Genomic DNA, 72,089 nt, shown 5'->3' with positions numbered 1-72,089 from the left:
ACTGGGGTCCTCCAGAAATGCTGCATGTTGTCACTCAGTGCTCCAGCAACGACTTTAGTAAGTCCAGTGTACTTGAGGTTTCTGTAGTTTCTGAACAACGACAACTGACATGACGGCCTGAGTGCCATCACTTCAGTCCACAACAAACGACGGGGAACCTTGCACACATTCGAGTTCGCACCTGTTACTGTGCTTCTCGCCGAGTCAACGCTGTGGATAGGTTTTTTTATGTGTTTCTTCCTTCCTTCACAGTATTTCCGTCGTCAGGAGTTGTATCACCTTCTTTAGCGGTATCAATTGCGCTCTCTTCCAAAGTGTTTCTCTCATTAAGTTTGTCCTCACTTATACTACACAACTAAATCCACAGAGAAAAAACCAAATAAAATTCTGGCTGTCACTCCATCTTGAGCCCGATGAACATTACTGTTGACTTCTGTCCAGGCTGGTACAGAAAAGATGGTACTTCATCCCAAAATAAAACCGCAACTCCACAAATAAGGTAAATAAGCAGAGTGACAGAATTAAATGACGATGGTTCCCCGTTTCTAATGGAATTACTATAAGATTAACCTCTGTTCAAGAAATCTATTTTTTTTTGTGCAGACAAACCTCTCCAAAGCTACAAAATTTCAGATATTATTTTGAAAAAAACTTGAATGTGTTGCCGTGACTGGTTTAGCCGCAGTTAGAATGTAAAACGTGAAACGGTATATCGAACATGAGTAGGATTTCTTTTTAGATGTTTAGCAGAACCACCACACCGGGATGAGAAAGTAGTTTAAGCGGATAATGTGCGTCGCGGATTCTAGTAATTGACGCTAGTCTTTCCATTTCCAGTTTCGGACTTTACATTGCTTTGTGCAGTAGAAACATTGTGCTAATAATGTTACAGCACACTTGTCATAATCTGGAGATGATGTCATTTGAGTTTCGAAGCGTTTTTCTTGTGTAAGGACGGCGTCCGCGACGACTTCTTGTCAAGCTGACCGAACCTCCAACGGAAGTGATACAAGACGACCTTTCACCCATATGTGTGTCCATTTCCTTGTAGGATATTTACTGAGTATTGTGTGCAGTGTGGACTATTCCATTATTCTGTTTATTCCCCTGTGTAACTGACTTATGAGTCATAATAGTTGATATATTTAAATTTATGAAAAGAAGACACAAAAGTGGTGTATAGGATCATATCCTGAGGGCGCAGAAACTGAAAAACTTGCTTGGGTATCATATCTCCCATTTTTGACAGCCCTTTATGAAACCCTTGCACAGTGTACAGTTGAGCCATGCAATACGATTCCTCTGCTGCTTAAAGGTGTAGCAGTTACGGGAAATGGTGCCAGTACGGAAATTATTACGCACATGTAGTCGAAAATGTGTGACTTATTTAACTTGGAAAATTGTACGAGGTCCATAATTAGAGAACTTGTTGCTAGCGCACTCGAGCTGATGTAATTTCGATGTATTGCTCACGCGCTGCCTGCGATATGTAAGCTAGAAGAGAATCTGAGACCAAAGAGCAGTATTGACTGCAGTAAGAACTGCGTATCAGTAGGAGTAAGTGGTTGCTTGTGTATTACTTAATTATTGTGCAACGGATCTAATTTCTTCACTACTATTCCTAGCACAAGCCTTAATTTCCTCACATAATTGTTCTTTAGTATCATGACATTGTACGGCAACGGCTGCAATCTGTTCATTAATATGTTTAAAGTTCTCAGTAATTTCTTTGATCGACCTGTCGTGTTTTTCATTCGACTGTTTGGAATTGTTGTCTAGTTTTTCATTAAGTTGTATGTTCGATTCATTAATCTGTGCCGGCCACGGTGGTCTCGCGGTTAAGGCGCTCAGTCCGGAACCGCGTGACTGCTACGGTCGCAGGTTCGAATCCTGCCTCGGGCATGGATGTGTGTGATGTTCTTAGGTTAGTTAGGTTTAAGTAGTTCTAAGCTCTAGGGACTGAAGACCACAGATGTTAAGTCCCATAGTGCTCAGAGCCATTTGAACCATTAATCTGTTGTTTGAGATTTTCATTAAGTTGTAGCAATAATGCCATACCTCGATCCATGCCAAAATTAGCTGCTGTATTCTCTGTGCTGTGTGATGGTGTATCTGCATGTGTCACGTTTTCTTTAACCATTTGGTCATTGTCTGATTCACAAAAAGGTTTGCTAATCGGACGTGTTGTGTTGGTCACTACAGCGGAATCAAATAAATCTGATGTGCTTTGTGTATATTGGTCACCTTCGTTAGAAACAATTATCTGTTCGCTACGGAAACTTTGCAAATCAGGTGTTTCAAACTGGACAGCGTTCATTGTAACGGAACGTGCCGCGTCATCAATTGTTAAATTAACAGAGGACACAATTGAATTTGTTTGCTCATCATTAGCATCAAAATCATTACTAGTGATCGACACACACTGATTATCTGTAATTAGAGGATTATCACTATTACACTGAGTGTCGCTAGTATTATCAGTCAAATTATTCCAGTCAGCTTTTTCACTCCTTGCACATCGCGATGCACTGTTAGCAGTTTTGCGCGGCATTTTCACAACTCAAAGTTAAGCACAAAATCAAACAAAGACAAAGCAAAAATGGAACAAATACAGTTACAACAAAGAGCAATAAATTGCCGATGATCTGTGAAAGAAAAAGTGACAAATTAGTAAATGCGTTGCGCCAGATGCAAACTACTTTTAATATTAAGTAAAAAGGAGCAGATATATATAGCTGACCACTTCTCAGATATTCACAAAAAATACGATCCTGGCCGGTTGTCGCCAAGTGTAACCTCCCCACAAAAATAAAATATAATAATATGAATAATACTCTCATTTAGCGTAACTACCCAACAGTGAAAATATAATACAATGTGACAAACCTATAACCTTTCAATAATTGACAGTCAAGTTAACCTGGTAAATTTTGGACGTCAGCAATACTGCGTCGTGGCCCTGATACATCATTCTGAATAAGCTGAAAAATCTTACCTTAATTAGGTCGCCGGATAACGCGTATATATCTTCTCCTATAAGAAATTTTTCCTGGCGCAGCTAAGTGCAATGCTGGCCGATAGATTTGTCTTATATAAAAGGGAAGAACTGATTTTTCTTTTCAATAATCGGGATGGCCAAGGATTGGAGAAATTATTGAATTGTTTGAATTGAGATTAATGTCAAAAGTTACTTTTTATGAGAAAGATTATTATTAAAAGATCTTTTTTTTAAACATTTACATGGGACTTGATTAACAATACTACATATGCGCGAGGCTGCTTTTACCTTATCCTATAACGCTGAGGCTCTGCCATCGCTGCACACGACCGGCCCAGCCAACACGATACACCAGACACGACTGTTCGCAAGCAACCACTTACTCCTACTGATACGCAGTTCTTACTGCAGTCAATACTGCTCTTTGGTCTCAGATTCTCTTCTAGCTTACATATCGCAGGCAGCGCGTGAGCAATACATCGAAATTACATCAGCTCGAGTGCGCTAGCAACAAGTTCTCTAATTATGGACCTCTTACAAAATGGTTCGTTGAAAATATTTTTATTCTGCATTTATCATTCTGCTTCTGCCAATAAATTATTCGCGGATTGATTGGTTAGCGGGAAGAATGCAGCAACGCGTTGGTTTCTGATGTAAACGTAATTATTAATCATGTGACCCTTCCGCCCGTGAGGGAGAGCTCTCACACTTCATGCTTCTTGGTCCACTCGAATGAATCAGACCTAGTTCTTCTAGTTGGTGGGACACAAGGGATCCTCAGTAATCCACATCTCCAACTGTTTTCGCACGTCCATCCTCTGCAGCCAAATAATGTTGACGTCGTTCAGGTTCCGACCGATCGTTGAGATGGGCAGTATATTCCTGCTAAACCGCGCCACAGCCATGCGTATACTCCTGGATAATTTGCCTCGGGACGGCAACATCGTCCTCCTTGGTAATGGTGCAACTGATGTCGTTTGCATAGTCGTTTATGGCTAATCACCCCTCTAAAGATGAAGTCCAGCAGCACGTTGGTCAAGTTTCTCAGGACTGGCTCTGTAGTGATTGGATATAATGAAGACGTTCCTGTCGCGGAGCTTCATATATGTGTACATGTATGGTCAAAGTGTTATTGACCTTAATGCTAGTACGTGTTCCCTTAATGCTATTACGTATAATATTAACCCTCCATTAATCGTACGATATATCCTCACACTGTCACTCGCACGGATGACGCACGGATGACAGGGGTCATCCACAACATAAACGGCGTATCTGGATGGTTTGAACGGTGTATATGAATCTTTTAGGAGTGCTTTATTTAAATCTAAATATAATACACAAGCACAGTAGGGTGTACACTAAGTGGTAAATCTTTTCGACAGTTGTTCGTAAATAGCTCCAGTTTTCCCTGACAGCAGCCAAGTCTCTCTGTGAACACACCTGTGAAGGGTACTATCAAACTTCAGAAATCTCAAGTGCAACTTGAATCGGTTTTCACTCATGCATAAGTAGCCCTTTGAGTTATCCGACAACTTCGATCCGTACAGATATCACAAACCAATGAAAGAAAGCTCTGATCTCTGTAACATATGTTTCTTCAGCACTTTTTCACTAGAAAAGTTACCACGAACTTCACTGATGTAAATATTAGTACATTTTGCAATAACGGGTATTATATTTTCATCCAAAGCAACTTCGTAATATCTATTTCTGTCTTTGTTATACGAGATTCATTTTTGGGTCCAGGTAAACGCGAAATAATATTAAAAGATCTTGTTCTAACATCGGTAGGATATTTACTTTTCCATTATTCCGCTATTCCATCTTTTTCTGAAAGATACACATACCTATCAGTTACTTCTTCCTGTGATTCATATCCATCATTTTCTGACGCTTTTTGTTCTGTTCCTGAATCATGACCTCTTTCATGTACACAGTCCTCGTTTCCTGTGTCAGCAATATCACTGTCAGGATCTTCATCACACAGCTCTTGGAACCATTCCAGCCATACATCGTAAACTCTGTCCTAAGTTTGATTTTGTACCTTTGACATTTATTCCCCAAGTATAGGGAATACTTACTTTTCTTAGGTAATTACTCTAGGCAAAAAGCAAATTAACTGCAATTAGTTTTGATACGCCTAAAATTACGGATATGAAATTTGAATTGAATCTACGAAATCAGTAAAGTAACATACACTTACTTTATTTTAGGTTGTAGCAGTAGTGCTCGCACAGAGGACTGGTGTTCTCCTAGCTATAGTAATGTCTTGGAAACAATGCAAAACCAGTGATGGCTGAAGCTAACGGAAAGATACTGATAATGGCCAGTCAGACAAATTAGAGCAGGAAAAACATGTGGATGACGACTGTCATCCGTGCAAGCAATGAATTCCTGCTGAAAACCCTTTAGGTCTCTGGAGAACAGTTGTGCTCAGTTCTGCCAAATAGTCGGTTGAAGAACACGAAAGTGAAACTTACGGTAGTGTATTTTTTGACTGCCACGTGCACCAGGCTGCGAGCATCAGACGTCCTGATACTACATTGGCTTGGTTTATGTCGAGAATGTGTCTGGTGATTCTAGAAAGTCGGCTGTTAACAGTCAGGGTTAAATATTTAATTTCAGCAACTAGTACTTTATATGTCGGTAATTCTTGACTGATCAGGTTTTCAGTATGTCAGGCATCAGCACTATTATCCCTTCTGCGAAGGACGCTGTTAAGTTAATTCTCGTAAATACACTGGCTGACATAAAAAGTGACACCCCGAGACGATATGGTTGGGTATCAATGTAACTTCGAACACCTGCACACCGTCGACAGGTATGTTTGGGTAAACAAGGGGCGAGAACAGAATCAGATGTTGCGTGGTTACTGTAAAGAGCGCGGATATGCTACGTACTTGTGTGGCACAACATTACCAGCACATACCAGAATTTGAAATGGGCGTCATTGTGGGTCTGTATTTGACCGGCTGAGCGCATTGTGAAATATACTGATCTCGAGGACATCCGGATGTGACAGTGGCTGGATATTGGACTGGGGACCTGAGGGCCGGCATACTCGTCGGCAATGTTCCTATGGAACTCGTCTGACCACCACAAAGGAGAATGGCAGTAATGTTTACCGAGCGCATTATAGCCTCTTCAGATCTGCGCCTGCCATGTGAGAACAGATAATTGACTCCCTGCAACGTTCTGTATCATGCTGCCCCATTAGTCTGGGGCACTACCAGCTGTCGGACAAGTAAATTGCCGGCCCAATCGTAGGCTGCCATTAACACCACAACACAAATGGCCGCGTTTGGAGTGGAAACATGGACTGCTGATGAATAGAATCGTATTCTGTTAAGCGATGAATCGGGGTTCTGCACCATCCCGTGTGATTATCTTTGGCGAGTGTGACAGCGTCCTCTTCCAGTGTTTTGGAGAGGCAGAGACGCTTTACTCCTGGCGCAGTGGTGTGGGGAGCCTCAGGCATGACTTCAGGTCACGGCTGGCAGTAATTGAAGGAAATCCGACTGCACAGCGGCACACCACGCACATCCTGGCTCCTCATATCTTACCTCTCACGTGACAGTACCTTAGTGCGATTTTTCAGCAGGATAATTCTCGTCCATACATGAAACGTTTCCCTATGAACTGTCTCCGTGTTGTTGAGGTACTTCGGTGACCAACAAGGTCCCCAGATCAATCTCCAGTAGAGCATGTGTGGGACCAGTTCGGAAGTTAATTCCATCTCAGGGCCAGTATACAGAACACGAAGAACCAGTTACAACAGTTGGGGATGCGCTTGCCTCAAGAGAGAATACGACCGCTTTATGGTAGCGTCCTAACCGAATCAGTGCATGCTTTAAGGCCAAAGGGATTGCTACGTTATACTCATAAGTGGGCTCATATTGCCAAATTCTTTTTAAATTAGACTCCCCTTTGTAATCATTGCAGTGACATCAAATACTCACTCAACTCATGAAGTTCCATGTGTCCTACTCCTCCTTGGATGCTTCGCTCTTGTTGTCAGGCAATGTAACTCATTACAGGTTACTGCCTAGAATATGCCAGAATATTTTGTGAAATCCCATGGGAATACTGGCGGTTCCAGGCAAATTATTTTTCAAGTCAGCATTGTAGAATTGTAAATATTGGCCAAGCACAAAGAGTTTTAGGAGATCAAGCTTTTGTCGCTCCGACATTACCATTGGTCTGTCCCTAGAAATCAACCAACTTTGATTGATCCAGCAGTTTCTGATGAATAAAAAGTTCTGAAGTTAAAATCCCTCCAATGCATAACTACCGCAGTGGCACTTGGACAGCAACCATAATAGAACTGTAGAACAGAGAAACAATCTGTTTAGTACAAAATGGATTTACATAATCTTCACATGCATAATTTATAATGACACCAGTTTGTAATTTCCCCAGAGTGTCCGATGATGCCTAGAACAGACGAAACGTGTCACATGTGAAGATTAAATAAACCTATCTTGGGCAATCAAGACTGTTTTTTTCTGCTCTTAAGTTCTGTCATTGTCCTCTGTCTCACAGCCACAGCCTCCTTTGTTCCGCCCTACTATACTGTCTTCTCTCACTGTCACTCTCTCCACATTTCTCTCTCTTACTGCAACTATCTCATTCACTCCTTTCCGCTGCTCCTGTCTCTTCTCACTGTCACTATCTCTCTCTTCTTCTGTGCCACTGCCATAGACTCTGTTTCTCAGTATCACTGTCTCTAAACCGACTTCCACTTTCTCCATCTCTGTATTCCTCTCCCACTGGCACTGTCTCCCTCACTCCTTTCCTAGCACTGTTCTGTCACTCAACTATGTTCCACTGCCACTGTGCCCCTTTCTTTCTCTCACAGTGCCATTGTCTCCTTCGCTGTTTCTACGAGGTATGTCCACAAAGTAAGTTCCGTTTGGTTACATAAAACAAACGTAAACAGATACAGAAAAAATATTTATTGTACAAAAATCTACACTGTTAAACTACTTTTCTACATAGCTTACAAAATTTTGTAGACACTTGTCATAGCGTGGCACAAGTTTTTGTATGCCTTGTTCATAGAAGGTTGCCGCCGGTGTATTCAACCATGTGCTAACATGTCCTTTCAGCTCGTCATCATCGTTGAAGTGTTGACCACCAAGGCCAGATTTTAGGTGCAAGAAGAGATGAAAGTCGCTATGTGCTTGTGCTTGATCTTCTCTTCAATCGGGTGAACCAGTTCATCAGTAACCACAGACGGGCGTCCACTTCGCTCTTCATCGTTCACTTTATCACGTCCTTCATCGAACAGTCTGACCCATCTTCTAACCATTGAATCACTCATAGCATTTTGTCTGTAAACCTCGCAGATTTGCCGATGATTTTCCTTTGGTTTAACTTTCTTTGCATTTAGAAAACGAATCACAAATCTGATTTCACATGCGGCGGCATTTTCAATTACGGCTGACATTATAAAGAAGCACTACAAAGCACACGTCGGCAGCAGAAATCTGAAAATGGCGTACATGTCTTCTCCTTGAGTCAGAGTAACTGCCGCGCATGCTCGGAACTGCGATCGTAGCGCTGCCGCGGATGGAAATAGAAACGGAACTTACTATGTGGACGACCCTCGTATACCACAAGAAGCGCGAATACGTTCGCATGCCAGAATTTTTGGGAGAATTTTTAAAGGTGCAGAGAAAGGTAAAATGAGACAGCAGGTACTCCACCTTTCAGTCAGATTCTTTTAATAAGAGGGAGCATAGTCGCCTTATTTGTGCTCGACAGGTGTATTTTTCCACTGGTTTTCTTCATTTCCCTGTTACAGAAAGGCATGTCATTCATATGAAAAGAACTTTTGTATGGGTCAGTAAAATTTGGGTAGTTTGATTATGTGAAACTGAAATAAATCAAAACTGTATAATTTTACATCTCAGACCACATTTTGTGCGCAAAAACTTTTTGCATGTGCTCCCAGAACCCATCTGATATTTTACAGCATAATTTTCCGTGTTATATCACGTTATAAACTACTTATTCAGGCCGGATTTTAAATGCTTGTTTTAAGTGAGCAAGTAGAGTAACTTTGAACCTCTGCATCTCGGAAACGGATGACGATGTGAAGAAAGTTTTCAAGGCTGTTCGAGATAGGGATCTGGGGAATATATCATAAAAATTATAGCCATTTGCTGTAAACTAAGTGTCCATGGATAGGACTCATGAATTTCTATCAGGACATAATATAAGATTTTTATAAACAGTGTACATTTTAAATTATAGGCCAGAATATGGAATTTGGAAATTTGTGATAAATTCCTATGAGAGCAAACTTCTTAGTTCATCGCTCCCTAGGCTTACACACTACTTAATCTAGCTTGAACTAACTTACGCTAAGGACAACACACACACATGCCCGAGGGAGCACTAGAGCCTCCTACGGGGGAAGCCGCGCGAACCGTGGCAAGACGCCTAAGACCGCGCGGCTACCCCGCGTGGCGCAGGAATATGTATTTTCTCCATTAAAACGTGAATTTTCAGCAAAGTAATTAAAAAACAATGAAATTAGTGGAAGCATCGCACACTAGACTTAGATTTGTATGTATAAATGTATTTTGTTTGTTTTTCACTAGAAAATGAATATAGAATGGAATGTATACACAATGTATATAGAAATCAATACCGGGTGTCTCTCCTGGGAAACATCAGACACATTATCTATAGTGTGGGACAATAATTATGTTCTTAGGAAAGACTATTTAGATTTTGTTCCAGTTCGTGACCTAACAGGTCGAGGGTTAGCGACAGTGATGGCGAGCAAGCTTGGAAGTTATAAACTTAATATATGATACTTATTTGGCATTCCCATGATGAGGCATCCACGATGAGTAGATATCTTAGAGGAGAGCAAGCTGTAATTTGTGAAAAGTTTCCTCAAGCTAAATAAATATGCACACAGCAGTGTTCAGAGTCTTAACCTGGCTCTGTGTCACGTTTGCTCGTTCAGCCAATTCGAAATTGCATAGGCACAGTAACCTCTATCATAAAATTAATTTAAATGTCTTCACAACGTACAAATATTCTAAAAAAAAAGTTACCGATTTATGTGAAGAGCATATGAAATTGACCAGTTTTTGGTCATATGTGAAACCAGATGGGTTGTGAGACACGTTGGGCGCCCTTGTCTGGGAGTGCTGAAAGAGAACCAGAATCTGCTTACATCAGATAAGGCCAGCCAGCTTCTTTGTGCGTTAGAGAAGAGTGAATTCCTAGTCTCACTTTGTGTACTTAAAGAAATGTTTTCATTAACTTTGCCTAGGAGCACAGCACTTGAAAAACTCGATTGTGATTTCTCACGGGCATGTGAACGCGTACAACATGTTCGTGACATCTTGAGTGACATACGTGAGAATGAAGATTGAAAGGACTATCTTCTGAAATGAAGGTGATAACAGAAGAGACCAGAATCTAACTACTTCCCCCTCGTATTACTTCACAATAGAGAGACAGATCAAATATGGGATTATCATCTGATGCCACTACTCCAGGGGACAATCTCAGTAAGAAATGTATACGTTCCATTATCAGACGCCTTAATAGCGTAGCTTACTGATAGATTTGTGAATCATAGGTCATTGCTTTCAGTATTAACTTCAGTTTTTCCAGAAGTTGCACCGAGGAACATTTTTCTGACACAGAATCCTCTGCTACAAATTTCCTCGCTTTCCATATTGATGAAAGGCGGTAAAGATCAGAAATGAAATTTTGGACGTGCAAACGGAATAAAATCCCAGAGGCTAATGGAACTGATTGTGCTGTCGCAAGTTTAGATCACAGCAAAAAAAAAAAAAAAAAAAAAAAAAAAAAAAAAAAAAAAAAAAAAAAAAGGGGGGGGGGGTTCAAATGGCTCTGAGCACTATGGGACTCAACATCTTAGGTCATAAGTCCGCTAGAACTTAGAACTACTTAAACCTAACTAACCTAAGGACAGTACACACACCCATGCCCGAGGCAGGATTTGAACCTGCGACCGTAGCAGCCCCACGGTTCCGGACTGCAGCGCCAGAACCTCACGGCCACCGAGATCACTGCAATGCAGATAAACTGTGCCCTGAAAGTTTTGGCTACATTTCCAATATCCACAGCAGCACTCGAGAGAACATTCTCAACATTAAGGAGACTGAAGAACTATTTGCGAAACAGCACTGGAAATAACAGACTGTCTGTTCTAAAATTATTGTCTGTTCACGAAGCATCACCATTCACCTACACCATGATTACGTAATTGAAAACTACGCTCCGGTTGCTCCTCGGAGGCATGCCATTTAATAAAATGTAATATTTTGTCTACTGAAATACACTCCTGGAAATTGAAATAAGAACACCGTGAATTCATTGTCCCAGGAAGGGGAAACTTTATTGACACATTCCTGGGGTCGTATACATCACATGATCACACTGACAGAACCACAGGCACATAGACACAGGCAACAGAGCATGCACAATGTCGGCACTAGTACAGTGTATATCCACCTTTCGTAGCAATGCAGGCTGCTATTCTCCCATGGAGGCGATTGTAGAGATGCTGGATGTAGTCCTGTGGAACGGCTTGCCATGCCATTTCCACCTGGCGCCTCAGTTGGACCAGCGTTCGTGCTGGACGTGCAGACTGCGTGAGACGACGCTTCATCCAGTCCCAAACATGCTCAATGGGGGACAGATCCGGAGATCTTGCTGGCCAGGGTAGTTGACTTACACCTTCTAGAGCACGTTGGGTGGCACGGGATGCATGCGGACGTGCATTGTCCTGTTGGAACAGCAAGTTCCCTTGCCGGTCTAGGAATTGTAGAACGATGGGTTCGATGACGGTTTGGATGTACCGTTCACTATTCAGTGTCCCCTCGACGATCACCAGAGGTGTACGGCCAGTGTAGGAGATCGCTCCCCACACCATGATGCCGGGTGTTGGCCCTGTGTGCCTCGGTCGTATGCAGTCCTGATTGTGGCGCTCACCTGCACGGCGCCAAACACGCATACGACCATCATTGGCACCAAGGCAGAAGCGACTCTCATCGCTGAAGACGACACGTCTCCATTCGTCCCTCCATTCACGCCTGTCGCGACACCACTAGAGGCGGGTTGCACGATGTTGGGGCGTGAGCGGAAGACGGCCTAACGGTGTGCGGGACCGTAGCCCAGCTTCATGGAGACGGTTGCGAATGGTCCTCGCCGATACCCCAGGAGCAACAGTGTCCCTAATTTGCTGGGAAGTGGCGGTGCGGTCCCCTACGGCACTGCGTAGGATCCTACGGTCTTGGCGTGCATCCATGCGTCGCTGCGGTCCGGTCCCAGGTCGACGGGCACGTGCACCGTCCGCCGACCACTGACGAAAACATCGATGTACTGTGGAGACCTCACGCCCCACTTGTTGAGCAATTCGGCGGTACGTCCACCCGGCCTCCCGCATGCCCACTATACGCCCTCGCTCAAAGTCCGTCAACTGCACATACGGTTCACGTCCACGCTGTCGCGGCATGCTACCAGTGTTAAAGACTGCGATGGAGCTCCGTATGCCACGGCAAACTGGCTGACACTGACGGCGGCGGTGCACAAATGCTGCGCAGCTAGCGCCATTCGACGGCCAACATCGCGGTTCCTGGTGTGTCCGCTGTGCCGTGCGTGTGATCATTGCTTGTACAGCCCTCTCGCAGTGTCCGGAGCAAGTATGGTGGGTCTGACACACCGGTGTCAATGTGTTCTTTTTTCCATTTCCAGGAGTGTATACAGAAGCGTTTAGATGGACATATGTTATCAAACCTTATAAGTTAGAATACGTGTCAGAATTTATAACTATTGATTTATTATCTGATATGCCCTCAAAACAAAATCCTGGCAACAGACCTGTGATGATTGGTATGCGGTCTTTGAAATTCCGATGGCTGCATGAATAAAAATACAAGGAGCGAAAGGCCTCGACCAGAAACCAGACGGCAGTCTGCAGGCAGAGGACATGAAATCGAAGCAGTGGCGGAGAAAGGAGTGAGACAGCACTGTAGCTTAGCCTGAGTGTTCGTTAAACCGTATATTGAGCAAGCAGTAAAAGAAACCAAGCATAAATTTGGAAGGGAAATTAAAATTTGCGTAGAAGAAATAAAAACTTTGAGATTTGGCGGTTACCTCGTAATTCTGTCAGAGACGACAAAGGACTCTAAAGTACTGTAGAACGGAATGGGCAGTGACTTGAAAAGAGAATATAAGAGCAATATCATCGGCATGATGAAGACGGTATCGGATTCATCAGATCAAGCAAAGCTCTGCCACTACGCCAACGCCTAGTGCGGATGGTCACGTGTCCATTTCAGTCGTAGTTGCCGATGTGGTGGTGTTAACAATGGCAGATGCATGGTTCGTCGACAGCTGAGATCCATTGTTATGAGTGTTCGTTGCACTGTGTGTTCACACTTATGCCCTGCCCAGCATTAGTCTGATGTTAGTTTCACCACAGTTTGCCGACTGCCCTGTTTCACCAGTCTGTCCAGCTTATGACGTCCGACATCTGCAATGAGGGAAGACCTCCAGCCCTACGACGTCTGGACGTGGTTTCACCTTGGTTTCACCACGTGTTTAAGGCATTACCCACAGCACTCCTCGAACACCCGACATGTGGTGCAGTTTCGGAAATACTCGTGCTGAGGCAGGCCGCTGTGGCTGAGCGGTTCTAGGCTCTTCAGTATGGAACCGCACTGTTGCTACTGTCGCAGGTTCGAATCCTGCCTCCAGCATAGATGTGTGTGATGTCCTTAGGTTACTTAGGTTTAAGTAGTTCTGAGTATAGGGGACTGATGACCTCAGAGGTTAAGTCCCATAGGGCTTAGAGCCATTTGAACCATTTGGTCGTGCTTAGCCTCTGGGACATCACAATCTGCCCTCGGTCAAATTAAGATAGATCGCGCCTTCCCCATTCTACTCATATTACATCCACGTTCATGTATCTGACGAGCAGTCATTCCCCACCAGGTGACGCTGATGTCGCCTAGATGGGTCTATACCTTTGGTGGTCGTACTGTTGTGGCTGAACAGTGTATAACAGAGGTAAGAAAGCGTTAGGAAATATTTTCTCTATATGTTTGTCTGGACTGTAGCCGTGTACATATGTGAAATGCAGACAACAAGCAGATTATACGAGAAGAGACGGAATGTTGTGGAATATTCAAAAATGGTTCAAATGGCTCAAGCACTATGGGACTTAACATCTGAGGTCATCAGTCCCCTAGAGTTAGAACTACTTAAACCTAACTAATCTTAGTAAATCACACACATCCATGCCCAAGGCAGGATTCAAACCTGCGACCGTGGCAGCAATGCGGTTCCGGATTGAAGCGCCTAGAACCGCTCGGCCACAGCGGCCGGCTTGGAATATTCGATGTAATGTGTAAATGTTCAAATGTGTATGAATTCCTAAGGGACCAAACTGCTGAGGTCATCGGTCCCTAGACTTACACACTACTTAAACTAACTTATGCTAAGAACAACACAAACACCCATGTCCGAGGGAGGACTCGAACCTCCGGCGGGAGGGACCTCGCAATCCGTGACATGGCGCCTCAAACCAAGCGTCCACTGTGTACGGCTATGTATAAATAAGAGTGCTTTCGGTTCAAGAGCGTTCTTTTCGATTCTGTGAACGTGCCAGGGAACAGAGTCTACGTTTCTGCCTCATCCCTCGAAAGTCAGCGCAATGAATGCCACAGGCAAAACGTGACATGCATGTGCACAAGGGAACAAATATACGTTTTGATGGACTCAATGGAAGAGGACCACTGTTTGTGTAATATTAAAAGTAACAATTATGACAGTAAAAATTCATAAGCCGAAGACCTTTGTCGCTTATTTGAAAAGGTGAAGTGTGTTAGGAGTTAGTGACTAACAATAGAATGAGAAAGCAAATTTTTAAATGTGGGTAACAATTCGTTGTTCAGTCAACAGAACTGTCCACAGTCTTCTCTGTGATTTTTTCCACTTATTTTCGCCGGTTTGCAACATAGCTTACATGGCAATTTTACGCCCTTCCAATTTCGTAAACGAACTTTGTGGTTTTCAGGCGGGATACAACCCACAACTGCGGCTGGAGAGCGTTGCGGTCGAAAATTACGTTGACGAGCACTTTGAGTGTGATGTACAAACTCGTTTTCTGAGTGTGCACCAAGCTCCTTAAAAACATCGTTTGGCGTTCTTCACGATGAGAAAGACGTTCTGCTTGAACACTACTTCAGATTTGGGTAATACTTGTCCTCCCAGTCACACAAGAGAGAATCCTCTACATCTACATCTACATTTGTACTCCGAAAGCCACCGTACGGTGCGTAGCGGAGGGTACCATGTACCATAACCCTATTGATCTTATGGTATTCCATCTCACTTTAACGATTGTCGCCTACTTCTGGTTCTTTGTTCTACACCTCTGTCTATTTTGGATTCCTTCTTTCGTTTTTTTCTGGCAGTGGCAATCTTTACAAACGTTAGTAGAGTTGAGTACACGACTTTTTCAGTTAATTACCAGTTGCAACTTACGTACTTTCTTCACAACTATATCAAGGGTTTTCTAGTTAGGTTTAACTTAGAGGAGAAAAAAGTTATCAGAGCTCATTCGACTCTGTAAAAGACAGCTTCATCGTCGTCAATAAATACAGAGCTACATTGTATACTCCCACATATTAATGTCATCGTGAAGAACGATAAAGGCAGAAAGTATTAGTTGTCCAGAAACGCACTGTAAGGATGATATCAGGCATCCAGCCTAGAACTTCAGTTATACAACTATTTAAAAAAAATATTCGAAGCTCTACACTAACAACAGTCTCACAATACATTTACCCTCTTATGAAGTTTCTAGATCAGTGCGGTCGACTCCCCTGTGCGAAATCCCTGTGGAGATCGGCGTCGTAACCGGTCTGGCGGTGTGCATAGCAGTATCTCTGAATGTTATTATTGTCGTGTTAGTTCAGCGTACTTTGCTCAGGCTGAAAAGTGGAATATTTAGTTGTGCACCGACATATAGTTATCAGCAATGTTCACCGTACTATCTTACGTTACAGGACTTTGTACCTTTTCATCTACAGCATGGGTTGAAATTGTCAGACCATCGTTACCGAGCAGCGTAGTGGTTACTTAGATAGTACCTTTCGACCACCAAGTATTAAATAACCACGTAAAATTGTAAACTGCCAAACAGAGGAAGATCCATAAAAATTAAGTTTTACTTTATTTAATAAAGTGTATGTGTTTCACTTAACTGTGTGCTGATTTTTCTCCTTAGCCCATACACAACAATGGCGTTGAGGCTGGCTGCCCCTTCGTTCGCGGTAGCAGTGTTATTCTCTTCTTTTTTTTAAATTTTTGTGTTTGTTATAAAAGTGCATAGCCCTATCTGTCACTGCTCAAAATTCCGGATCTGTCCAGTTACAGAGGCAGTGTACTGATCAACTGCCGGTAACTATGCAATGCATGTTCGCTGCTGCAACTGCACCACAACCACAGTCTCAACCTTTCCCAGTTCAAGCCATGCAATAAGGTGCCCATGTATCAAAGTTTCTTGAGTTTGCAAGGTGAAGACTGGGCGGAGTACTTGGCCCACGTCACTGCTCATTTCCAGTGTAATCGAAGTCTTTGCCGCCGGCCGGTGTGGCCGAGCGGTTCTAGGCGCTTCAGTCTGGAACCGCGCGGCCGCTACGGTCGCAGGTTCGAATCCTGCCTCGGGCATGGCTGTGTGATGTCCATAGGTTAGTAGGTTTAAGTAGTTCTAAGTTCTAGGAGACTGATGACCTCAGAAGTTAAGTCCCATAGTGCTCAGAGTCATTTGAACCATTTGTTTTGCAAACTCGAGGCAGTTCGGCCGTAAAGAGTGCACAACATAAGCAGTCAGTCACCTTACTAATCCCCCTCCTCACCCCCTACACAAATCTGGCGTAGCGCAAGGTCTCAGTTTCGTGATACTCAGTCGCGCCATGATGTAAAATTACAATTAGATACCGGTGCCACTGTTACGTTGCTTAACAATGCAACGTACAAACGGTTAGATATTCCTTGGCTACAACAGCCTCTACCCGAAGTGTCAGCTCTTAATGGTCTGATATCCCTGTAACGGGAGTGTGTAGCCTGTCTGCCACTTTCCGAGACACAACAAAAACAATACTTTTCCAGATGTTGTGTGTATGTAGGACAGTTTCGGGTTGTTCGGTTTATCTACACAACGCAGTGTGTTACAAGTGAATGTAGCTCTTCCTCAGGCTAGCATCGATGCACTGTGTTCAAAATACAGGCAGTTGTTTGACGACGGTTTAGGCATGATGTTAGACTTCAAGGCACATTTCATTCTGGAAGACAATGCATAGCCAAAGTTTTTTCATGCACGACCTGTCCCTTATTCTCTTCAGGACCAGGTTACTAAGGAGCTACACCGACGACAAGATTGTGATATGAAAAGAACAATTTTAGCTAGCCAGTTGTCGTCCCCGATGATCATTGTTACGAACCCGTCAGGTGGGTTAAGACTGTGTGCAGACTTTGAGGCCACTGTGAATCCACAAAATGTCATTGATTGTGTTTCGCTGACATGCCTGGACGTAATCATCGACAAACTGTGACAGGGTCATTGTTTTTCCAAAGCTGACTTGAAAGAAGCGTAGTTGCAACTGCCGTTGCAACTGGCAAAGTTTGCATTTAGGCTTTGCTGGTCCGTTCTGGAACAAAAGAGGCTTGTTACCGGTAGTTGTGTAGACCTTGAGCAAATTTCCATTTGTAGCGCCAATGAATTCCGTCAAGCCGGCTGCGGTGGCCTCGCGGTTCTAGGCGCTCAGTCCGGAGCCGCGAGACTGCTACGGTCCCTAACCGTACTGCTGCTACGGTCGCAGGTTCGAATCCTGCCTCGGGCATGGATGTGTGTGATGTCCTTAGGTTAGTTAGGTTTAAGTAGTTTAAGTTCTAGTGGACATGACCACAGATGTTAAGTCCCATAGTGCTCAGAGCCATTTGAACCAATTCCGTCAAATCAGTAAGCACGATGTCGGTCTTTACTTCCACATTCTGCATTGAAGGGCTGCCTGCAACTGTTCCAACAGTTGTGGTGACGATGGTATTTAGCAAATTCTTACGGCCCCCTTTTTGCCTTTCAGCCTGCCGTCTTTCAAAGGGTTTTAGAGCACCTTACGTCAAAAGTTCTTTCCTGTGTCAGTTACTTCGATAATATCGTAATATCTGGCCGGATACCAGCTCAACACTCGCAAAATTTAGAGTCGTTGTTCAAAGTGTTGTCAGAAGCAGGCTTAAAGTCCAATAGGTCAAAGAGTTCTTTTCTCAATATTGAATAGAGAGAATATCTTGGCTATTTCATTAGCGTGCAACGCATTCATTCTTCACAGTCTGGTTTGTGTGCTATTCGGGAGATGTTTGATACCAAGAATGTCAAAGAGATGCAAACTGTGATGGACAAATTATCTTAATATATTCATTTTATTCCTCGTGCTGCACCGGTCGCGGATCCTTTGAATCGACTGTGTCTAAAGAGATTTCTTTTTTTAACTTATGGTCTAAAGTCTATCAGAACATTTTTCAGCAACTGAAGTATGCCGTATTGAGTGATCTTTGTTTCATCGACTCCAACCCTAATAAATCATTCGCTCTTTCTGTGGATCCCCCATCGTATGGTAGTGGTGCTGTGTTGTCACATAAAGTAGGATGCGCAGACAGGCCAACTGATTTGGCACCCAAGACTCTGGATAAGGCACAAGGCAGTTAGACGAATTAGAAAAGGAGTTCTCGCCATAATCTACGGGGGCACCAAAATTCACAAACATGTTAATGGGAGATGTTTCTATTTGTTCATAGACTACAAGCCACTGACAGCCCCGTTTAGCCCATGAAAGCCGGTCCCACCTTAGACAGCTCAGAAGTTGGAGGAGTGGACCCTATTGTTTACAAATTATCAGTTTGCGCTGATGTACCAGCCGATAGATAAGTATTGAAATGTTGATCTTCTATAGTGACTACTGGTGGGTTCTGATGCCTCTTTTGACGACTCCTCCGTTGAATCCTGCTTTCAACTGGATTCCTTGGATCTGAACGCTTTGGTGGACTTTCCTGTGAACTTTCGTCGTTCAGCAAGAGGAACTGCAACTCATTCAGACCTGAGTATCGCTTTGGAGTATGTTTGTCAAGCGTAGCCTCGCAGTATTAAGGACATCCGCCACGCATGATAAGCCGCTTCCATGAGCATCGTCATGTCATCTCAATGCAGATGAGGGTGATGCTTCTGCACACAGAAAATGGTGATGCTTGTGTCATGGTACCATAGTCTCTCCACCGGGTAGTGTTGAAACATTTACATAGAGGTCGTTGGGGCGCTGTTCATACCAAACAACTGGCAAGACAGCAGTGTAAATGGCCAGGTATGGACAATCACATCGAACAGACAACTTCTCAGGGTACAGCTTGTCCAGAGCACCGAACTGCTTCACCTCAACATAATTTTGACGCCCCCTCCGCTACGAATTTCTAGCAAAGTATTGTCAAAGGTTTTTTGCAAAGCGTTACTCTGTTTACTCAGCGTACAAGGAAAGGATGGAGGGAGAAATCCAAGATATGCTCGGCGGAGGAATAATTGAAAGAACCACAAGCTCGTACAATAGTTCTTTACTAGTAGTGCGAAAGAGAGATGATGCATTCCACCTAATTTACCAGAAACAGATAGACCAAAGAGTTTGGACGAACTGTTAAGAAGTTTTGCAGGGTAATAGCGTTATCCTCTATTGATTTGGCAGCCAGTTACCGAAGAATAATGACACACCCTAGATGCAGGCAGTACACAGCGTTACTCTGCTACCGAACGTGCTACCAGTTCAGACGACTTCTTTCCGAAGACATTCTAATCGCAGAGAAGTGTTGGTACATACATAATGAAGTTCTATGTCGATTGTTAAGTGTCTCTGAACGAGCAGATCTATCAGTAAGTCTGCAGAAATCACAGTTTAGAAGGAAAAACATCAAGCATAATTTCGCCTGGTGAGATCCAACCTACCCCAGGTAAGATCGAGGCGGTGAGAGAGTACCCACAGCTTAAGACTAAGGAAAAGGTGCGAGCTTTCTAAGGGTTAGTAAATTTTTCTAAGCAATTTTTATTTACTCAAGAATTCTGTTGCCTCCACAGTTAAGTAGACTGACAGGAATAGGAACGAAAAGGCAGAAACAAAATTTGACAGTATTGAGAACGAATTGATTAATGCACCCATTTTAGCAGACCCAGACCTTATTAATCCATTCTGTGTTATGACTGGAACTTTACGAATCTTTCTGGGCAGTGTTGTTCCAAAACAGCGAAGACCAGCCTGTGGCCTGGAAGACATTTGCCCCCTCTCCAGGTGCGAATGTACTAGGGTTATTCGGAAAGAAAAGTCTGATTTCTTATAAAACACAAACAATCACAGATATTTTAAAAAACTCTTTATTTAACTCCTTACACATTTCTATATTGTTCTACACTGAAGAGCCAAAGAAACTGGTACACCTGCATAATACCGTGTAGGGGTCCCACAAGCACGCAGAAGCGCTGCAACACGATGTGGCATGGACTCGGCTAATGTCTGTAGTAGTGCTGGAGGGAATTGACACCATGAATCCTGTAGGGCTGTCCATACATACATAAGATTACAAGAGGGTGGAGATCTCTTTTGAACAGAACGTTGCAAGGCATCCCAGATATACTCAATAATGTTGATGTCTGGGGAGTTTGGTGGCCAGCGGAAGTGTTTAAACACAGAAGAGTGTTCCTGGAGCCGTTCTATAGAAAATCTGGACGTGTGGGGTGCTGCATTATCCTGCTGGAATTGTCCAAGTCTGTCGGAATGCACAATGGACATGAATGGATGCAGGTGATCAAACAGGATGCTTACGTAGATGTCACCTGTCAGAGTCGTATCCAAACGTATCAGGGGTCCGATATCACTCCAATTTCACACGACCCACGCCATTAGAGAGCGTCCACCAGCTTGAACAGTCCCCTGCTGACATTCGGGCTCCATGGATTCATGAGATTGTCTCCATACCGGTACACGTCCATCCGCTCGATACAATTCGAAACGAGACTTGTCCGACCAGGCAACATGCTTCCAGTCATCAACAGTCCAATGTCGGTGTTGACGAGACCAGGCAAGGCGTAACGCTTTGTGTCGTGCAATCATCAAGGGTACACGAGTGGGTCTTCAGCTCCGAATGCCAATATCGATGATGTTTCGTTGAATGGTTCGCACGCTGACATTTGTGGATAGCCCAGCACTGAAATCTGCAGTAATTTGCGGGGGTGGGGTTTCTGACACGGTGAACGATTCCCTTGAGTCGTCTTTGGTCCTGTTCTTGCAGGGTCTTTTTGCGGCCACAGCGATGTCGGAGATTCGATGTTTTACCGGATTCCTGATATTCACGGTACACACATGAAATGGCCACACGGGAAAATCCCTTCTTAATCGCTACCTCGGAGATGATGTATCCCATCGCTGTCCAGACTCACTTAAATGTTGATAATCAGCTATTGTAGTAGCAATAACCGATCTGACAACTGCGCCAGAGCCTAGAACCGCTCGGCCACAGCGGCAGGCCGGGACGTGATTACCAATCAGATATATCGCCAGTGCGCTGTGGGAAGTGCGTGAAAACCACACCCAGGCTGGCCTGCTCACCATCCCTTATATGTAATCCACGAAGCGGATTCGATCCAAGTTAGGCTTTCCTCTTCACATGCCAGAAGCAGCGCGTTAACACGATTGCCTACCCGGGGGGTCAAACTAACAATGGGTGCTCTCCAAGGAAGAGTAATAGAACCTCTAATGTTCTCAACGTACATAAACGATTTGGCAGATAGGATTTGGAGTAATGTCAGTATACTCAAACTATAAGGCCAACTATAGAGTACTGTTGCAGCGTGTGAAGTCCTGATCAACCAGGCATGACAGGAGACTTGGAACAAATTCAGAGAGGTGTAGCTAATATTCTAATGTCTTCTCTTCGTTTCTCATTTAAGTGCCTGGTAGACGGTTCATCGAAACATTTTAGACTAAAGTTAAAATCTTCTGGGTTGTTAGGCCATCTCAATTTCTTTTAAACGATCAATGTTTCGATCCATCTGCTGAGAGCTTCTTCAGGATCTTGTGCTGTACACTGTAGCTTGAGCACTAGTGCTGGAAGCCACAAGATCCTGAAGACAATCCCAGCATAGGGCTCGAACGTTGATCGTTTAAAAGTGTTACGACACAGAATACTAAAGGGTAGAAATTAGGAAAAAAAGTATTAAAATTGACTCACATTGCCTCAGGGCAAATTTAATTTATGCCAGATACAGAGGAGGGTGGCCGAGCGGTTCTAGACGCTTCAGTCCCTAACCGTACTGCTGCTACGGTCGCAGGTTAGAATCCTGCCTCGGGCACGGATGTGTATGATGTCCTTAGGTTTAATTAGTTATAAGTCTATGGGACTGATGACCTCAGATATTAAGTTCCATAGTGCTTAGAGCCATTTGAACCATTGGAAGAAGTGAATCATTATGTTGGGAGCGGGTCAAATGTATGAGACTGTCTGCTGGGTTAGGAAAGTATTCAGCAGAAAAGAGGACAGAAAACCAAAGGAAGCGAGACAAGCATATTCGTTAGCTCTTAAGCCACGTTGCAACAAACTGTAAGAACACATAGCGAGGGACCAACACAACAATTAACAGCCTATTTAGTGAATGCAACAGAATGAGGACACATTTGGACATTACGAACCGCGCTTTGAGTCATAGCCTTCTCCAGCTTCCTTTAAATACCCCAGCTCTCCAGTTCTTACGATAAGTTGATCATTGAGATCGATGACATTCATAGTAATAACACTCGATTCTATGATATCGGTATTGTAGTGAATCTATGCATCTACGTGTTATACGCTCCAACACAGTCTATTAACTAGCCGAAGATGTACTCAAGATGATGAAATTCACCTGATGAACTTCATGCTCCTCGCTGCCTACCACATACTGATGGAGAAACTGACTGTCTGCCGACAACGCCACATGTTAGAGCGCTGCTAATACCGGACTTCATGACGGAAGACAGCAATGGGGCATCTTTGAGTCCACGTTCCTGTTCAACACCCATGTGCCTTCGGGTGCTGAAACCTATCAGGGGTAGGGAGACGATCAACTGGCCACACAACTACGATCACCAGGTACACTGCGGATGGGTCTTCATCGTAGAATTCGGGAGAGAGTACTTGCCACAGCCGGCGCGACATCCACTTCGCGCTGCATAGCGGCCTCCGCCGCGCCGCCAGGGTCGCTGACATCACCTCTGGGCGTGCAGCGCTGAGTTCATGCGACGAACGTCAGCTAGAATCAAGCACGCAGCTGATTCAGTAACAGCCGAGGCTGCTTGAGAAGAAGACGGCTTGTAAACATTATGAGTGAATAACTGAACTCTAATAATGTCTTACTGGCGTCTTTGACGCTTCACGGGTTCCCAACACCTATCGTGATTTCACGTAGAGGTGTCTCCGCTCGGCCCTCTGTAAAAGACACATGACACGGCCTAACAGACCAGACGTTTTGAACTTCAGTGACAGCGGCCACAAAACCTGCAGACTTTCACCTTAAGAGTTTTTCACTATCGTTCCATTCTCCAACAGCGCGTGGGAAAAACGAAGACTTAAGGCTTTAGGTGCGAGCTCTAACCTCTTTTATTTTATTATGATGATCATTTCTCCCTCCGTAGGCTTGCATGAACAAATATTCTATCATTCAGAGGAGAAAGCTGATGATTGAAATTTCGTGAAAAGATCCCACCGCAATGAAAAACGCCTTTGTTTTAATGATTGCCGCTCTAACTTGCATATCATGTCTGTGACACTCTCTCCCCTATTTCACCATAATACAAAACGAGCTGCCCTCCTTTGATCCCATACCGTGGAGCAATACTTCAGAAGAGGATGGAATATCTTAGTGTATGTAGTCACCTTAATAGAGCGGTTGCATATTCTAAGTGTTCGCCAATAAATCTCAGTCTTTGGTTCACTTTCCCCACAATATTATCTATGTGATCGTTCCAAATTAAGTAATTTGTAACCGTAATCCATAGGAATTTAGTTGAATTCTAAGCCGTTAGATTTGTGTGAATTATCGTGTAACCGAAATTTAGCGGATTCATTTTGGACTAATGTGGATGAATTCACACTTTTCGTTATTTAGAGTCAATTGGCACTCTTCGCACCTTACATATATCTTGTCTAAATCATTTTGCATTGGCTTTTGATCATCTGACGACTATACAAGACTGTAAATGATAGCATCGTGTGTAAACAATTTAAGAGGGTTGCTCAGATTGTCTCCTAAATCGTTTATCTAAAGTAGTAACAGCAGAGGGCGTATTGAACTTCCTTGGGGAACCCCAGATATCACTTATTTTTTTACTCGATGACTTTCCGTCGATTGCTATGAGCTCAGAAGTCGCTTGTGAGGAACGGTCTTGAAAGCTTTATCGGTAACTTTAGAGAACCGGTATTGGAGGAAGACTGTGCGCCATTGTGCTGTTGTGCTGCCAGCACCTCATTCCTAGCGTAGCGATCATGGCATTAAGATCAGAGTAGTCCGACTGTGTACTAATGCACATAGACAGTCACTCTTCCATCTCTCGGTATACCAAGCAAGTTGGCCCAGTTGTTAGCACACTGAATTCATATTTGGAACGACGACGGTTGAAATACTCGTTCGGCCATCCAGATTTACGTTTTCCATGATTTCCCTTAACAGCTCAAGGAAAATACTGGGATTATTTGTTTGAAAAGGACACAACAGATTTTCTTCTGCATTCTTTCCTAATCCAAGTTTGTGCTCCATCTTTAATAGACACGTTGACGACAGCACGTTAAACTCTAATGTTTCTTTCTTCCTCTTTCACGACCCGAGTGGTGTAGGACAGAAAATTGTTATTAATGGTTCGAATGCTGTCCGCCGTGCAATGTTCAGAGGCTCGTGGATTGTATACGTGGATTACTGTACATGTCCCTAAGAAAAGATGAATGCCAGGTCGGCAGTGGCTGTAGTTGAATCACCTGGTGACTAATAACTAGATATCATTTAAAATTAATTACGTCTTTTAAGTTTTATATTTTTATGTATTTCTTAACCTTCCACCGCCTAAATCTTCGAGACAGACGGGGTACTGTTAAATAATTTGTTGTTTAGTTAGGTTTAACGTCGCCTCCACAACGAAGTCATTGAAGAAGGAGAGAGAAAGAATTACACTGTAATTCACCTGAAGTGATTTGAAAGCTAAAGCTGTGCGGAGTCCTCAATTCGCTCTGCTTCCTCTGACTTTACAACTGACTTACTTAGCCTATCATATGGACACATACAGCTTAATTTGGCACCGAACCACAGTGCAGGTTCGCCTTTAACATACCCCTGACAAAGGTTGACAAACGATAAGTGAAAGAAGAAAGCCTTAAGACCGAGTGAGAACTGAATCCCGAACCTTCATATTTAAAGTTGACCGCAGAGCCACTCTACAGGAATGTAGGGAAACCAGATGATCGTTGTGAATAAGCTGGCATCGGAAACAGACGATACGATTATTTTATTTTATTTTGTGCTGTATGTAACATCTTCACGTTTTTCTTTTTTTGCTGGCCCCCAATTATAACATCAAGATTTTCGTGAAGAGAATGCGAGGCTGTTTATCTGGTCCCACAATCCTTACCTGATCTTTCCATTGTTTTCCTAAACCACAGGACGAATGTGGATACGGTTACTAGTAAGAGGCTGTGATGATACCACTCACTCTCATTGCTCATTGTAAAGTACGTACTTGTATTGTATTATTATTATTATTATTATTATTATTATTATTATTATTATTACTATTATTGTCTGTCCTGGTGGTCTAGTCTTCAAAGCGCGCATCTCGAAACCGAGAGGTCGCGGGTTCGAATCCCAGTCGGACTGCGGAAATTTTCAGTCTGCTTTTAATTTAATCTTCACGTCTAGATTATGGGAAGAGTCATCAGGAACGATACGCTCTTCATATTCCCCTTTTCCCAGTTCAGTAACTGGGGTAGCTTAGGAATACACCATCTGCCTGAAGTGGCGTTCAGTTGAAGGACTCGCAACCTGCCATTGAACCATATTAAGTTATCATTATCGTCAGTGATTTTTTCAATCTGTTATCAGATTTTGTCTCATTCCAATAATTTGATAACATATTCCGTGACATACTGTCACTGACAAAGGTGTCAAATTGACAAAAATTAAATAAATAAATGAAGATGTCTCATACTAAGAAAGCATCCTCCTGTGATATAAATCAGTTACTGAAATACAATGTTTTCTGCACAAAAAGCAGACAAAATGCTGAAATTCTGGAGATCGTCAAATATGCGCATTTCATTCATTCATTCACACAGCGTGTTGCGTAAATCCTGTCGTGAAGGAGAGCCTTGAGTTGAGTGGATCCAGTAGAGTTGTACATTAACGGACAGAGGCAGCCTCTGCAGGCTACATCTGTAATACATACTAACAATAAACTGTGACTAGTTCTAATTTGCTGACAGTGGTAATTATGGGAATTAGTCCTAAATTACATTTGTTACGTGTATTCCGAGAGCAACAACGACTTAGAAAGAAAACCACTGTTTCTCTTACATTACTCGGTCGTTGTTTTCATTCAGTGCTTCAAAGAAATTATGCAATTTTACAGGTACCTCTATGAACAATCTGTGTACTCAGCAAGTTAAGATCTGTTAACACAAACATTACAGTTATTCGGAAATTACATTCCTGAATCTAAATATTCTGATAGAGTGAAGGAGTGGCTAATAACGTATTCTTTCACTTTGTTAAGTTTTGGAGATTTTCACTTTCCTGCCTGATGTCTACTGGCAGAACACAGAACTCCATTCTGAACTCAAAATAGGGATGCTTAGTCTGTATGAAAATAATTTTTGTCTCTAGTATAGTGGTTGTGAACAGCACAGCTTGTCATCAGTTCTCTCTTGTTCTTCTTCTTCTTTTTTCTAGTCTGATCCCGTGTACTCACGAAGTTGGCATGTTCATCTCGATTAGGCAAAGTTAGGGGTAGAGGGTGGCCGGATGTCCTTCCTGTGGCCACCATTCCCTCCCACGCTGGAATTTGTGTACCTATGTGTCAGCATCTAATGCTATCCCATGTGAAAGTGTGATAACGTGCTGTAAATGTTTCCCAATAGTGTGACTGAGTTGGGACGCGTTTACCAGCCCCATATGCAGCTATTCGTATGTGGGAAACTGCCTAGAAATCACATCCAACCGCGGCTATGAGGCCCGTCCAAATTCTCTCTTAATATGAATCACAAATACTCTTACGGAGTATGTATATTGGTCGATAAGTGTCGATAAGTGTAAGAATTTGTAAGAATCGTTCTGATAGATGATTGGTTGTAAATTTTACAAAATTTTCTTATTGTGCGTTTATATGGAATAAATACGAGGGCGTGCTAGAAAGTAATGCCTTAGAATTTTTTATGTGAAGACCCTTAAGGCGATTAAACAAAACAAATATTGTTAACACTCTACAGCTTTATTTTTCATGCCTACATATTTATTTATCAACATAGTCACCGTGGCGACCAACTCACTTCTCTCATGAGAGACCAGTTCGTTGATACTGTCACCATAGAATGCTTGACTTTGTTCAACAAAAAATGGTTCAAATGGCTCTGAGCACTATGGGGCTCAACTTCTGTGGTCATCAGTCCCCTAGAACTTAGAACTACTTAAACCTAACTAACCTTAGGACATCACACAAATCCATGGCCAGGCAGGATTCGAACCTGCGACCGTAGCAGTCGCACGGTTCCGGACTGCGCGTCTAGAACCGCGAGACCACCGCGGCCGGCTTGACTTTGTTGACGGAGCCACAACCTGACCTATGGTTGCACTGCGTCATCACCATTAAAGCACTATCAAAGTGAAGGCCTCGAAGATGTTCTTTAAGTTTTGGAAACATGAAGATAAGACCGGGTCCTCTCGGGACTGAACGGAAAACGATCGACGACAGTGGAACGAAGGCGTCGGATTTTTGCAGACGTCGGAGCTCTCGTACATGGTCTGGCAGGCACTGTGAAGGAGAGGGTGCTCCGTGTGTGGTCGAACTCTTCGAATTCTAAACTCGATTCGCTGTTTCTCACGCACCGCCATAGTCAGCTTGCACACCGTCATGTTACACGCCGCAATTCGGAGCTCTTAAGTGGCACAGGGCTGCACATAGGTAGACATGAAGAATTAAGATTTGGAGTGTTAGTACCGTTTGTTTTATTTAAAAAGCATTAAGAATTTCCAGACAAAAAATTCGGAAGCATTTCTTTTCAGCGCGCTCGTTGTTTGATCTTAGCTGATATGGTCCAGAAGATTATGTCAAACGGCAGTATTGAGTCAAAGTATACATCGACATTTATACTCCGCAAGCCACCGAACGGTGTGTGGCGGAGGGCACTTTACATGCCACTGTCATTACCTCTCTTTCCTATTCCAGTCGCGTATGGTTCGCGTGAAGAACGACTGCCGAAAAGCATCCGTGCGCGCTCGAATCTCTCTGATCTTACATTCGTGATCTCCTCGGGAGGTACAAGTAGGGGAACGCAATTTATTCGATACCTCATCCAGAAACGCACCCTCTCGAAACCTGGACAGCAAAACTTCACCGCGATGCAGAGCGCCTGTCTTGCAGAGTCTGCCACTTGAGTTTGCTAAACATCTTCGTAACGCTATCACGCTTACCTAATAACCCTGTGACAAAACGAGCCGCCCTTCATTGGATCTTCTCTATCTCATCCGTCAACCCGATCTGGTACGGATCCCACACTTATGAGCAATACTCAAGTATAGGTCGAACGAGTGTTTTGTAAGCCACCTCCTTTGTTGATGGACTACATCTTCTAAGGACTCTCCCAATGAATCTCAACCTGGCACCCACCTTACCAACAATTAATTTTATATGATCATTCCACTTCAAATCGTTCCGCACGCATTCTCCCAGATATTTTACAGAAGTAACTGCTACCAGTGTGTGTTCCGCTATCATATAATCATACAATAAAGGATACTTCTTTCTATGTATTCGCAATACATTACATTTGTGTATTTTAAGGGTCAGTTGCCACTCCCTGCATCAAGTGCCTACCCGCTGCAGATCTTCCTGCATTTCGCTGCAGTTTTCTAATGCTGTATACTACAGCATCATCCGCGAAAAGCCGCATGGAACTTCCGACACCATCTACTAGGTCATTTATATATATTGAGAAAAGCAATGGTCCCATAACACTCCCCTGTGGCACGCCAGAGGTTACTTTAACGTCTGTAGACGTCTCTTCATTGATAACAACATGCTGTGTTCTGTTTGCTAAAAACACTTCAATCCAGCCACACAGCTGGTCTGATATTCCGTAGGCTCTTACTTTGTTTATCAGGCGACAGTGCGGAACTGTATCGAACGGCTTCCGGAAGTCAAGGAAAATGGCATCTACCTGGAAGCTTGTATCTAATATTTTCTGGGTCTCATGAACGAATAAAGCGAGTTGGGTCTCACATGGTCGCTGTTTCCGAAATCCATGTTGATTCCTACAGAGTAGATTCTGGGTTTCCAGAAATGACATGATACTCGAGCAAAAAACATGTTCTAAAATTCTACAACAGATCGACGTCAGAGATATAGGTCTATAGTTTTGCGCATCTGCTCGACGACCCTTCTTGAAGACTGGGACTACCTGTGCTCTTTTCCAATAATTTGGAACCTTCCGTTTCTCTAGAGACTTGCGGTACACGGCTGTTAGAAGGGGGGAAAGTTCTTTCACTCCTGCAGGTCAACACAATGAGAAAGATTTCTGCGACCAAAGCAGGCAGAACTGAGTTTTTTGGTTAACTTATCCATGCGTGGATGTCGTTTCGGTCTTAAAGTCTTTACAACAGACCACACTGTAATCAGCAAATAAGTAAATAAAAAGAAGTTATATTTACCATTAAGTTTTTCATTTCCTAGTGGCTATCCAGAGCTGCATTCGATTCCTGCATTAGGCAAGGTAGGCACAGACTGTCCAGTTATTGCACTAAAGCGGTCGAACACCCCCAATCCTCGAAGACCTACCGAAGGAAACCGGTTCACCCGTAGCTACCGCAACAACCAGACCTCCACACAAATTAGCGCAGTCCAGCTGCGCGACGCGATGCAGCCGCTCCTCTCTCTCGTCTCTCCAACATTTTATTCCAGTCTTCTCTCCAAAAAGAAACTTCCCCGGACCGTGGCGGTAACAAGAAAAGCTCTTTATAGCTCTGACGTTCAGTATTATGGACGCTAAATAATTAAATAATTTTTAAGCTTTAACAGAGATGTACGAGGATACGTACGACTGCCTCTGCAGCCGTTTCCATAAATGTGAGTTAAGTGCGCAGTGGAGCGTGAGAGACGTGCATCCTGTATGCTCGCCCGTTATTTCCTCCCGTCGAGGAGGAGTGCTGTGTGGGCTTTAGTTCGGTGTAAAGAATGCGGTTAGTGACTGCGCGGAGTTTGAGAGACAGATACTACGCTATTTTAGAATCCACACTCTTATTTTACCTAGAATGATGTCTCAGCGACTCTGAAGACCGTCTATTAAAAGACGAGAATGTACAGCAGTGGAATACCGATCTCGTCAAAAAGAGGAACTGAATTCAAAACTCTGTCCGCTTGTTCCGTTATTTCCAACTAAGTGTTCCATTCTAGATGCATTCTGGAATGATTACCTCATTAAGGATATCGTCAGCTTAACAACTATGTCTCTTTGCTGATGCTATCCATCTCCGTAGCTGTGTGGCCAGCGGAGATGTCTGCTATGAGAAGACGCGGGAGCAGTCTTTCGTAATGCTAGAGGTTTTTCCTTGGTCTGGTAACTGGACTGGGGTACACTCTGCTTATACCAGCTGAGAAGCTACTTAAATTAGAAATAACAGCTGGAAGGTCTGCAAAGCCGACAACGGCTGAGCCCACACCCTACCGTACGAATTCCAAATGATGCCACTGGCTTATGATGACACGGCTGTCGGTCGGTCATGATTGGCCCTTCTGTGACCAGAGCGATGGGTCTGTTTGTTGACGCTTTCGAGAAGATAAAATCCCTAACGTAAATGTACTGAGACTTCGCATGAATTTCGATATGTGTGAGTGAGTGCGTGCGCACTTGTGCGTATGTTTTCGTTTGGCGATTTTGGTTGCTTAATCTCAATGTTGGTATCGCCATTATTAGAATATAGTCATTGATGTAAACCGTACTGAAACCTAGACAGAACCACTACGGAAAGAGATTGGAAGGAAGCACGGCCGGCGCAAGCAACGTGCGAAAAGTGCGGCCACATTGGGAGGCATATTTGCGGGGCGGCAACGCAGTGGCTGGTTGGCCGCCCCTGTTTGATAAGGCGAGGGAAAGAAGGGGAGCGGACTTCAGTGAGAACTCATTTCTCCATTATTTTGTTTGAGAGTAGCCATTGTCGTGTTTACGTGGCCGCCGAGTATCAAAGCTGTTTTCTTCAATTGTCTCTATTTTTAGAAGAACAGTTGTAGCTAATGTTGCGTTCTTTACAACTGAAAAATATAGAATTCGTTTTTACAGCTGGCCGAGGAAGACAACACTGATCAGATGCGCTTTTATGGCTCTCTCTAACCGCGGAAAATGAGGCGCGTCACAATTTGTTTTAATTTGGAATTATATAATTTACGTTGATGTAATAGGTGTTTTTCATGTACAGTACAACTGGTATTGCGTATAAGCGTTGCTCATAAGTTATACTTTTCACCTTCGAGGTTGCAGAAACGAAAATTTGTTTTCTTATGATCTATTACTTGAAAAATTGGCAGAGTGTCAAATAAGCACGCGTTATCTCAATACCAATGAAAATAAACGAAAAAAAAGTGAAGTGATAAAGTGATGAAGAGTAGTTTCTTACCCTTTATTGAATAATTAAACACGAAACAGCTAATACATGATGAGAATGACATACGTCCAGTGGCAGTTCTTTCTAATGAACGACCGCGGTGCAGCGCATTAATATTTTTCCTTTTACCTTCTATTACGTCCTTAATTTCAGAATCATAAAGCAAAAAGTCATGAAAAATGGAAACAATGTCATCCCATTTGCTTGCAGTTATGAGAAATCCTCTCCTTATGTCTGTAGATACTACCATGAATCGCACAGTCTCTGTTAGGCGCTACACCTGAAACGGCGAGTTCAGACAAAAGTGATGAAAGTTTACGAAATTGAGTCTTACTGACGCATGAATCCAGATCCTCTCAGCGGGCTGCACTTTTCTGTAACGCATGGTTCGCTATTGGATGACAATTTTTAAAAAATCACAGGCACGGGTAGGAAAAGACAGCACTTGAGACATGGATTTAAGTTTCCAGAATGAAATTTTCACTCTGCAGCGGAGTGTGCGCTTATATGAAACTTCAAATTGGTTGAAATGGCTCTAAGTACTATGGGACTTAACATCTGAGGTCATCAGTCCTCTAGAACTCAGAATTACTTAAACCTAACTAACCTAAGAACATCACACACATCCATGCCCGAGGCAGGATTCGAACCTGCGACCGTAATAGTCACGTGGTTCCGGACTGAAGCGCCAAGAGCCGTTCGCCCACAACGGCCGGCTATGGAATTTCTGGCAGGTTAACACTGTGTGGTGGACCGAGACTCGAACTCGGGTTTTTGTCCAGCGCACGGGATTTAAGCTGATTTTAACATAGTGATAGAATATTTTGGTTTGCAGAAATCAAATTTTATTTTAATCACAATCAGTCAAGAATGCGGTTTGATTGAGAAACATATTATATCAATGTTCTATATTTATAGAAATTACAAGCGAAGCCGGAAATGCTTTGCAGTTGCTATATATATATATATATATATATATATATATATATATATATATATATATATATATATATGGACTTGCATATACATCCTAAATTCCTTGCCACCCCTCTCTCTGCACTTCTTGCCATCCCCCCTCTCTTTCCGTATAACTCGTACTTCACTCATCTCTCTGTACATAACCTCCGCTCCCTTTCTACGTCCATTTCCATCGGAATGTTTAGTAGCTTTGTACATCTCCGCATGCCTTCAACTCTGTGTGCATAGCCCCCTCTATCTCTCTCTGTCCAACTCCTCCCCCCACCTCTCTATCTTTATTTCATCCAGTGTGTTCAGCAGAGTATCGTGTGAAAACTAGAAGTAAATCGGTCACGAATTTTTCGAGATTTGTGGTAACAACGCTTCGCCCTTTACGTGTGTATTACAGAAATATGTAGCGTCCGAATAATAGTGAGAGTATCACGTAAAAATTTGAATTAAATCGGCCAAGAACTTTTCAAGATTTGCGGTAACTACGCTTCCCCTTTATATGTTACATATATGCTTATATATTACAGAAATATGTAGCCTATGTCCGTTCGAACGTTCATTAGAGTGTCGTGTAAAAATTTGTATAAATCGGTCAAGAACTTTTTGAGATTTTCAATAACAACGTTTCCCTTGCTAAATTGAACAAAAAACTCTTTATTTCTTTTTTCATACCAAAAATACCATTATCATGCACAACTGAAAAAAGAAGAAAACAGTGTCGAGCCGTTCTGAAGTGAATATCTTTCACAACTGATTTTAATTTCCTACTTGTCTTGTGGATTTTCCAAAAAAAATTCTGTACTGACAATAACGAACACAACAAAAAAAATCAACCAAATCGTCAAGCCGTACTCAAGTGACGATCTTTCATACATACGGCATAGAGATTAGGATAAATAAGTGTGTTGCGAACCATTCTGAATAATTCAGACGTTTCTGTGGAATTACCTTTAAAACCTACCAAACGGTAAATTATTTATTAGGTTCGGTTATTGCTAATCGACCAAGAATATAACTTATTAGAGCATTAATATTTCTTTTTAAAGTATTTTATTGAAAGACATGGATCCTTGTGTGTGACTGCATTTTTTTTTTCGACAAAAGCTGTGATAAAATCAGAGTGAACAACCTAAGTGTTTGAGTATAATTTTAAATTTAAGTTGTTGTATCCTCAAGTTTTTTATATTGTTGACTGTACTTCAACTAGCACATTGTATAAATTTTGACATTTTGCTTCATTAATAATTCACGATGTGAAGTCATACATTACTGTGATGTGATTTATTAATGCATGAGTAAGGAATTTTAATCCAGAAAAAGTGATCACTAAAAACTTCCAGGAACCCAACCTAAATAAAATTCCGAAGGTCTGATTAGTAATTCGGAAAGAAAAATCTCTGGGTTCGACAAAATTAATTGCAGGACAAGAAAAGGATTCGTCAGCTCCAGTGCCGGAATTATTCCTTTATTACGTCGCTCCTTTCCGACTTTAATTTTTTAATCTAAGATATGGGCACAGCGGGCGAGAGGAAAGCCAGATGAAGATAAATATTTAAAAAAGTACCGACATCAGTAATTAGTTTCACATAATCGTTCTTTACAGGCCTGATCGAGACATATTCGACGGAATAAAAAGAATTTCTGGCAGTGAATATAGGAAAAGATTGGTGCTTATGGAATAAGACGATAAGAAGGAAAACAATACACAACAACGATATTTCAAGCTAAAGAGAGAACCACCTAGCAGCTTCGAGGGTGGAAAGATAGATGCTGGGCCACAAAACGAAGAAACTAGTGGAACTACTGAAGCCATGTCTCTGTCATCAGGATATCACCACAAAGCTGAAGAGAACATCCTTGTGACTATCGAAGACAGCAGCAATGCTGACAGCGGCCCATCCACAAGATGTTCCTCAGGCCTCCACTCGACTGATGATCTGGTTTATTAGAGAATCTCAGGCAGAATTGAAATTTGGCGACCCGACGCGGAAAATACCGGAGGGACATCAGCTGCGGCAGTCACCACCTCACATGGGATTGAAGGCGAGCCCAAACTTGAAGACACAACTGACTCAGATCCAGGAAGATGGCCAGAATTATTAACCACTGCGTTCGAACGACTTTGGTCATGCGAGGTCCTCCCGAGCGCATTACAGAATCTGAAGAATTTCCTAAAAACAAGGGCATCCGGAGCTTCAACCCAGCGCCTTACAATTATGCTTTAAAGACTCTAGATAAAGCAGAGAGACATTGGTTGGTGTATTCAAAGAGCTAGGATGTTGTCTTCTGCTTTTGTTGCACACGTCTTACGCCATGTACAGTAAAACTTACAAAGAACGGTACAAGCGACTGGCAGCACCTTGCTTCTTATCTCGAATGTCATGAGAAATCTACCGAGCATTCGAATTCACATAAAACGTGGATCATACTTTCTGAAGTACTGAAAAATTCACGAACTGTCGGAGCCCATCATCAAAGGCTACTGAATGATGAAAGCGAACGTTGGGAAAATGTTTTTGAGCGTTTAATAACGATAATAAATCTCTTGGGTCAGCCTCTGAGAGAATGTACAGATACACTCTTCCAGCGCGAAACGGAAACTTCTTGAAACTCGTTCAATTATTCTGATAATGTTCAAATGTGTGTGAAATCTTATGGGACTTAACTGCTAAGGTCATCAGTCCTTAAGCTTACACACTACTTAACCTAACTTATCCTAAGGACGAACACACACACCCATGCCCGAGGGAGGACTCGAAACTCCGCCTGGACCAGCAGCACTGTCCATGACTGCAGCGCCTTTAGACCGCTCGGCTAATCACGCGCGGCCTCAATTATTCTGAAAGTTCGACGCTGTGATGATGGAGAACCTGCGAGGGACAAAGCAAGGGGAGAAAAAGGGCCATTATCTTGTAAAAGACACACAGATCGAAGCAGTTCATCTTATTGGGTCATCTACAACAACGTTTTATTAATGATGAAATCTGCAAAGTATCACAGTATCATTCTGGATTAAACACCACGGGTTTCAAAAACTGAACAGGTGACAGTTGTGGAAAGCATCGTCCAGGAGACACTACTCGATGGGGAACATGATGTCCGAATTGGCAAGCATTTCCAGGGATTTCTTCCACACTCGATCCTTCAAGCTCAAATTGATGAAGGTCGTACTGAAGATATGATGATGATGAGTCCCATACTTCTTTACAAAGCGTAGGGGAGCGACGCAGGAAACCCGCGTCGCCTTACTAGACAAGGTCCTAGTGGAGGTGGTTTGCCATTGCCTTCCTCCGACCGTAATGGGGATGATTGATGATTATCAAGACGACACAACACTCACTCATCTCGAGGCAGGAAAAACCACTGATCCCGCCGGGAATCGAACCCGGGACACCGTGCTCGGGAAGCGAGAACGCTACCGCGAGACCACGAGCTGCGGACACTGAAGTTATAAGAAGACGAAAAAGTTCCATTGTGCGATAGGAGAGGTCAAGGGTGCGACAGTGGGGAGAACATGAAGAGAAAGCATTCTGACCTCTAGAAAAGAATTTCAGATTTGAACAAGACAGCGTTCTATGTTCCAAGTAGCAGTCACTTATTGAATCTTGTTGTATACCGTTTCTATGTTTTCAACAGTGATGAGCTCGTACAATTTCCTTGCGTCCTCCATTCGGCTTTGGGATGTGTTGAAGAAGTATCTGCCTTACTTGACGTTGAAGCCGCTCAGCGATGCCGGCCGGAGTGGCCGAGCGGTTCTAGGCGCTACAGTCTTGAACCGCGCGACCGCTAGGGTCGCAGGTTCGAATCCTGCCTCGGGTATGGCTGTGTGTGATGTCCTTAGGTTAGTTAGGTTTAAGTAGTTCTGTGTTCTAGGGGACTGATGACCTCAGAAGTTAAGTCCAGTAGTGCTCAGAGCCATTTGAACCATTTTTTTGAACCGCTCGGCGATAATAGGTGGGGAAGGTTCAAATTCGAGGAGCTTATGACGCGCTTGTTCACATATCAACGTATCCACGGCGCTTTTGAATCAAATAAAAAATTACACCTTTCTTACTTCTTTGGTAATCTAGTACGACGTCATTCGTCACAACATTGTAATCAGTAAGACCCTGTGAAGCACTGACATAAATGTTTCTGAGGCCGTGGAAATGCTTGAAAGCACGAAAGCATATTTTGAGAACTGCAGAACAGAAGAAATGATTTCAAAGAATTAGCCACAGAATTAGAGGCAGAAGACCTAACGTCACCGCGGATAAGTGTTTCCCGGGGACAAAGTAAGAAACCAAAACACTTTACCTACGAAGGAAGAGATGGGACAATAGTGGATCCGACGAAACGCTACAAGATTGAATTCTACTACTATCTTTTAGACGTAGTTACCACATATTTGGACGAGACATAACTCAATTGAAGTTTCATTGCAATCATTTTGATTTTCCGTACGACGTCGTTAAATAGAATAATACGCCGGCAGATAGCCTGGACGATAGGTGTAGAAACCTCACAGCAAAAAATGGCTCAAATGCCTCTGAGCACTATGGGACTTAACATCTGAGGTCATCAGTCCCCTAGAACTTGGAACTACTTAAACCTAACTAACCTAAGGGCATCACACACATCCATGCCCCAGGCAGGATTCGAACCTGCGACCGTAGCGGTCGTGCGGTTCCAGACTGAAGCGCCTAGAGCAGCTCGGCCACTCCGGCCGGAAAACCTCAGTAGTTTTGCAAGAAAACGAGTCATGAGACGTTGATTCCTGTAGTTGGGGGGAAGAACGTAAGGTGCTTTCAACGTTTGTGAAACCCTGAGTAGATTCAACAGAGACTTTGAAGTTTATAGGAAGACATAATTTTTGCCGCAATGTTAACAATGCTCAAAGATTTCTCCTAACACTCCCGGTGACAGCTGTGAGAGGAGAGAAACGTTTCTCAGTGCTAACATTGATAAGAATATACCTCAGATCAACGATGAACCAAAATCGCTTAAATGAAGTTGCAAGAATATCTATTAAACACGAGCTTGCAGAGGACTTAAATTACGCGAATAGAATGAGAGAGTTTGCGCAAACGAAAGACAGGAAGGATTGATTTGTTTAATTTTCTTGAATGTTCATTTGCTTAGTTCATTACTGTGTTTTTTCTTTTGTTGTTTAATTCAAAATAAACTGTTATTGTACAAATTATTGTTCAAAGCAAACTAACACGTAAATTTTAAATTGCGTTGTAATTATATTTTATTTTCCGCAGAATACATTATCGGTACTGAACTGTAAAAAATGTTCATTAACGGTAACCGTAAATTCGCTTGGTTTATTAAAATTATTTTTAAGAGCTAGATTTGTTTAAATCTTATGACTAACTTCTCAAGTCAAGTTTCCACACATACAAAAAATGGACAGATCTTAACTTTACACTATTTTTTTTTTAATAGGTGGTGGCGGCAATATTACAGCTTGCACGAGGCAGTAGTTAGGCTTGTGCCGGCACTAGAAGGAAGCATATGGTTTAAGTCGCGTTGACAACGAGATCATTAGAGACGTACCATAAACTACGGGTAGAAAAGGAATTCGCCTTGAGGTTGAAGGGAAATCACGGGAAACGTAACTCTAGATGGTCTTACTGGAATCTGAAGAGCCGTCTTGTCTAATACGAGTGCAGTGTCTTACAACTGCGCCACTTTGCTCGGTGAATAGTTAGGATTGTATCACTGGTTGATCACATGAGAAAAACATTAATCTACTGTGGTAACTCAGAAACGAGCGAGCATCATAATATATGGTGTAGCAGAGAATTCCTGAGGTGGAATGTACTAGCCGGGTGATACTTTCAGCCGAGTGCCACCGAGGCGGATGAAAGCAAGTTACCATGGCGTGGTAATCACATTACAGATTTCCACATGTCTTTGACCTACTGAAGATAAAAATCCTTTTAATAATCCGCTCCACACTTCAGCCTTAGGCAAGACGCTTCGAGACAGCTGCCGAACATGCACCAAATTTCCCTGCCATGTAATTCTTTCTTATGGTGCTGATGGATACAATATGTTTTGACCCTTGGGTTTGAATGCATGTACCTCACAATTTTTTTCAGCTTCGAATTCGTTCTCCAACATCAAATAAAGATTATACTGATTATCCATAGTATTTATTGTCCAGTAAGGATCTGCTGCACAGTAATTTTTTTTTAAAAAAATTATATTATGCATTGCACTATAAATAATAAGATAAATGACTGTAGTAGCTACAAGGTCTGGACATACTTACTCTCACATTGCAAGAGGCCCAGTCTAGACACTGAACTAACAAGTAAGGACGACGGATCAAATCTCCGTTCGGCCATCCGGATTTACTTTTTCCGTGGTATCCCTAAACTGCTTAAGGTGAAGGCTTTGCTTTAAAAAGGATTTTCCTGATTTCTTTGTCTGTCCTTCACAAATCATAGCTTGTGCTCTTTGTCTCTCTAAAGATCTCGTCTTCGTTGCAAGTTCGAACACGTCTTCCTTTTTTTCGCTATGCTCAGTTGAAGAGCGCGTTTGAACTTGTTAATTTCGTCTGATAGCTATCTTTTCTTCTTCTGTTCCCAAAATCTCTTCATTAATTTTCTGTGTTGTTTCTAGAGTTCCTCTGCCACTGTTTCTCTCTGGGTGTTTAGCTTTATCTGCGAATGTGTGATTTGCAACTAGGATTCCAAAGGCTTTGCGTTCTCTGATGGTATCTACCGTGGCGTTCATTTATCGTAAGATCTTCTTAACTTCATCGAAGCAAATGATTTTTACCTTTTTTTAATTTATTGCATTAAGTAGTTTTTTAGTTAACTTAGTACTGTCGATTCTGCAGATGTTACCTTAGAACTTCAAGCTTCTTCTGCATATTGGAGCAGTTAATGTGTCTATTGCTGTGTACATATTTGTAATTCTCCTCTTAATCCATATGCCACTTCCATTAATGGGACCATAATTTTTCATGTTTTCTAAGAATTTTTCGATCTTCTGTTTTTACATACTGTGTAGTTGCTGCTTTGAGGATGTTCACAATATCTAATAGACACCGAATAACACTCAATTACTGTTAAGAACAGAAACTTGTTGAAGCTGCAAATGAATAGCAACGAAAGCTGATTCAGGTTGGAATATTTCTAATAAGAATAGGTTAGTAGCCTACGGTGGCACAGCACCTGTTGCAGTGAAGTATTCAGTAATATTTAGTCAGGTTATCAGGGATTCTGAATGTGAATTAAAATGGGTGGAGTTAAGCATCAAATGTAGATAAAAAATCGTAAGAGGATGCTTTTATAGACAGCCTGGATCAGGAGCTGTAGTGATAGAACACTACAAAGGGAACTTGCAAAATATCGTTAAATGATCATGTTATTGTAATAGGGGATGACTTCAACTAGCCCGGTGTAGACTGGGAGAGTCAGGGATTCGTGTGACATTATCCTGAATGTTTTGTACGAAAATTACTTCGAATAAATAATTAGGGAATCTTAGACCTCCTAGCAACAAACAGACTGAAACTGTGAATCACTTGATGTAGAGCAAGGTTACAGTGATCATAAGACTGCGTCGGTTAGACTGCCAACGAGACAGTACCTTGCGTTCTTGCTGCTAATAAGACGCATACACCGTTCGTTTGTTACGTATTTCTACAAGCTTCAAACAGGAGCGACTTTTTTCAGTTACCCGTGTAGATATTAGTTTAGTTTTGTAATTTCTTGCATGCTTGAATGTTTACTGGGCACAGCGTTTCATTTTAATAACAGAGTAGCTTAAAGTACCACCGTTGTTATCGACACTTGTATCGATCTTCGTATCGTACAGGCTTTTGTTTATTTTGGTTAGTATAGCTTAGTGTCACTTAGACCGCCAGCGAGACAGCACCTCGCGTTCCTATTGCTAATAAGGCGGGTACATCGTTCGTTTGTTACATATTTGTACGAGTTCGAACAAGAGCGACTTATTTTCAGTTGTCTACACTACACTATCTGTGTAGTTAATAGTTTATTTTTGTAATTTATTGCGTGTTTTAGTGCTCTTTATTTTAAAGTAGTTAATTTCGCGAGTTTTTATTTATCAGTCACAGTTCCGCAGTTGTTAACTGTCTAGTGTATACCTTTCGCTGTCTTTAGTATGGATAGGAACTGTGATTGCTGTGTACAGATGCGAGCTGAGGTGGTGACCCTTCGCTCACAGCTCTAGGCTTTGTTGGCTTCTGTGTCCACACAGGTTGAAGCTGCTGCCAATGGGCATCACTGCGGGGGAGGGGGGGGGGGGGTGGCGGATGTGGGGATCCGAGGGATGACGAATACATCCCACGTGTTACTTGTTCCCCGTTCGGTCCACTACTGTGGCCGCCCCGGTTTCTCCCTGTACTGAGGCTGAGTCCTCACCTGTGGTCGAGTAGGAGGTCGTTCCAGGGTCTGGAGGGTATACCAGGCAGCGGAATACTTACTGTGGCGCCGATCGGAAGACTACCATGGTTCGTCTGACGAACAGGTTTCAGGCTGTACCTGTGGCTGATGATTTTCCTGAACCAGATGCAGATGCTGTCCCTGTTCCAGAGGAAGCCTGTAGGCCCACAAAGTTTGAGAATTCACGGAAGGTGGGTTTTCTAGTACTTGGGGGCTCCAACGTTAGGCGCGAAATGGGGCGGGACCGTTAGGGATTTGGCTGCAGTGGAGGGGAAGGAGAGGAGTCCAGTGTGCACTCTGTGTGCATACTGGGTGGAGTTTTCCAGATGTGGAAGGGATGCTTCCGGATGCCTTGAAGACTACAGGGTGCAGCCAGCTGCGGGTGATGGCTCATGGCGATATCAACGACGTGTTTCATTTTGGATCAGAAGAGGTTCTCACTGGTTTCGGCCGGCTAGCTGAAGTGGTAAGAACTTCCAGTCTTGCTTGCGAGATGTAGGCAGAGCTCACCAGCTGCAGCACCGTCGACAGGACCGACTGTGCTCGTCTGATACAGAGCCGAGTAGAGGGTCTGACTCAGAGGCTCGGGCGGCACGGCGACCTTGTAGGCTGCATATTCCTCGACATGCTCCATCGGGTGGTGGGTTTCGGGTTTCGCTTAATACACTCCTGGAAATTGAAATAAGAACACCGCGAATTCATTGTCCCAGGAAGGGAAAACTTTATTGACACATTCCTGGGGTCAGATACATCACATGATCGCACTGACAGAACCACAGGCTCATAGACACAGGCAACAGAGCATGCACAATGTCGGCACTAGTACAGTGTATATCCACCTTTCGCAGCAATGCAGGCTGCTATTCTCCCATGGAAACGATCGTAGAGATGCTGGATGTAGTCCTATGGAACGGCTTGCCATGCCATTTCCACCTGGCGCTCAGTTGGACCAGCGTTCGTGCTGGACGTGCAGACCGCGTGAGACACGCTTCATCCAGTCCCAAACATGCTCAATGGGGGACAGATCCGCAGATCTTGCTGGCCAGGGTAGTTGACTTACACCTTCTAGAGCACGTTGGGTGGCACGGGATACATGCGGACGTGCATTGTCCTGTTGGAACAGCAAGTTCCCTTTCCGGTCTAGGAATGGTAGAACGATGGGTTCGATGACGGTTTGGATGTACCGTGCACTATTCAGTGTCCCCTCGACGATCACCAGAGGTGTACGGCCAGTGTAGGAGATCGCTCCCCACACCATGATGCCGGGTGTTGGCCCTGTGTGCCTCGGTCGTATGCAGTCCTGATTGTGGCGCTCACTTGCACGGCGCCACACACGCATACGACCATCATTGGCACCAAGGCAGAAGCGACTATCATCGCTCAAGACGACACGTCTCCATTCGTCCCTCCATTCACGCCTGTCGCGACACCACTGGAGGTGCGCTGCACGATGTTGGGGCGTGAGCGGAAGACGGCCTAACGGTGTGCGGGACCATAGCCCAGCTTCCTGGAGACGGTTGCGAATGGTCCTCGCCGATACCCCAGGAGCAACAGTGTCCCTAATTTGCTGGGAAGTGGCGGTGCGGTCCCCTACGGCACTGCATAGGATCCTACGGTCTTGGCGTGCATCCGTGCGTCGCTGCGGTCCGGTGCCAGGTCGACGGGCACGTGCACCTTCCGCCGACCAGTGGCGACAACATCGATGTACTGTGGAGACCTCACGCCCCACGTGTTGAGCAATTCGGCGGTACGTCCACTCGGCCTCCCGCATGCCCACTATACGCCCTCGCTCAAAGTCGTCAACTGCACATACGGTTCACGTCCACGCTGTCGCGGCATGCTACCAGTGTTAAAGACTGCGATGGAGCTCCGTATGCCACGGCAAACTGGCTGACACTGACGGCGGCGGTGCACAAATGTTGCGCAGCTAGCGCCATTCGACGGCCAACACCGCGGTTCCTGGTGTGTCCGCTGTGCCGTGCGTGTGATCATTGCTTGTACAGCCCTCTCACAGTGTCCGGAGCAAGTATGGTGGGTCTGACACACCGGTGTCAATGTGTTCTTTTTTCTATTTCCAGGAGTGTAGATCATGAGTCCACTACACACAGTAAGCGGCTACACGAGTAGAGGGGGCAGTGTGGAAGGGATTGGGCGGTTTTCTTTAGGTTAGAGGGTCTCAGGAAACTACAGAATGGGAGTCAGTCTAAAAGGGCGCAGGGCAAACACAGCATGGAAGAGAAAGATGAAAATGACATTGTAGTTGTAAATTGTTGTAGCTGTCTTGACAAAGAATCGGACCGCCAAGCGCTAATAGAAAGCACCGAAGCTTAAATAGTTATACGTACAGAAAGTTGGCTAACGCTGGAAACAAAGTTCTGCCGAATTTTTTTCAAAGGAGCTAATCGCGTTCAGAAAGGACAGATTAATGTAGCCGGTGGTGGAGTGTTTATTGCTGTTAGAAGAATTTCATCTTTTAATGAAATTATAGAGGTAATATGGGTAGAGGTTATACTTATAGTAGATAGTTCTTGTGAGTTAATATGGGTAGAGGTTACACTTGACCACTGGAATAAATTAATGATTGGTTCGTTTTACCGACCCGCTGACTCAGGTGCTGCAGTTGCTGAACAGTTCAAAGAAAAACATGAGTATAATTTTTAATAGGTACCCAACTCATAAAATTTTAATTGGTAGTTACTTGAATCTGCCCTCGATATGTTGCAAAAAATACATGTTTAAAGCCAGCGGTGGCCATAAAACATCGTCCAAAATTGTACTGAATGTTTTTTCAGAAAATTAGTTAGGAGCCCACTCTAAGTGTAAATGGTCGCGAAAACGTACTTGACCTATTAGCAACAAATAATCCTGAACAAATAGAGAGCATCATGGCGGATACGAGGATTAATGACCAAAAGGCAGCTGTAGCGAGACTGAATATCGTAACATCCAAACCCACCAAAAATGAACGCGAAGTACATCTTTTTAAAAGATCGGATAAAAATTCTATAGATGCCTATCTAAGAGACAGTCTCCATTCCTTCCGATCTGACTATGTAAGCATATACCAGATGTGGTTTAAATTCAAACAAATTTTGTCGGCGGCAATTGAGAGACACATTCAACATAAATTAATAAGTGATGATGCTGATCTCTCCTACAACACTAAACGGCTCTGAACACTCTTGCAGAAGCAACGAAAAAAGCATGCCAAATTTAAAAGAACGCAAAATCCACAAGATTGGCTAAATTTCACAGAAACTCGAAATTTAGCGCGAACTTCAACGTGAGATGCTTTTAGTAGTTTCCACAACTAAACTCTGTCTTGAAATCTGGCAGAAAACCCAAAGAGATTGTGGTCATGTGTATAGTACACCACAAACAAGACGCAATCAATATCTTCACTACGCGATAACAATGCTTTTGTCACTGATGACAATCCCACTGAAGCAGAGTTGCTAAACACGGTTCTCCGGAATTCGTTCACCAAACAGGACGAAGTAAATATTTCAGAATTCGTATAAAGAATAAGTGCCAACATGAAAAAACTTAGAAATAGATATCGTCGGTGTAGTGAAGCAGCTTAAATCAATAAAGGCAAGACTTTCGGTACAGATTGCATACCAGTCAGGTTCCTTTCAGAGTATACTGATACGATAGCTCCATATCTAATAATGATATACAACCACTCGATCATCGAAAGATCTGTGTCAAGACTGGATAGTTGCGCAAGTCACTCTAATACTCAAGAAAGGAAACAGGAGTAACCGCTGAATTAAAGACACGTATCACTAACGTCGATTTGCAGTAGGGTTTTGAAACATATTCTCAATTCCATCACAATGAATTATCTCTAAGAAAAGGATTTATTGATTAAAAGTCAGCACCGATTCAGGAAAAATCGTTCTTGTGAAACACAACTAGCTCTCTATTGTCAGTAAGTAACGAGTGCAGTCGACAGGGGTTGCCAAATTGATTCCATAGTTTTAGATTTCCAGGTGGCTTTCGACACCGTTCCTCACAAGCGTCTTCTAGTCAATGGAGTATCGTCTCAGTTGTGCGCCTGGATTCGTGAGTTCCTGTCAGGTATGTCACAGTTCATAGTAATTGACGGAAGTTATCGAGTAAAAGAGAAGTAATACACTCCTGGAAAAGGAAAAAAGAACACATTGACACCGGTGTGTCAGACCCACCATACTTGCTCCGGACACTGCGAGAGGGCTGTACAAGCAATGATCACACGCACGGCACAGCGGACACACCAGGAACCGCGGTGTTGGCCGTCGAATGGCGCTAGCTGCGCAGCATTTGTGCACCGCCGCCGTCAGTGTCAGCCAGTTTACCGTGGCATACGGAGCTCCATCTCAGTCTTTGACACTGGTAGCATGCCGCTACAGCGTGGACGTGAACCGTATGTGCAGTTGACGGACTTTGAGCGAGGGCGTATAGTGGGCATGCGGGAGGCCGGGTGGACGTACCGCCGAATTGCTCAACACGTGGGGCGTGAGGTCTCCACAGTACATCGATGTTGTCGCCAGTGGTCGGCGGAAGCTGCACGTGCCCGTCGACCTGGGATCGGACAGCAGCGACGCACGGATGCACGCCAAGACCGTAGGATCCTACGCAGTGCCGTAGGGGACCGCACCGCCACTTCCCAGCAAATTAGGGAGACTGTTGTTCCTGGGGTATCGGCGAGGACCTTTCGCAACCGTCTCCATGAAGCTGGGCTACGGTCCCGCACACCGTTAGGCCGTCTTCCGCTCATGCCCCAACATCGTGCAGCCCGCCTCCAGTGGTGTCGCGACAGGCGTGAATGGAGGGACGAATGGAGACGTGTCGTCTTCAGCGATGAGAGTCGCTTCTGCCTTGGTGCCAATGATGGTCGTATGCGTGTTTGGCGCCGTGCAGGTGAGCGCCACAATCAGGACTGCATACGACCGAGGCACACAGGGCCAACACCCGGCATCATGGTGTGGGGAGCGATCTCCTACACTGGCCGTACACCTCTGGTGATCGTCGAGGGGACACTGAATAGTGCACGGTACATCCAAACCGTCATCGAACCCATCGTTCTACCATTCCTAGACCGGAAAGGGAACTTGCTGTTCCAACAGGACAATGCACGTCCGCATGTATCCTGTGCCACCCAACGTGCTCTAGAAGGTGTAAGTCAACTACCCTGGCCAGCAAGATCTGCGGATCTGTCCCCCATTGAGCATGTTTGGGACTGGATGAAGCGTCGTCTCACGCGGTCTGCACGTCCAGCACGAACGCTGGTCCAACTGAGCGCCAGGTGGAAATGGCATGGCAAGCCGTTCCACAGGACTACATCCAGCATCTCTACGATCGTCTCCATAGGAGAATAGCAGCCTGCATTGCTGCGAAAGGTGGATATACACTGTACTAGTGCCGACATTGTGCATGCTCTGTTGCCTGTGTCTATGTGCCTGTGGTTCTGTCAGTGTGATCATGTGATGTATCTGACCCCAGGAATGTGTCAATAAAGTTTTCCCTTCCTGGGACAATGAATTCGCGGTGTTCTTATTTCAGTTTCCAGGAGTGTATATGGCGTTCTCCACGGAAGTGTTATAGGCCCTCTGCTATTCCCGATCTACATACACGACATAGGAGATCATCTGGTCAGCCCTCTCAGATTGTTGGCAGATAATGCAGTCATTTACCGTCTTGTAAAGTCATCAGATGATCAAAACCAACGTAAAAATGATTTAGACAAGTTATCTTTATGGTTCAAAAAGCGGAAGCTAACTGTAAATAATGAAAAGTGTGATGTTATTCATATGATTACTAAAATACATACGCTACATTTCGATTACACGATAAATCGCACAAATCTAAAGGCTGTAAATTCAACTAAATGCTTTGGGATTAAAATTATGAATAACTTCAACTGGAACGATCACATAGATAATATTGCTGGGAAAGCAAACCAAAAACTGCGATTTATTGGTAGAACACTTAGAAAATGCAACAGATCGATTAAAGAGACTGCGTGTGCCACTCTTGTGCGCCCTCGTCTGGAGTATTGCTGTGCGGGGTGGGATCCGCATCAGACGGGACTGACAAAGGACATCAAAAAAATTCAGAGAAGGGCAGCTCGTTTTGCACTATCGCAAAATAAGGGAGAGAGTGCAACGGATATGATGCCTGAGTTAGGGTGGCAGTCATTAAAATAAAGACGTTATTCGTTGTGGATGCACGCGAAATTTCAATCACCAACTTCCTCCTCCGAATGCGAAAATATTCTACCTACATGACAAGATATGATTATCATGATAAATAAGAGAAATCAGAGCTCGCACAGAAAGATTTGCGTGCTCGTTTTCTCCGCGCGCTGTTAGAGAGTGGAGCCGTAGAGAAATAGCTAGAAGGTGGTTTGATGAATCCACTGCCATGCACTTAAATGTGAATTGCAGAGAAATCGTGTGTATGTAGATGGGGTAGCAACAATGACTACAGGTATTACAAGGAATGATAAGAAAAGTAGGAAAATATTTCTGCTTAGCAAGAGCCACAGGATACAAAATTCAGGGTATCTGAGTAATCAACATCAAATATTCGTTGTTGAGGAGATTATGTTGAATTCAAATGAAAAAAAAAATTAAAAAGAAAATTTCAATATGCCTTAGACAAGTAAGTTCCGAGCAAGACTATAAGGGATGGGAAAGACCGTCTGCGTTAGGAAACTGCTACAGATTCAAGAGGAATAAAAACTTAGCTGACAAACAAAAACTGAACGAAGCAAAACTGAGAGTGAGGAGGCCAATGAGACAAATGTTCAATGACCTTGAAAGTAAAATGTTGTCAACCGCTCTGACTAAAAACCTAAGAGGTTTTGCTCTTATGTAAAATCAGTAAACGATTCAGCTAGGCACATCTCACACTTGAGCTGAGATGGAACTAACGAAAACGCTAAACATAGACGGGATGTAGCAATTGCACTTAAAATCGTAAGGTCGCATAAGGCTGTGATTCAGGGACGATACTGACTATCTATGTTTGCTCTTTCTTTATTGGTATTTTATAACTGAGCGTGTAAAAGGCGGACGCTGTGCCATTTAGGGCAGATCAGGTTGATGCAGAAAGGGGCTGCCACAACAGTCATTGCCTTTGGACGCATGCAGAGGTGTCATTTCAGAGCTGGACCACGAATCCACAGCAGGGAGAAAGCGGCAGAACGGGCCTTTTTGGGCGCAGATGGCTTGGCGCCAGACCCTGGTCCATCCCGTCATAGAACAATGCGCTCGGCCGGAGCTGTGCTGGTAAAAATGCGAACCCCCACTGTTTCCGCCAGCCTAGCCTGTGGACAGCATAGACCGTCAGCAGATGGACAAGTAAACACGTCGGAAGAGTGTGTGTGTTTGTGTGGGGAGGGGGGGGGGGGGCAGGCAAAAAATTGTAAACCGGCACGGAGGAGTGAGTGTTTTTTAGAGAGATTAAGATTCGGACGGGGGAGTTGGAGTAGAACAGATGACAGCATAGACCGTCAGCAGATGGACAAGTAAACACGTCGGAAGAGTGTGTGTGTTTGTGTGGGGAGGGGGGGGGGGGGGGGGGGGCAGGCAAAAAATTGTAAACCGGCACGGAGGAGTGAGTGTTTTTTAGAGAGATTAAGATTCGGACGGGGGAGTTGGAGTAGAACAGATGACAGTAATATTCGGACCGGTTTCACACAGAAGAGCTAACTGTTAAGATTCAGACAGGGGACGTGGAAAAGAGCAGGCTTTTTACATTCGGACAGGGTACACGGAAGAGGACAGGCGAGAAACATCCCAGCGGTGTCCGAGAACGTCAGATGGTGCACACAAGAAAGGCAGTGACGGAGGGCCGTCTCGAGAACTACGTTTCGACGGCAGCCGGCAAAGCTCACGATGAGAATATGCTGCTACAGCAGCATGCAAATGATTTGTTCGTTCGAATAGAAGTGGCGGTGGCTCAGTAGGAGAGTTACCTTCATTAACTGTCAATTCATTGCTTCCCAACCATACCACTACGCCAGGTTTTAAGTATGATAGAATAGTGTCATATCCTGCCTGATATCCCTCTTCTTCTCCGAACCTTATCAGCCAATAATGATGATTGTCAATGTTAACTGTTATATATAAACTGAGCTGAGATTATGAATCATAACAGTTCAATCCTTGCAACTCCAACGTTATTTATGAAATAAATTCTGGATGTGGAATTAATGACTCAACTTTTCCTGCTCGAAACTCAAATGCCACAGAAAAGAGTTGGGAGGCTTCGAACGGATCTCCTCAGGATACAGTGCTTAGGGCCCTTTACACCAGATCGCGTTATTCAAAATCTGATGCGTAACTTCGCTAGTTAGTACTGAACCCTGAGGAGAGATCTGCTACTGGAATCTGACGGGTCAGATAAGACAGTAGAAGCATAACTACAGTCAAATATCTACATCTATAGGGCAGGTCTCGCAATTGTCTGTTCAGTGATCCAGTGACCATACGGGCAATAAAACGATCGAAACAAAACATAACAGAGAGATGGCCGAAATCGTTTCACCGCCGAAGATCATTATACGGTCCCTCATTTCAATCATCGTACGAACTTCGAAATGATAGATACTAAGATAATCGATTGCGGAATGGAAAAGCAACTACGATCGCTTAGTAGCGAAAAGGTTTCAGGACCAGATGAGATACGCGTAAGATTCTACAAAGAAAATGCGAACGAAATTTCTTCTGTTCTAGCGGCAGTTTATCGTAGTTCGCTGGAGCAACGAAATATACCTAATGACTGGAGAAAAGAGCAGGTCATTCCAGTTTTAAAAAAGAGTCGTAGGGCAGATGCACGTAACTATAGGTCTATACTGTAGACGTCAATCTGTTGCACAATTATGGAACCTGTTTTATTCTAAAAAAAAAAAGATATGGAATATGATATGGAATATTTGGTGGGTTTCGATTTAGCAACGACCCGGGTTCTGAGCCCTACTGAATTTTTTTCTCCTTTCCTCCTATCGCTGCATACGAGCACAGTTAGGTCATTCACTAGTAAGTGCTTCATGGTGGAGGTAGCTGAAAATTCCAAATTTCAGCTCAATTGCATGCTACGTCATTAAAATATTTGGGGGAGTGGCTGGACAGATGCGTGCTCACAATACAACTATCAGAAACAATAAATTGGTCAATCGGGAATTCGACGCAATTCGGTTTTTAAGCTACTATATAATTCCTAAATTGGTTCTCTTTGCTACATTTGAAAGGAGGAAGAAGGGTCTGTCATGTGGTAGAATATTAACAACAACAACAAACAACTCTGCGAGACAGAGTCAACTGCGATGTATTGAGAAGTACCAAATACGACACACTTTAACCGTAACCCAGTCCACAGTATTAGTGGTAGTGGTTGTCATGGCTAGATGCCAGAGGTCGCTATCAGTCGGGAATCTGACGTTGCGACTGGGATTTTCAAGCACTATAGAATTCCTAAATTGGTTCTCTCCACTTTATTTGGAAGGAAGGAGGTCTACTGCATGGCAGGACAGAGACAATTGCAAATACCACGGCAAAACAGAGTCGACTGCTATGCATTGAGAAGCACTAAACACATCACACTTAAACCAAGATACAGTGCGTAGCAGTAGGTGTCATGATAGATGTCGGAGATCGCTTAAAACACTCGCACATCCTGCGGACTCACCTCCCAGATGTCCACACGCAACACGCCCATCCACTTGTATACCGCCAGCTCCGACGTTCAGAGGTCGATGAAAACTACTGCCGCGGCCGCAGACGCAGTCGTGTGTGTGCGTGTATGCCTGAGTGCACCACCCCCACCATGGAGGGCGTCTAGGGATGATTGGAGTGGTAGGAATTCAGATGTTATCAATATCTCCACCTCAAATATCCATCACTCTGAATATACTCTCACGCAACACATACACGTCCGCTTCTGTCAGGCTCTCCCAGCACACGTCACTTCGCCAGTACTCGCTGCCGTGGGCAAGATAAAAGAAGTCGGTGCATTCTTAGTACCTCTCACAGGCTTAGCTAATCCGTTACTTCTGGTAGCTGATTCCTCATGACTGCCTCCGCAGCCAGCCGTGATGCACTATGAAAGAAGCAGCTGCAGATTGGACATATGTATATAGCAGTTCTAAACAATTCCAACCCGATATAGAACCACGAGTTTAAAAAAAATCCACTTTATCCAATCTGATGCAGTGAAGTTATTGACCATAAACTACGAATTTCTCACGTGAAATGTAAATTTCCCCCTTTTATACAAGTCATTTTCGTAGACAGAAGAAAGTGAGGCACACAAGCTTTTCGCACCGCTGAAGGATCGTTACTTGTGAAAATCCTGTAACAGTATGGTTGAAATGGCTTTGAGCACTATGGGACTTAACATCTCAGGTCATCAGCACCCTAGAACTTAGAACTACTTAAATCTAACTAACCTAAGGACATCACACACATCCATGCCCGAGGCAGGATTCGAACCTGTGACTGTAGCGGTCGCGCGGTTCCAGACTGAAGCACCTAGAACCGTTCGGCCACCTACGGCCTGTAACATTATGGCATAATCTACATTTCCTCTAAGTATTTTCTCATCAGATAGGAAAAATCTTTTCTTATCTATTATATCATGCATCACAGGACTTGAATATTAAACTCATTTTTGGCTCATGGCAGAGTGCTAAGATGTACCACTATCACAGGACGCCTCCTCACTTACGAACTCTCTCATAAGGTAACCACATGTCTGGTAACATAGGAAGCTTCTTAAGGTAACAGCACAGAGAAGTTGTAAATATAAGTTTTATACTATGTACCACTTTATAATTTCGGTAATACATCTGATTTTATTATGGTGGTTGTCTACCCCTGTTAGGTGGAAGATTGAAATATTGTTAAAAGATATCGCTGCAATGAAAAAAAGGGAGAGGTTTGGAGGTTTCCTGGAAGGTTGGGAGGAGGAGGAGGAGGAGGGAGGAGGGGTGGTGAAGGTTTCTCAGAACAGATTATCAACAGGGGGCCATAATCCACTTAGCAGAACATAAGGTTAAGGGCCTGTCAACCAAAAGAAAAGAATAAGTTTGCCCTTGCATGTATGCAACGTGCACTAACAAAATGTCCCGATGCCAGTATTGCCCTACTACTGATGTAGAATAATACAGAGTAATATTTTAATTAAAATTACTAGATAATGTACATGTGGGAAATGACACTCAAAATCATACTGCATGCATTTTTCCATCACGTTGTTTCAGAATTCATGCTTAAATACAGTGCCTACCACACTCTTCTCTCATCGGTATTGTGTAATAATGGTAGACTGAGTTGTCAAACCGCATCTTGTTATTTGTTTGTATACGGCTTTTGTATGGGAAATCTTTGGTGGCACAAGGTCGAGGGTCATGGTTATCTAGCTGTGAGTGTACTAGAAACAGTGGGTGTTGGTGAAAGGGTGGAGTGTTAGCTGTAGTGTGATGTCTCGAAGTTTTGCCGAGCCACACAATAACCAGAGCGTTAATTATAATGCACTACATATATACAGTGTACAAATAGGATTGTGCATAAAATCCGTGTGGAGATAGGATGACAAGTGTGATATCAAAATGGCTCTGAGCACTATGGGACTCAACTGCTGTGGTCATCAGTCCCCTAGAACTTAGAACTACTTAAACCTAACTAACCTAAGGACATCACACACATCCATGCCCGAGGCAGGATTCGAACCTGCGACCGTAGCAGTTGCACGGTTCCGGACTGCGCGCCTAGAACCGCGAGACCACCGCGGCCGGCAGTGTGATATCAAACCGCACACTAAGAGAAGAGTTATTCATACAATAATAATACAAATAACATGGTTTAGTCATAAGATTTGTAGAAATTATACATGTAGAGGTGTATGAGAAGAAGATTTCCCGAGTAGATAGAGGGGAAACTCGTGAAACACCAACGTAACCACAAACAAAAGCGAATCGTCAGCATTTCGTATACATAAAAAATTTAAAAACCGATTAACCCTTAAATCTTGTTTGTATAATTAGTTATACTAATTTACATTTAGTCTTAATTGACCAGGATTTATATTTTATATTCGCTCGCATTATCCAGAATGTTCTTCAAACCAATTGCGAGCAGATGTGGCCCAGTGAGGTGGCGCATTGTCATCCATAAAAATTCCATAGTTGTTTTGGGATATGAAGTCGATGAATGGCTGCAAATGGTCTCCGAGTACCCAAGCACAACCATTTACCGTCAGTGATCGGTTTAGTTGGATTAGAGGACGCATTTCATTCCATGTAAACACAGCCCACACCATTACAGAGGCACGACCAGCTTTTACAGTGCCTTGTAAACAACTTAGGTCCAGGCTTTCGTGAGGTTTTGCATCACACTCGAACACTATAATCAGCCCATACCAACCGAAATCGGGACTCATCTGACCTGGCCACGGTTTTCCAGTTTTCTGAAATGCACTGCATCTTTAGAATATTTGGTTGTTAGTGACTGGGAGCATCCGAGTACAGTGCTATTCTATACCGTCGGACTAATGTGCTGTTCTATCTTGTACGTAAGAATAATACTCAAGAAGGACTGTCTCCCTGATTCCAACGGACATCTAGCACACAAAATAGCTGAATTAGGATGATCATGTGCCGTCATCATAGATCTTTAAGAGTATAAAAGGTGGTGGATAGGCGCAGCAGGTTGCCTTGGTTTGTTGTTATTACTGGAGAACCTAGACAATATTGTTGCGAAATATCGGTAATATAACTTGCATGCTATTTAGAAGGATGCATTTAAATGTGCATACAGCTCCTGCAGAATTGTTTTGCGTAGAGTTTTTCGCCATTTGCAGGGCTGTAGCACTGTCGAAAATAACGTACAAGTGGTTGAAATCGAGACTTCGCGATTGGTGATGTGCATGCACCGTCTCTATACGTATGTGTGTAGAGCTATTTAACGGCGGACTTTTGCTTTTCAAATGCATAACCCGCTAACTGGTCGTCTTTAAATGACACTGCCGGGTGACGCTCGCTCTAGGTAGAGAAGGGAAACTTATGGCCAAGATGTTACCCGCAGCCGACACACTGTCAACTAACTAATAACTTATTTCTGGGACAATAAAAATAAATATCCAAAAGCTATAGTTTGTTGTTGGCCTGACAGGGTTGTGCATACATACCAGAGTTGGAAGATATAAAAAGAAAAAACGAAGCACATGTGTAAGCAACAAGAGCATATACTTATTAAAAAAAAAAATTGAGCAGCAACAGAAATCAGCTTTGTATACATGTCAGAGACGTGTTGCAGACCCGTACACGATGGAGTGGGAGTGGAATGAACATGTAGAATTGTTGTCAGACTAAGTTTCTGTCAAGTGCGTACATGAGTCTGCAGACAGGCTCTCTGGCGGGTCACAGCAGCACACGGAATTGTTTCCAGACGTTTCCAGTACATCCACCATCTGCACCGCTAGTTGAGTCTCATATAGGTATGAAGCGACTGTTATTATACTTTTCATTATCGTCATATCAAAAATGAATACATGTGGATCATCGGGAAAGAGAAAGTTTTAGGATAAATTTTTGGTAAGCCGTTATGTAGGACGCGCAAGTATACTCGTATAAAATCAAACAGCGCATGGATATGTCAGAAATATGACCATGTACATACGGAAAACTATCGAAAAAAATATCAAAAAGACATGAAATCGGTAAAAATCGAGGAAAACCTGGTATAATGACAACAAATTGATGTGAAATACGTAAAATTGAGGGAAATACGACGAAATATTTAAAATTGTGAAAAACTTTGAATATTACATAAATTGACTGAGAACACAAAAATTAGAGAAAAAGTACCATGAAATGCGGTGAACTGAGTTTGTTTGGGGGTGCCCGGACACTCAAGACCGAGAAAAGCTTAAAAATTATGCTCTGTCTACATAAAGTTTTAACCCTACCCTTACCCCTGTGAACTATATTGGTTTTCGTAACACATACTTGAACAGAGGCGATATAAATATTACACAGAGTCGGTATATTAAAGCAGGGCTATGTTCTCACACATGCAGGGTGTTACAAAAAGGTACGGCCAAACTTTCAGGAAACATTCCTCACACACAAATAAAGAAAAGATGTTATGTGGACATGTGTCCGGAAACGCTTAATTTCCATGTTACAGCTCATTTTAGTTTCGTCAGTATGTATTGTACTTCCTCGATTCACAGCCATGATTTCATACGGGATACTCTACCTGTGCTGCTAGAACATGTGCCTTTACAAGTACGACACAACATGCGGTTCATGCACGATGGAGCTCCTGCACATTTCAGTCGAAGTGTTCGTACGCTTCTCAACAACAGATTCGGTGACCGATGGATTGGTAGAGGCGGACCAATTCCACGGCCTCCACGCTCTCCTGACCTCAACCCTCTTGACTTTCATTTATGGGGGCATTTGAAAGCTCTTGTCTACGCAACCCCGGTATCAAATGTAGAGACTCTTCGTGCTCGTATTGTGGACGGCTGTGATACAATACGACACTCTCTAGGGCTGCATCAGCGCATCAGGGATTCCATGCGACGGAGGGTTGATGCATGTATCCTCGCTAACGGAGGACATTTTGAACATTTCCTGTAACAAAGTGTTTGAAGTCACGCTGGTACGTTCTGTTGCTGTGTGTTTCCATTCCATGATTAATGTGATTTGAAGAGAAGTAATAAAATGAGCTCTAACATGGAACGTAAGCGTTTCCGGACACATGTCCACATAACATATTTCCTTTCTTTGTGTGTGAGGAATGTCTCCTGAAAGTTTGGCCGTACCTTTTTGTAACACCCTGTAGATGTTACCGAATTACAGTTCTTTAAGTGTTAAGGAAAAGAATCAATGCGTTTGTCAGACTTAAGCCATTTCCTAGAGTGTTCTGCAGGAGAGTGGACTGATGTCACATGTATCACCTTTAATAGTGTGAGGAGAGACTTGTTGTTAGGACTAAATTTCTATATTATTCTAATCATGAACAAAACTACCTAACATAAGACCAGGACTTCTGTGCGCGAGTGGAGCCGTGGTGATACTACTGTAAACAGCAGTAAGACTGTTACATCTCCTTTTGTTACTAATTGTACTCCTCATAACAATTTGCTGCTTCTTCATGTGCATTTTCGTGCAGCAGGGTGTGGGTGGTAACTCAATGCATGAACTATCGAAAATATTCATGTCGTTCTTTCCTAGCTCTATTTCGTAGTGAGGCAGGGCCGCATCTGTCAAAACCGCTACTACTACTAATAATAATAAGCACGACTACCATGGGAAATGTGATTGAGGACGCTGACTGGTATACTTCGGTGTATTTAATCCAATGGACATGCTGCACAGTCACATATCTACATTAGCAATCTAGTGTATGGTAGTGGAGAGGTAGTTTAGCGATGATACAGAAATTGCGAAGCATTCTGTTGTGTCATTGGCTGGTGTTGAGTTTATGCAACAACTGGTAAAATTGCTAATCACGCTATCTGCTGCACTGCTTATTACAGTAGATCATCCCATTTCAACAGTGTCTTTCCCATCCTGTCTGTCCACTGGTATGCCGCTGATTACCATATAATGATTGACTGATACCACTTGTCTGAGATGGAGAGAGCCTTGGCTGAATACTGGACATATGCTACATGTCACTGTGGAGCATGAGATTCAATGTAGAAGTGATCACCTTCAGACATTTGTTTGGAAACATTCCTCAATGCTGCAGACTCGTCCTGTTTCCATATGCAGCGATGCACTCCACATTTTTTTTTTCACCAATAAGATAACAGTACCTCTTTTTACTTCTACTGCCCCAAGCACATTGTGAACAACACCTTCAGAGGATGGTCAACACCAGAACAGTGATCATGAATATGACAACAAAACGAGGAAACAATACTGTTCAAAACTGAACACCGAGACATTTGCTACCCCATCACTGTGAAAGATGAGATTAACTGTATAGGTCATCACCTCCGGATAGCTATTTGTAAACGCTCTACAAAGTCTCAAACTCATCCAGTTTCCATATGTTACGATGTCTTCCACATTTTTGTAAATGAGAAACATCACCTCTGTATTTTATTTCTACCATCCCTTGTATTGTGGGAGCAGCATAGTTTACACTGTGCGATGTTCATCTTTCTGTGATGGTCAATGGATCGAAAAGTGTTATAGTCAGTTTAGCACCTGACTCACTAGGGGGAGGCCTCAGACACGGCCAACTGATTCGGTTCAGATTTGGCAGGTCGCTTGTGTACAACCTAAAACCAAGGACTCTGAGATATTTTGGCTCACCCCCTCCCCCCCCCCCCCACCCCTCGCATTTGTGAAAACCACCCGTCAAGGCTATGATGAGCAATCAATTCAAAATTGGCGGGATCGACAGATAATTGTAAATAGAGCATTTTTTATCATCAGGTATGGGGTCCGCAAACGCATACTTTTCCAGAAATCGAAGAAAAACTTTTAAAACAGCCGCTTATGTACTCACACGTTAAAAAACGAAGAACCCGGTTTCGATTCTGGAAGAAACTGTACGCTTTTCGTTTTTTAAATTGTAGAATTCGTAAGAATAGGAGGGTTAATAAGATACGCAACTCAACAATGAATAATAACAGTAATAAGGTAGGCAAACTAATTTCCCAAACGAGGGGAATTAGTAAAGAATTAAACTTTTAATTCTTGGCCGCGCGGGGTAGCCGTGCTGTCTGAGGCGCCTTGCCACGGCTCACGCTGTTACCCCTGTCGGAGGTTCGAGTCCTACCTCTGCCATGGGTGTGTGTGTTGTCATTAGCGTAGGCTAGATTAAGGAGTGTGTAAGTCTAGGGATCTATGACCTTAGCTGTTAGGTCCCACAGGAACTTAGCCGGCCGCGGTGGTCTCGCGGTTCTAGGCGCGCAGTCCGGACCCGTGCGACTGCTGCGGTCGCAGGTTCGAATCCTGCCTCGGGCATGGATGTGTGTGATGTCCTTAGGTTAGTTAGGTTTAAGTAGTTCTAAGTTCTAGGGGACTAATGACCACAGCAGTTGAGTCCCATAGTGCTCAGAGCCATTTTTGAACCACAGGAACTTACCACCGATTTTTTAAATTCTTGTCACATGAAAACTACTCCGAGTAAGAGTGCTGCGAATTCCACAAGCGGGACTTCAAATAGCCAATCGCACGACGCTTGTTTACAACGAGGCACGGGACAGAATGCACACGGGGAGAGTTATGTTTTCCCTGTTGCCTGTTCATCGCATCATAGTTTTGAATCTCGAAGAGTGGGGGATACAGCACTAACCTTATAGAAGCCAGTCGGAAAAAGCTGTTTTCCGTCATTAGGCTGCCGCGAACTTCGGGGATATATGTAATGATTTTTCAGCGTTAATCGCTCAAATAAAATATGTTTTGTGAAAAAATACAGTGATCTTCTGTAAGTGACATATGAATTGCACTGTATGTAGTTTTTAGTGATCAGATTTTCTATTTATGCCATATTAACTAGTTATTGTTTGTTGTGTCCCATCTTCTAGTTGCATAATCTGAATAATGGAGGATGTACACTATTCGACCAGCGCTGAAATACACTCCTGGAAATGGAAAAAAGAACACATTGACACCGGTGTGTCAGACCCACCATACTTGCTCCGGACACTGCGAGAGGGCTGTACAAGCAATGATCACACGCACGGCACAGCGGACACACCAGGAACCGCGGTGTTGGCCGTCGAATGGCGCTAGCTGCGCAGCATTTGTGCACCGCCGCCGTCAGTGTCAGCCAGTTTGCCGTAGCATACGGAGCTCCATCGTAGTCTTTAACACTGGTAGCATGCCGCGACAGCGTGGACGTGAACCGTATGTGCAGTTGACGGACTTTGAGCGAGGGCGTATAGTGGGCATGCGGGAGGCCGGGTGGACGTACCGCCGAATTGCTCAACACGTGGGGCGTGAGGTCTCCACAGTACATCGATGTTGTCGCCAGTGGTCGGCGGAAGGTGCACGTGCCCGTCGACCTGGCACCGGACCGCAGCGACGCACGGATGCACGCCAAGACCGTAGGATCCTACGCAGTGCCGTAGGGGACCGCACCGCCACTTCCCAGCAAATTAGGGACACTGTTGCTCCTGGGATATCGGCGAGGACCATTCGCAACCGTCTCCATGAAGCTGGGCTACGGTCCCGCACACCGTTAGGCCGTCTTCCGCTCACGCCCCAACATCGTGCAGCCCGCCTCCAGTGGTGTCGCGACAGGCGTGAATGGAGGGACGAATGGAGACGTGTCGTCTTCAGCGATGAGAGTCGCTTCTGCCTTGGTGCCAATGATGGTCGTATGCGTGTTTGGCGCCGTGCAGGTGAGCGCCACAATCAGGACTGCATACGACCGAGGCACACAGGGCCAACACCCGGCATCATGGTGTGGGGAGCGATCTCCTACACTGGCCGTACACCTCTGGTGATCGTCGAGGGGACACTGAATAGTGCACGGTACATCCAAACCGTCATCGAACCCATCGTTCTACCATTCCTAGACTGGAAAGGGAACTTGCTGTTCCAACAGGACAATGCACGTCCGCATGTATCCCGTGCCACCCAACGTGCTCTAGAAGGTGTAAGTCAACTACCCTGGCCAGCAAGATCTCTGGATCTGTCCCCCATTGAGCATGTTTGGGACTGGATGAAGCGTCGTCTCACGCGGTCTGCACGTCCAGCACGAACGCTGGTCCAACTGAGCGCCAGGTGGAAATGGCATGGCAAGCCGTTCCACAGGACTACATCCAGCATCTCTACGATCGTCTCCATGGGAGAATAGCAGCCTGCATTGCTGCGAAAGGTGGATATACACTGTACTAGTGCCGACATTGTGCATGCTCTGTTGCCTGTGTCTATGTGCCTGTTGTTCTGTCAGTGTGATCATGTGATGTATCTGACCCCAGGAATGTGTCAATAAAGTTTCTCCTTCCTGGGACAATGAATTCACGGTGTTCTTATTTCAATTTCCAGGAGTGTATATAGTTGGGAGCCTGTCACATACGACGGCAAACGGGAAGTTACTGACGCTCTGTTTTGGTTTGTAAAAGTGTTGCGAGGCAGATGTATTATCAATGCCCTACCGGAAGGAGACAGTTCTGTTTCTCGTCGTTTAAGATTAATAGGAGCGGCTATTGTCGAGCGATTTTTGGAGCTGATGAACGAAATGACCTTTTTGATATTGAAGAACTATACCATCAAGGAGAAGCAGAAGGTGATTCAGTGGAAGATACCACAACTAGCGAATCGCAAAATGGTCATAATACTTTGGAAATGTCCACGTCGCAGGCAATCTATGCTTCATCTGTTCACGATAAGTATGACGAACTGGTTACTAAACGATTGAACTACGGCGCTATAATCCTTGAAGCAAATGTAGAGGCGGTAGAGCTAGCCAGGAATCATCCAAACTTGAACATACAAACTATGCAAAGAAATGGAGCAACAACAGCCCTGAAAGGGATAATAACCTAAAATTGTGGAAAAATTATATCGTTAAAGGAGGGACAATATACGACAAATACTAGGCAATGAATAAGTCTACATACAACTGATTATTCGAATCTCGTTGTAACGATAATGTAACAACGAGAATACTCCAGGAGTGGACTGCAGGTGCAGCGCTTCCGTATACGACCAACAAGGATTTTACGTTTGCTGAATCATTGTCTTGGGCAAGGAATTTCAAATCTGAATATAAATTTCGTCAATGGCACTTCACTAAATACACCTCCTACAAGGAGGTAGAAAATATAGAAGATACAGAGGAAGTATAGTTCTTTCCACTACGCAAACGGCGCCACTTACGACCGGTTTTGATCATGATTACGTAATCAACACCGATCAAACAGGCTACGAGTAAAAAAACACATTCGTACATGGTGCAGCATGCCATCACAGCCTCTGGAAAGGTGTTGCCTAAGGTTTTCCTATGTTTACAAGAAACGAATGTTACATTCCTCCGGTTATAGAAGAGATCAGTCACTTAACCGACTCGCTGAAGAATGTTTACATTACTTGCTCCAAATCGAGGAAATTGACAAATGCAATTTACAGAACATCTCTTGAGAATGTTTTAAATCATGCGTTGCTGATAACGAGTTTTGTCTAATATTGGATTGCGGGGGTGGACAAACTGATACTCTTATGTGTGATACCATGTTTATAGATGACGAGGTCAACCAATGTGAACGGTGAAAGTAATACCGCCAAACTGCACACCTGTGTGCCAGCCGTGTGATGTTTATTTCTATCGGCAGGTTAAAAACTTATTTTGAGGTTTCAGAATTGCAGTGTGCTTTTGGAAACCCAGTGGGAATTGCACAACCGCACGGATGCAATAACTGTTCACAGCATAATTCATAACCAATTTTCAGCACAGATTTTTCAGTCAATGATATCGTATTCGTGGTACGCATCAAAATTAATTCCCGACAAAGACCTATTTTTAAATGTAAACCAAGTTTGTTTTCCGCTGATTCTTCGGAAAGAAATTTTTGGAAATTTCTTGTAAGGTCCTATGGGGTCAAACAGCTGAAGTAATCGGTCCCTAGGCTTACACACTACTTAATCTAGCTTAAACTAATTTACGCTAAGAACAACACACACATCCATCCCCTATAGAGGACTCGAACCTCCGACAGGGGAACCGTGCGAAAAGTGACATGACGCCTGAGACTGCGCGGCTCTTCGGAAGGAATAGTGTAGCTGTCGAAAGATATTAGATAATCTTGGTGCCGCGAGTATATTTGTTTCGAATGCTTATATGACAAATACCATCCATCTAGTTGTTCGAAGAAAAATGAGGACACATAACAGTGATTAGAAGAGCCATTGTAAAGTGACCAGATGTAACATTTTAGTTATTTATAGACCTAAGATGTGTGAGAAATTTATTTTTCTACCTTTTTATCGTTTTTTATTGATTTACTTACCTTATTAAACCTCCTATCCCTATCAATTGAGATATGAAACAATACAAACGAGAAGAATAACATCCGATAGGTTTCCTTGAGATTCGAAACCGGGTTCTCCGCTTCCCAGGGAGTTATCTTGGCCATTGCGCTCTCGGCGAAAAGCATTTCCCATGTGGGTACATAAGCGGCAGCTGCAAAAGTTTCTTTCCTCGATATCTGGAAAAGAATGCATTTGTGGACTGCTTACCTGATGATGAAAAATGCTCTATTTACAATTATTTATCCGCCAATTTTGAGTCGGTCGCTCGTCATAGCCTTTGGGGCTGATTTCCACAAAAACAGGAGGGTGTTGAGCCAAAATATCTTTGAGTTCCTTGTTTTAGGTTGTACAAAAGCGGCCTGCCAAATTTGCGCCGAATCGGTTGGCCGTGTCTGAGGCCTTCCCCTTGTCAGACCTCGAAGTCATGGTAGAAAAGGAAGTGTATAGCGATGTATAAAACTACAGCCATGCGCCGCTTAGATGTTTTACAGCAGAAAAACAATGTAGTAAACTGCTTATGAAAGAACAAATCAGGAACTCTTTCTTGTGATTGATAATCTGGTGGATATGGTGTTCCTCCACTACAGGCGAAAAAACGTTACACTGGTCTGTGCAAATGACATCAACCACTGGCCACCTGCTCCCATGGATCGATACGTTTGTATGTAATATGCTCAGTGGCAACATGCAGATGGTATTTGGTTTTTGGATGTATCGGATGAGAGAGATGCTGTAAAATCTTATAGGAGGTTCTATTACAGGAAGTTGTATGACAGGTTAAAGTTTGAATGTACATGTTTTGTAGTTCCTTACCTACTATGGATGCTACAAAATAACGATGAGTGCTCTTTAACTACACTGATATTGCTCATAAAACTAAAGACTATCTATTCTCGTGGAATCATGACTGTTTATTATTATCGTCACTACTGCTTTATTTTATTTATTAGAAAGCAAACACCACTTTAATTATTGCACATTGAAAACCTAAAAATGACAGTATTTTTCCCGACATGTGAGTAGATTCCGTGAAATAAGCTGTTCTGTGATGATAAAATTGCTTACAAAACTAGGACGCAAGAATTTGCTGCTACTGCAAATGATTGTCTGCTGAATGACAGAAACTTTACACGCAGGTCGGTAGAGAGGGGCTATGGAGCAAAAATGTCGAATGTAAGCACGCAGACGGTATTTATTTTCGGTGTATTGGAGGAATCTTATAAGGTTGTCTACCAGGTGACTTTAGGAGGCTCTATTACAACACAGGCTGTCATGAGTTGTTTTGTAAATGCCAGTGCGATATAGCATTGCACTGGCAAAACAGGGTATGCTGTAGTGCACAAAACAACAATGTCCTCCTGAATTATAGCTTGTTGTTTGTGAACGTAAAATGATTGCGTTTTTTCCTACATATGACCAATGCTGTGAAAGGCTGTATTCTGTAATGTTATTTCACGTGTCTGAAATGTTTGCAATACACAAGTGCATAACAATTTATTTACAGACACTAATTTGAATGTGAGAGACACTCTCCAGCCATGCAATTTGTCCGTCAAGCTGAAAGAAATTGCTTAATGTAGATATTTTTTCTTCAGAGAAATTCTCGCTTTTTCTTTACTCTGATAGTGGTTTCAAAATAACGAGGACTTTCTGCATCGATCAGTAGATTTCACAGCAAAATATTGGATTTTACGCAGGGTGGAGATGTGTAGGAGATGTGTAGCCTGACCTCTGCAGTTTGGTCATCTGTAATCGGTGGCAGTGCTGTAGTTTTTGTTTTTCACTTTGTTGGATGTCGCAAAATAACGGAAAGTGGGGGACAGGGGGGGGGGGGGGGGGGGGAGAGATGCGAATTGTATCCTGCAGTCGAACGTAAAAACTATTACTATTTTGCTCATAAAATTAAAAGAAAATTGACTGCACCTATTTTCGTAGAACCAGGAAATTTATTATCATCGCAATTCCACTTTTTTTTTTGGTAGGTGCTCGCTTATAGGAGCTGTGTTTGTGTTGACGTTAAAGAAAAGTGTTCTCCATCACAGAATAACATGTGGTTGTGAGTGGGAGGCAGGCCCAATGTGTTTGGTCACGGTCACCCGAGGCATCTGTGGTACAGCCTCGGCAGCAGCATAAGGGGGGGGGGGGGGGGAGGGCGGTGGGCGGTGCTGCGTAGCTACATATTAGACGAACGAGTTGCACTCGGGGTGGCTGTCATTTATGTTACTTGTTCTGTAGGCTGATGCCGTTATGCCCTGTTTTGTGTGCTGGCATCGTTAGCAGAGAGTGGCTGCTTGGACCGTGCAGCCACGTGCTCGCTGGGGACGCAATTGACTGAAGACTCTGCCACCAGATATGGCGGAAGGGTGCAGGCATTATAGGTGGTGCATGGAGGCGGTAGCAGCTGACCGTTTGAAAAAGCCTGTATCCCGGTATCCCGACCTACAGTGAGGAGAGGTAGGGAGAGAGAGGGATTAGGGGAGGTTAGAGTAGCTTTAAGTTCGGTAGTTCATGACCGCACATCAAGGAGAATGCACGTTCAACTGCCGTCCCTCTCTCCTGGTGAAATCTTTTTGGGATGACGACTTTTCCAGTCTCCAGTACATGTTTTTTTTCTCGGCAATTGTGATGAGTAATTAGAACAATGAAGCATTTTCAGTTAGTTGTGGTAGCATGTATTGGCTTTCCTGATTTCGATTACCTAAGCTGCAGAGTGATTGTCAAGCAATGCAGGGGGAGGCTCTGTAGTGGCCTCTGACATCAAACAGCGGTAGGTACAGTCCTCAGTTGTATGCTTACAGGTAATACACTCATTAAACGCCTCTCTGTCCAACATTAGCGTCTCGAAAGTTGAACATAAATCTCACCAAAAATATAGTACCTTCCACTCCAGCCCTTTTCCCGCCAGCTTGTGGGTGAAGGATAGAGTCTGCGTATGTCTGCCACTAGTTTCGAGTGGTATTGTGAAATTTTTCCCAACAGGTAATACCAGTTGTATGGCATTATCGATTTTTGAGCTGTATTGCGATTTGAGGTACTCCTTGTGTAGCGCCAAGCATATAGGTGCGTAATTAGGACCAATCTTTATGATTAATTATGTAATTAGGACTGATCTTTATTTTAGTTTCACAATCAAAATAAATAAAGCACGCTAACCTAACCTTCCTCTCCTGCATATAGAGAGTTTCCGTGTGGTGCATTTGGACTTCCTGTCTAGAAGGACGGGGATTGAGTACTATAAAGGGCATCCACCATTTCTAATTTCCTGCCAATTCCCGGGTGGAGGGTGGGGTGGGATGTTAACACAGCGCTGTTACACAGAAATTCCCGCCAAAATTCGAAATTCCCGCCAATATGATAGATGTGTGAGTGGGGGATGTAGGGGAGGGGAGGGGGATTAATTGATCAGTTTCATCAATTTGTATATCAATTTGATATCAAAATCCCTTATCCTACTACTCTGCATTGCCCGTGGTGAGAGCTAATGCCTGAAATTTGGTATTCTCGTCACAGTCTTGACACTGTAGATCTCGGAACATTGCATTCCCTAACGATTTCCGAAATGGAATGTTCCAAGCGTGTAGCTGCAACAGCCATTCCAGCCGGCCTAGGTGGCCGAGCGGTTCTAGGCGCTGCAGTCTGGAACCGCGCGACCGCTACGGTCGCAGGTTCGAATCCTGCCTCGGGCATGGATGTGTGTGATGTATTTAGGTTAGTTACGTTTAAGTAGTTCTAAGTTCTAGGGGAGTGATGACTTCAGAAGTTAAGTCGCGTAGTGCTCAGAGCCATTTCCAGCAGCAGAGAAACAGCTCAAACAGTGAAGACTGTTTACGCGTCAAAGTGACAAGCTGCAAATCGAAATTCGGCAGCTTGCTCATTAAACAGGAAGTTACACCCCAGTTAGACATACCGACGTCAAAGGTATTTACCAAAACCATGGGAGGAGTTAAGATGCTTTCAAAAAATATTCGGAATATTAGGGGCACAAACGAGCATAGGCTAAAGGCAAGACTAGGCTCTCAATGGCCGCTGAAGTGTAGCATGGATCTTTCGGAGAGTCAGAAGATAAGAGGGGAGTCGCGTGGAAAATTTTCTCTCTACTGACAGGCGAAGCGAATAAGCGAGGACCCTAGTTGACTGACGCGGGTTTGTTGCGGAATTATTTTTCGTTGAGGCGGCAAAGTTAGAGAAACAAAAAATTACAGAGGACATTCGGTTTTCAAAAAGTGGTAGAGAGAATATTTGGTGTCAGAGAGCGGTGGAGAGGATTTTCGGTGTCGGAGATCAGCGTGTAATAGCAGCTTTCTGATTCTGAGGTCGGTGGAGAGCAGCTGTCGTTTGCTCGAGATCTGAGGAGGCAACCATAGTGGCCAGTATTCTTGCTGCAGTATTAGGATTTAACTGAGATCGGCATGATGTGAAGCTTACGAACCTTGCGACCAATTTAGAGGCGTTTTACAGTTATAGTTATGTGTATTAATTTCTCATTTCATTTCTTTCGCAATGCGGGAACCAACGATTGTTACAGTGAATCTTGAGTTACCATGACTTGCTTGTTAAGTCGCGTGGCACGTGTGTGAATTCTGGAGCACATCTAACCTCTCCTTAATTATTTTTGCCACATCATTTAAACTCGATTTAATTACGATCTCTGGAGGTAATACCTCTTTTACACAGTTTTTCCCAGTACCTCGCAGACCCACTATACATGCATTACTTCTAAGTGAGATATTTTAGTACCTCATTTATTGTTTGTTAGTTTTGAAAGAAGACACTCGCCATGTTTAGGTAAAATAAATGTGCAGTAATCTAATTCTCCTGGATATAATTTTGGTAGTTAGTTAATCCCATGTTACTTGAATATAGATTAACCAAGGCCATCAGCCATAGTTATGTATGACGGACATTGTTTATTATTACTATTCTATGGTGTAAACATTGTTTTAAATAAAAGAAAGTTTGCGATCAACCTACAGGAAATAGGATATATTCCTTTATTTTGTGTTGATCATTGATGCTCAGGCATCTGGTGACCCTTGTATTGAATCAGTAGTAGAAAACAGCAACAGCTTACTTAGTTCCTCCTAACATATTCGTTATTAACAATAGACTTCCTTCATTTAGGTCATCCTGCCAGTATAGTTAGTTTCTCTCCACATATTCATCATATTCATCAGTAATAGACCTGTTTCAAGGTATACACAAACGATTCCCAAACGCTCGAAAAGCGTTCAACAAAATGGCCAAGTTTCCTGCTGTCTTGCCGCCGATAGACATCATTTTCATCAACTGCTGTAAATAAAATAAGTTTAAATCAGTGGCTCTGCGTCACAGTTTGTTTTCAACACTGCTAGACTGCATCAGACCAGTAGTTGAGTGGTCGGAGAGGCTGACAGCCAAGCGGGGGCCCCGGGTTCGATTCCCTGAACTGCCAGAGATTTTTCCTTGGTGGGAGGACAGAAATGTGTTGCACTGCGGCTCGTGAAGCGCAGTGAGGAGCTACTTGACCGAGTGGTAGCGGTTCCAAGGTCAATATTTTAATTCTTGTTTGACGAAATAGTTCACACAATTATAAATCTTAACCAGATCAAAAAATAATGTCAATGGAAATTTCTGATTGGACAAATTTTCACTCTCCAGTAGAGTGTGCGCTGATTAGACACTTCCAGACAGGTTAGACCTGTCTCTGTATGTCCATCTTTGTAGCGATGATCGCTGGACTCAGCTGTTCGATTGATGATGTCAAATTAAACACCTTTCATCCGTCAATGTTCAACCTTAATTTTCTAGGCAACCAGTTTCGGAGCTTTATTACGCCATCTTCAGGGCCAGTCACAGTCTGTGGCTGCTGTCTGAAGTAGTCACTGTGGCAATTAGTTATCTACTAATACCAATATTGCTGGCCTTTGCTTGGATCAAAAGCGAGGCAGATTATTACAACACGGCGGTCAGAGGCCTGTAGATGGCGTAGTAAAGCGCCAAAACTGGTTGCCTAATAAAATAAGGTTGAAAAGTGACGGCTGAAAGGTGTTTAATTTGACATCATCGGTTAAACCAGTGTACTTACCAGGACTCTAACACGGAATCTATGGATTTTCAGGTAAAAACGCCACCGATAGAACGATTCAGGCACAATGCAGCACCCTCCACCTCACCGCTTTACTTTCGACAGTATCTCTTTTCAGTATTCTAAAATGCACAGTTCTCCTTAATAGCTTACGGGACTGCCACACTGGAAGATAGTGTGCTGCCAAAAATTCGATTAATGTTTGAAAATATGAGTAATAATGATATCTATCGGTAATTCTTTAATATTTTATGTCCTTTGTGAAGGGAGTTGGTATTTAAGTTTGTCTGTGAAAATACTACCATGAAGAGATCCATAACGTAAGTAACTTAATATGTAAAATCTCTGGGAAAATATGTAAAATTCGCTGAACAACGCTGGATTATTTTACTATTGACTGTGTTATAATCACTGCAACATTAATGTTCAGAAATTTTATAGCACTGAAAACTTGTTTTGGGGATGTAGGGAGTAGTTGTCTCATATCTAACATGTTCGCCGCGCCTGGTTGTAAAGCGCGTGCCTGGAAACTGAAAGGCCGCGGGCTCCAATCCGGGGTGCACCACGGAAACTTCGAGTTTTTCCTTAATCGAGCCTTCGCTGCTCTCAACGATGTGCGGAGTTGCCGTGACCAACACGTGATTCGTATTCCAAGTTGAACTGTAGTCTGGATAACTGGGATAGATTAGAAGCACGCAAGTAGCCAAAGTGGTGTCCAATAGAAAGACCTAGACCCAGCTATTGAGCCACACGCACTCACAAACTTGTTTTGGACTGCTTCTTGTAGGAACTGCAGGTTATTGAATAAGGACATGGCATAGCTACTCTTAATGCAACGTATCCGCATAGCCGGCAGAGTTTGGCTGGGTGGCCAGTGTTCAGCGTTAATGGCCGACCGCCGGGGGCTGCCTTCCGGAATGCCGTTCCGACGCCGCCTCCTCGTCGTCTTTTTAAAACCGTGTTTTTGACACATGCCAGCACGCTCACTTTTTAGGTGTCACGTTTTACATTCTTCGCATCGCCGTAATATGTCAGTGTGGTGTTGAAATTTGTCACTGTCCCTCTCTACACGATGCAAAGATACATGTACCTATCATGCTATTTGGATTGTGATACCGAAAGCTGACGAATTTATTTTTATAGTAAGGAAGATAGTCCGTTAAATATGAAGAACTTTTAAAAAAAAACGTGTGACTTCGATAAATAATACGAAGAGCGTTCAATGAGTAAGGCACCTCTTTTTTCACGGTCATTTTCGGTTGAAAAAATTCTAAATTCGTTGTGGAACATCCAGGAATATTCCCGCGTCAGCCACTATAGTTTCGTGAAGTTCCGATAGGTGGCGGCGCTATACGTAGCCTTCAGAATGGAGTCTGTAACGGAGGTGCGTTCCAAGCAGAGAGCTGTCACTGAGTTTCATTTGGCGGAAAACCGGACCATCGCAGATATTCATAAGTGCTTGGAGAATGTGTACGAAGACCTCCCAGTGAAAAAAAGCATGGTGAGTAGCTGGGCGAGGCGACTGACATCATCGCAACAAGGTCGCGCAAAACCCGTCCGATATCCCGCGTGCCGGCCGGCAGCATACAGCCGTGATTCATGCAATGTTGGAACGTGCGGACACTCTCATTCAAGGTGATCGAAGCATCACAATCAAATAACTCGCTGCTCAACTGGACGTCCCTGTCGGTAGTGCTGGTACACTCGTCCACAAGTTGGGGTACGAACTGCTTGCGCTTTACGAGGCTGATCGTGACAATTTTTTACCGAACATGAGTTCTTCATTTCGAATCGGAAACAAAACTGCAAACCATGGAGTGGCACCACGCACTTCTCCTCCGAATAAAAAGTTCAAAATCGAACTATTATTCGGTAAAGGCATGGCGACGGTCTTCTGGGACTCTGAAGAGGTTCCTCTGATGTCCTCCCTCAAGGTCCCGCGATCGATTCTTAAGTGTATTTTGCTACCCTCAGGAAACTGAAGAAACGACTTCAGCGTGTTCATAGCCACAAAAATGCAACCGAGCTTTCTTCATGACAACGCAAGGTCTAATACAAGTTTGCGCACCCTGGAGAAATTCACGAAACTTCATTTGAATGCTCACCATCATGTATCATACAGCCAGGATCACCCATCTTCCGACTTCCACCTGTTTGGCCCAATGAAGGATCCACTCCCCGGGAAACAGAAAATGGATAACGGGGAAGTTATTGATGCAGCAAGACGTTCGGTCCGACGTCGACCAGTGGTGTGGTACGATGCGGATATACGCAGTAAGGTGAAGTAAGGCCGTCGCACTGAACGGAGATTATGTTGAAAAAGTAGTATTTTGTAGCCAAAAGTGTGGGGAATAATATGGTGTCTTGGAACCCTGAGTAAAACGAATAAAACCAACCTGCTATCAGAAGAAAGTGTTGCATTACTTATTGAATGCCTAGTCCTCGCAAGTTGTTTGAATTCAAGTTAGCAGATTCTTTCCACTCATTGAACTCCTGTCTCATTTCGGAAGAAATATTATTCGTGACATGTCCCTCCCCTTCACCCCTGTTTTCAACTATGCATTTTACCTTCGGAGGTTGGAAATGCGGTGTGTTTACACCGGATACACACAGCCCGTTCAAAATGTTCCGAGACTGATTTAATTCCTGGCGTGTAGGCGGCGCCAGAGCAGTAACTATGGTGGCAGCTTAAACTAACAAGTGTAAACAACAGATGTGCACTCGGCCAGCCAACTGTGAGCAAGCAGTGCTAAGTAGTGCATGTGTGAGCGTACTGAGGCAACGTTGAGCATTGGAACAACATCTCCGAATCAAGTGATCAAGGTAATCTCCAGACTGTTTTGAGGAAAAGAAAAGTGTGTGCAAAGTTTTCCCAGTGCGCTTTGACTCCCGAACGAAAAAAACGACGAACAGCCGCCTGCCGTAACTTGTTAGAAATGCGAACACGGGAGATTCTTTTTTTTAAAAAAAAATGGCTTTAAGCACTATGGACTTAACATCTGAGATCATCAGTCCCCTAGACTTAGAACTACTCAAACTTAACTAACCGACGGGCATCACACACATCCATGCCCGAAGCAGGATTCGAACCTGCAACCGTAGCAGCAGCACGGTTCCGGACTGAAGCGCATAGAACAGCTCGGGCACAGCGGCCGGCATTTTTTTCCGAAGAAATCATCACTGGCGACGAGACTTAGTGTTACCAATACAAAACTACCGCAAACCGACAGAGTGCAGATATTCACACGAAGGGTCAACACTAACGGCATTTCCGGCAATCAAACCAATGAAACGTGCGCGCTGAACGACATGTTTCACATCGTTATATGAACGTTCAGTGCGTTGTATTCACGTGGGGGGAGACTATGTAGGAAACCTGAAGCATTTACGACACCATCTTAAAGTTTCTATCGATGTGCGTCGATAAATGTTTTATGTAGTCATTAACTTTTGACTGATATTACGGAAATAAGAACAGTTTATATAACTAAACAAATTATCTCGCGTTCCAAACATTGCGCTCTAGACGATTTTGTAAATATCATTAACACAACAAATAATAATTTGAAAATTTTGGGCGTTCGTCACTGCGAAAAATTATTCATTGTTTCCTGTATTGAAATGATTCTACAAATCCATACCCATCGCTAGTTAGAACTACTGCTCTTTGT

This window comes from Schistocerca gregaria, chromosome X (assembly GCF_023897955.1).
Source record: "Schistocerca gregaria isolate iqSchGreg1 chromosome X, iqSchGreg1.2, whole genome shotgun sequence".
Taxonomy (NCBI): Eukaryota; Metazoa; Arthropoda; class Insecta; order Orthoptera; family Acrididae; genus Schistocerca; species Schistocerca gregaria.
This window is presented reverse-complemented; position numbering follows the sequence as displayed.